General features: G+C 42.0%; 1 protein-coding gene across 1 annotated transcript; it reads right to left on the reverse strand.

Annotated features, from left to right (window-relative positions):
• Positions 1-14,810: 14,810 nt before the first annotated feature.
• On the reverse strand, positions 14,811-39,943 carry large2 (LARGE xylosyl- and glucuronyltransferase 2). Its single transcript, XM_080497135.1, has 14 exons — positions 39,811-39,943; positions 34,527-34,816; positions 33,049-33,131; positions 30,941-31,064; positions 27,920-28,091; positions 27,141-27,245; positions 26,892-27,004; positions 25,443-25,568; positions 24,863-25,018; positions 24,130-24,293; positions 23,149-23,427; positions 21,156-21,302; positions 20,263-20,458; positions 14,811-18,511 (listed from the first exon to the last, which is right to left on the reverse strand). The coding sequence occupies exons 1-14, from the start codon at positions 39,908-39,910 to the stop codon at positions 18,314-18,316; spliced, it is 2,253 nt and encodes a 750-aa protein (XP_080353261.1). The 5' UTR covers positions 39,911-39,943; the 3' UTR covers positions 14,811-18,313.
• Positions 39,944-72,089: the final 32,146 nt, after the last annotated feature.

The raw sequence follows: 72,089 nt of genomic DNA on the forward strand, positions 1-72,089 counted from the left end.
ATTCCAGTTTTAAGGATTATATTCCTTCTTTAGAGTGTGAATTGAAGACTTACACCAGGTGGTTCGGTTTAACTATATGAATTGTTTTATTTACTAGCGATGAGAAGTTTGGACACGCTGCAGCAGTTTTCAGTCCTCTGGTTCAGAGGAAGTTTTCATGAACTCTGGGTCGCAGCAGAAACAACACGATTGCTGCAGTGAGTTTTGTTCACAGGCTTCACTTTCTCCAACGAGTTAAGGAGCGAGACCAGCCACGAGGAAATCGAAGTGAAGCCGCTTCTCCTTCACCCTCAGAGGAGCTGGGCGAGGCGGTTAAAATACGTGATCAGGATGCGTCTTGGTCACTTTCTATAGGAGATGACAGCCGGAATGAGGCCGGATCTGAACTTGATAACGACATTGCATCTCTTGAAGATCTCCTCAAGTTGAGCTGGAAGACGTTCCGAACGACACGGGGGCATCTACTCTTTAAATTTTGTTTTTGCCACCAGTTTGCCGGACAAGTACGAAGGTGGATGTTTAAATGGAAGAAAACGCAAGACTGCATTTGTTCTGGCCCATTTGTATTGCAATTGTAACATCCTGTCTTGCAGAGAGAGATTGCGGAGGAGGGAGTGGAAGTAGGAAGAAAAGATGTAAGACCACCTCGAGGGATGGCGCCTCGCATCAGCTGGGCTGACAAGTCACCACCGTCCGGATTAACTCCACAGAAAACATCCCTCCCCTGCACCATCTCCAGCAGCCATTAATCTGAGACGACATGCGGGAGACGGCGCAAGAGGCGCAGGGCGCAGCTGAAAGGGAAAGAAAATATTCCGTTATATCGGCACCTTCATCGCCTCTCCCGCTGTCACGTCGGCTCAGTATATGAATGGGTGATGAGCTGTGTTCCAGTCTATTAATGTTTTTTCCACATAAGTTCCTCGTTCAGGACGCCACGGCCGGCAGTGCGGGAGCGAAAGAAGACGCGGGAGTTTTTAGCCGATGCGTCGTCCAGAGGCAAACTCCCGAACCTGATTCAGTTGGCGTCAACAAGAAGAAATGCAACTTTCAGTCTGACTGGACTGTGAGTTACAACGCCAGAGGAAAGAGATATTCATCAACTCCGTTGGGAGGATGTCTACAGACCCTCGTCAAAACTCCTCGGGAACACTTGAAAAGTTTTAATTCAACTCACTGAGGATTCATGTGATTTGTGCTGCCCGCCTCGGGCACAAACATTAGTCATAACTTTTGTGTATGTTGCTTACAGACGGTAGCAGGCTTGATGATTCATAATGTTTATGGTGTTCTGGAATCAACAAAAGCTGAAATCAACAAGTGAGTCATTTATGTATTATTTAATACATTCCTTATTTTTCCAACAATGCATTGCAGTTAATTAGAGCGCTGATGTTTAATGAGAGAAGAGTCCACTGGTTCTGTCAATTCAATTCCATTCCATTCATATAGTGACGATTGAGTCGAGCGGCAGAGTATTTGTTGATTGAGACAGTCTTTAGCGGGTCTCTCGGTTTATTTCCATGTCTTGCTGTGGTTTTTCTTGCAAGTCACAGTGGATTTTCTTGTTTCTTGTCACGGTTGTTTGGCAATCTTCTACAGTAATTCTGAGTGGGCCACAAATGCTATGATCACTTTTTGTAAAATACTAGATTCTGTAGGCCTTGGGTTGTGTTTTGGAGCTGTTGATGGTTTCTTTGTTATTCTCTGTCTACTTAGCTGTTTTTCTACTTTTTTATTAAATGTATCATTGGGTATCTTTTTTAGTTTTTCTTATTTGTGTGTGTGTGTGTGTCTTTAGGGTTATTGTGGCTCTCAATTCTTATGTTTTTTTTATAGAACTTTACTTGTTTGTAATATCTTTGATCATGTGGCTCGGTCATTTGTATATGTTAACACTGCACGTCAAATTGCTGACAATGTGTGTTGAGTATGACAGCCATTGTTTTCAGCAGGTGGGTTAAGACGGCTGCAGTGGTGAAAGTGTCCCACATGTGTGAGAACTGGATAATTGGAAACGTGAGGTGAGACGCAGACCGATATCCGACATAAACAAACGGTGCCGACTCGTGGCCCAACGTGAAAACTGCATTGTCTTCAGAGCTTCTGCTGTTTCTGTGTAAATGTGAACATTATGGCAAACTGTTTATACTTGTCTTGAGTTGTTTTAAGTTATTGTGTAGTGTCCATGTTGTTACGGACTTTTGTGGGGTTTCGTTTCATCCTTTTATAGTGTATTTATTTTTTGGTTTTGTTTTTCTCTTTTTTTGTCTTCCCTTTTGTCAACTGGTGTTTTATTATGGCTGTTAACTTTGCCAACAGAAGTTGGGTGAAAGTTGTGTTTTTGTCCGCATGCATTTATTTATTTATTGGTTTGTATGCATATATTTTACCAACATTTCGCAAAAACTACAGACCCAAATTGCCTGAAATTTTCAGGGATGATTTGTCATCATCCAAGTACCAAACATTTAGATTTTGGGATCGATCAGCTCCTGGACAAAGAAGATATTTCCTCCATTGTCGACACTCTGGCAGTAGCTGCCCGCTAGCACAATGCTATCTCCACTCGGAGCTCAGAGCTACCGGTAATATCTCGGTTCGGCAAGTATCCAGAAACACTGGTGTGAGCGCATACACTTAGGTGGTGGTTAAACTGTTTGTCAGATTATCGTGTTGTTAGCATCGATATGAGCTCATGATGAAAATTGTGTTTTTGTATTGTATTTTAACTTTTATTTTTGATATTTTGTGTCTTATGCTTGTGAATCTATGTTAATCCTGATGGCTTTTGTCTTTAGGATTACATAAAGTGTTTGTAATGAGTCTACAGTTTGAACTGATGGCTAAATGTGTACACTACTTGGTATCTGAATGTTCAAAATTGATTTTCAAGTCCAAAACTGAACTTGAAAGACTTCTGCCAATTACAGTTGCAGAAATAAGAAAGAAAAAATATAAACTCGAGGGCTCCTCAAATCCCCAGTCACCAAAACTTTGAGGCATTTAATTGACACACACCCTCTGGCCAAAATCAATTTTAATGGCTCACACAAAAGTGATCCTGAAGGAGCAAAAAGTTAAGTCTGAAGTTGGGAGAAGCCGACGCAGGCGGCAGCTGGTGTGTGGTTGTCTACGCTATTGATGTCTTAGTGGGTGGATGTGGATGTGGATGTTCCACGCTGCTCTCAGAGTTGTTAGCCTGTCGTCTGTTGTGAGGCGCCTTTGGCTTGATGGAGCACTGCTGCTCAATTAGTCTAATGAGGGGAGTCGGAGTGATGTCACAACATGAGGCTGCGGACTGCCAGGCAGCCACCGCTTCATCAGGCCGTGTCAGATCATGCTGCATTTAATAAGAGCACCTGAAGGTTTCATTATCACAACCATTTCTTAATTCACTTGATCGATCGTTCAACCCCAGCCCTCGTGATTTGATGTTTCGCCGAGACCCGCGAGACTCGTCCCGCATCCCCAAACGACAACAAAGAAAAAAATAATTTCATCTCACATGCATTATTAAAAGAATCCATTGTCAGTGATTTATTCTTCTGCTGTCCTTGTTGCGCTGAAGGGACTTCCTCTTTGTCATGGCTCAAAGGAGCGGCAGGCGTGAATATAAATGAGTTAATCAATTTTAGACAACACGGTCGGTGCGACGGTCGGCTCCCACGCTGTTGGCCTGGAAACTGCGAGTCCAGATAAGACTTTGGGAGGCACGCTGACAGGCGGGAAGCATGCTCTGTCACTGCCGAGTTACTGCACGGGCCTCTGAGACGCTTCAGACTGCCGCCGGACACATTCACTTTCAAGGACCTTTCGAGCTACTGGGAACTAACGCCCTCAGACGCATGGAGAAGTATTTCATCATATATTTACATGTGATAAGGATGGTCACGTAGTTAGAATTAGTCTCTGTCCATTTCTGCTCTTTGGTGTATAGTTCAGAGTTCTGTTATGTCCGATAGATGTGGCTCTATATGCCTCTCCGCCTTACAATTTCCTTTTAGATATCAAATTAATCAGTTATCTGTGAATGCAGTGGCATTTCAGCATGTAAATACTTGGTGGTGGTGGGGGGCAGACAGTGTGTGCTTGCAAATCAATGAGTAAGAGAAAGAGACATTTAATAAACAAAACTGCGTCTTGTGCGAGAATCACTCCCGTGTGAAAGGTGAAAAATCTGCCACTGGATTTTCAGTGGCTCCATATGTGACATGGATTCTTACAAGGATTTTCTGGCCGTGTTCCTCACTTTAATCATATCGATGAAACTTTCCAGCCCACATTTTTGCACCTCAATGCAAGAAGACAAGTTGACATAATAGAAGTACAGAGGAATCGCAAAGCCATAAGTAAGTGTTCTTACCGGCTTCATAATACACATATCATCTGTTCAGAAAAACTCAAATGTCTTTTAATATAACAGGAGTTTGTGCTTTCACACACAGAATCTCTCGGGGGGGTAAACAGAAGTTCTCACAACCAAAAAAAAAACAAAACAAAAACTGACTTGTGTCAAAACAACAACACTTTTATCCATTTGTGGCAGATTACTTTGTTTGCTGGAGCGTCTTTCCACCTGCTTGCCATCATTTACATCATTTGCCGAGTATTATATTTCCCAAACATGACCTAATTTTCACATACAAATGGTTTTGTTAGAGATGTAATAAAAGTGCACTCACACAATTATAAATTTCGGATGTGAATGTTCCGGTTATTGTAAAAAAAAACAAAAAAAAAAAAAACCAAACAAACAAAATGTTCTGTGTGCTTAGAGCAATTAAATTTTCACGGTGAAGAGTCAGCTCAATATAATCATACTAAAATTCAAGATAAAAAAAACAAAACACAAATCTAGCTGGAGACATAGTGAGCCAAAAAACATCATCTTATGTCCAATATGGTGACTGTGAAAAGACCAAGGGGGCCAGTGTATGTGTCTTTTAATTGATCATTAAAATGGGAATTTGTGTTGGCTGAAGATTATTCATGCAATTAAAAGCTGTTTGGATTTTAGTGAGGTTGCGGTTTAATAGCGGGCTCATGCTCTGAATGTAGATCATGGTTTTAATGCTTTTTAGGATAATAATGATCACAACACAAACAGATGCTTAAACAAAAGCCAGCCGCAGGGGAATGAAGAGAACTATTTAACATTGGAGTAAATCAAGAGATTGAACAGATTACAGCACTGCAACTGCCACATTTGGGGAATGCAGTTTATTTTTCTCTACGGTTAAAAAGAACGGTTTGGTCCCACTTCCTGCATTGACAGGAAGCAGTAAGAGATGTTTATTTCCTCCAACCATCACACACCCAGTTCAAAAGGTGGAAATAATATACAAGGAGCTGTTTGGCAACCGGACAAAAGGGTCGAGGATGTCGAAGGCCATTTGTACAGTACATATCGTCTTGAAGGAAAAGGCCTGGCCAAGGAATTGAATTAAAATTTTCTGCAAAATGAATATGTTCACTACTTCTTCCTCATTACAGACTTTTCTATTCAACTTGACGCTCAGTGTTTGTTCCCATCCGTAGCGATGAAGTCAGCGGTGAGACTATCCTGCTTGGAGAAATCCACTCCGCAGCAGCTTTTATGTACATTTAATCACAGTTCCTGCGGCGAGCCCGGCAGATGTTGCGAGCAGGTGTTTTGGCCTTCGTTCCAGAACAAGAAGTTGGGCCCTGTAATTGGAGACCCGGGGGCCACGTTGGCTCACGCAGTATTAGCGGCGGCGTCAACGCTGCGGCGGTTGGGCTTCATTTATCAAATGTTGCAATATGTCCCTCTAATGAATCCGTCGTGTAAATGTGTAGTTCACCTCCTCGGCCTCGTTATGCACGGCGGGCTCCTCGCTGAGCCGACGAGAGGGAGGCGTTCCGATCCACGTCTGCCGCGGCGAACCTCAAACATCTCGTCGTCAAGCGGATCGGCGGCAAAATACATGTCTAATGAAGTGGAAAATGTGCATTAACTGATGTAGTAAACTGTCTTAAATACATCGAACGTTAACTCAAGTGTTGAGCACGCCGCATTAGATGAAAGTCTCATGGACGCTTCGTCACGTTTCGGCAGGAAGAAACCCACTCGACGCAACTCCCACTGGAGGGCTTCTGTGAGAGGAGTTCGACGTTCTTCACTTCTTCAAGGTCTGCTTGACTCAAATGAGAATAGTCGTGACATTTTATCGCTAGAGAATCATCAAGTGAGTTGAAGTGGAATTCCATGACCCGAAAAGTCACACGTCCACTTTTCGCTTTCATATGGAAACAATAAAAATAACACTGCTTGAGGTACAGTTTAAAAATGTTGCTGTTGCCAGTACAAGTTTATTTTTCTTAAGGTGGTACCTCGTTCCCGTGTTTTTAAAATCAAACAAATAACTTGTTTTACTCCATAGAACTTTTTTAATTATTATATATTCATTTATTTATTTAATATTTATTTAAGTTTTTATATTTCTTGGCCATTTTTGTGGAATCTGTTAATGTTCCTTGTCATCAGTTTTTAATGTTAACTTCTGTCACTGTCTCCATGTGTCCCCAGCTCCTAATGCAAAACACATTTCTTGTAAAAATCTAAATAAAATTGGGAGTGAATGTTGTTTTAGGGTTTTCAATTAGCATGTATTTTTATTAACTTTTTTCTTCTATGAAAACTGCCTATTTTGTTCACCCCATCAAAGAAACTTAATCATATAGCAGTTTATTATTCCTAATCATTAATAATCCTAAAAGAGTTTAAATAGTGTCTGGAAAATCATATTTCTTCATGCATTCTTTTTTTCAAATAGTCACACAAAAATAACAAATCATATGTTTGACCAAGATCAAGGCATTGACTGACTGCCCAGAGGTTGTGCAAATCTGAGCTTAAGTTGTCAATTAAAATCACATTATACCTGTTGAATCTCCTCAATGTTTAAAATGTGAAGTCTACTGCCCATCCGTGTTGGTTAGAGTGGGTTTGTACCAGCTTTTAGCTTCACTGTGACGACAAACCAGAGGACGTCTGCAGCCTTTAGTACTGGAAACGTTCGAGCCATTGTGAGCTCCACGTGGATCGGCACGGTGTCAAGTGGTTAACTGAAAAGCTTCTGGCAGATGGGATGTTACTGTGTGGAGTTGGCATGATTTCTATGTGACTATAGTCACTCTTCGTCGGGCAAAAGACGAGGAATTTCTGTTATGGGGTGTGTGTGTGTGTGTGTTGTGTTTGTGCCTTGTGAAGGACTGGTGACCAAGGATTTGGCTCAATGTTGGCTGAGATCAGCAGTACGTCCACAGAACAGATACTACATCCGGCACAGAAGCTCCGTGGTCATCTGCACAGCCGTCTATGTTCGAGGAATTAAAGGGATTAGAAACAGCATCTGCCTTCTGAATGTCGTTATGTGGGAAAAAAGAAAATATGATAAACATTTGGTTGTGGCTTGGTACCATTAAACTAAATAGATTTGACACTTACAGATAGCACAAAGTAAGATTTAACTGCATCTATGATGAAAAGGAAAATATCCATCGTGTATGGCCATGCTGCAGCGTCTTTACGCATTTGCATGGACCAAGTGGACAAAATCTGAACTGTGCTTCTTCCCCAAGTCATAATGTTTGGTAACTGCTGTTCGTTCCAAACTGTGAATCTCCAAATACGTATCGGAACATTTTAAATGCAGCTCGCTGCCTGATGCATGACTAAAAAAGGTAGGATCAGATGTGCGTAAGTCTATCGATCAAACATGCATCTCTTCAGACTGGCAGCAGGGACCGGACCCCTCCAGCAGTAAACTAATTAGCTCCGTATTTCTTAGTGACACGCACTCAATTAAAGCCAAACTGAAATCATCTCACGAGCTCACGCTCCTTTGAATTTCTGTCATGAAGCAAAGCATAAACACTGCAGATGTCGAGGATCGCAATCAAATAAAATCACGCGTATAGATTTTATTAAGTCTGAGTGGCGAACGGAGAAACAAACAGTTCATTATAATGAGGTGCATAAGAAATGTTTTGTTTCTGCGTGGTCTTCAGCTCTAATTAAAGTGAATATGCTTCACAAGTGCGTACTGCACCTTGACATGTTTGTTTTACTCAGTGTACAGATGCGCATGTTATTTTGTACATTTTAAAGAGAGAATTGCACATTTCAATGCTTTTTTTTTTTTTTTTTTTTTAATGGATGCCCATAATATCTCCAGAGACACGGTAGTCAATACAGCACAGACAGGACAATAACCACCCCAGTGTAAATATGGCAGAAGCATCATTGTTCTCCTTCAGTGAGCCTAATCATGGCAGAGAGAGACGAAAGGCCGGCCCCGGTGTTATTGAGCTTGCAGAAGGGAAAAGAAAGAGAGGGGGAGCGGTTATTGCCATTGATCTGAGGAGGAGAACGACTCCTCTGTACCGCTGGTCGGAGTCGTTTTTCGTTGGATCCGCATCGATCCTGCATCCACTCTGACACTAATAATTGGCCTGTGCCCGCCTCGCTCCTCCGATGACTTCATCACTTCCTCCTCCTCCTCCTCCTCCTGATCGTCCCTCAGCACAGGCCACAGCCCGGCAGTAGGAAGGCAACCTGGGTAAGTATCCTCCCTGGAATATACTCGCTGAAAGCTGCACTGGAAACAAAATAAATAAATAAAAAAAATTGATGATTGTGTAAAGTAATGCCTGGTTAATTAAAAAAGTCACACAAATACTCAATGCAATTTTCCTTATCAGTTGTTCAACGTAAACAAACGCATTCTATAACAGCGTTTCAAATAGGAAAACAACCCAATTTCTGCACCACAGGCACCTTTTAGTTGCTGAACCTGTTCAATTTTGACAGGTCTGTGGAATTCTTCTCGTCTGTTACAGCATCTTTTGTTTCCGGCTGCTGGAAAGGGAAAGGAAAAAAACGCCTCAGCAAAGTCTCTGCTCAGCAGCTACGAGCTACTGAATAATCCAATAGTGTCACTTAAATTCACAATCTAATTGCTGCCTTGTATTGGTTTGTTTTACAGCTCACATCAAAATCTTCTACATGGAACTCTATCCTATTTCTGGCTCTCGACACTGAAATATTTGTGATTTTGGTTTTTCATTAAAATTGTTTTCTATGCATCAATATATTTTACATTGACGTTCAAGTATTGATATCTCCATAGAGAACACTATTATTATTATTGTAATGAATGTTCTATACAGTTTACTTCAGTCAGAAGAAGCAGTTTAATGGTATAAAGATCAATTACGTTTTATCTGTACCAATAATTCACACTTGAATACGGTATTTGTTTTGCATAACATTCTTGAATTCTTACATGACTTATGATTTAATTTTAATGCATAGTACATATTGTACTAAAGTGAACTTTCAAAGCTTGTCTTATTTAAAAAAAAAAATTTTTTTAAGAAAAAAGCAATAAAAAGAGCGAAATTATGAAATAACCTTCTTTTTGGGAGGGGGGGGGGATCTAAAAGCATTATGTTCGTGGGAATAAATTAATCTAATTAAAAACATGTCAAGTCTCCAAAACCAAATAATAAAAAAGAAAATAACATATTGCAGATGTGAAGATGATTCAATTCTAATGCAGAAGCGACCGGCGTATCGCTCCACCCGGACCCCCGGCCCACTTCAGGAGCCTCCCACTCCGGTCATAACCCCAGCCACTTCTTCTCTCCTGCCGTAAAACTCGTCTCATAAAGACGGAGAAGCATCACCACTCCTCACTAAATCACTCCATTCTCACCATTCTCATCTTTCAGCTTTTACTTATTCTTTTTATGGTCACAATATAATAATGCATGCTTCAGAAGTGTCAGTTGTGTAGGAGATAAAGTGCTTCGCTGTGTTCATGTAATTGCTTCTAAAATAATAACAAAAATAACCGACGAATGTAAAAACAACAATTTGCACTCGTGTTTTTAATGCTTGCAATGCAACAGATTCACATCCACCAAATGAAAGAATGTTGCAAACTTGAGAATAGAGCCCTTCATAACTCAATCCACAAATTTTTACTTAATTGCTCTTCTATACTTACAATTAATATTTAAATTGTAATTCTGGTTGATATTTTGCATAGCAAATATTTTCCAGCATTTCAATGTGTTGAATTTACCACGAGAGAACGAAAAGACACGGTGAACCGTCACAGTAGAACTGCAGCAAACTCTCACAATTAAATAAAAAATAAATAAAAAAAACACTTGGTCCGGGTCCTTTTTGGAGCCACCTTCTGTACCCAGCCTCCTCGCCTTTCTGTCCATTCATCCATCCAACGTCCATACAGCTTCCTCCAGCTGAGGTTCACAGGGAACTGGAGCTCCTCCCAGCTGGCTCCAGGCGATTTTGGGTGGGGGGGGGGGGGTGTCACATCCTGGGCAGGATGCCAGTCCACCACAGGACAAAACATTCGAGAGAAAGAGGCAGGTTTATGTACCGTGGAAAGGAAACCTGAGTACCCATAGCAAATCACACATGGACAGGGAGAACATTCAAACTCTGCACTGAAGGAAACCGAAGCTCAGGAATCTCGCCAGAGACCAAACCAGTTACGCCGCTGCACGCCCCCCCTCCTCTGAAAAACAAATGCAACAGTTTCCAGTCACAGAGTGTGCAGATGGGACGACTGACAGATTCATCTTGATCCCAGCGTTGCGGCACGACACATCAGTAACTGTTAACCGAGAAACATCAGCAAAACTTAGCACTTATTTCCCTTTTCTTTTCAATAAAAGAGCAAAATCTTGCTTTTCATAGCACACTACCACTAATTGATTAAGTAAAACACAAAATATAGACTGGAGGATTGCTATTTTATTTGCTGGCATTGCCATTAAAACAGTAGTTATGCAAAATATGTTTTGCAGCTACTGTCAGATCATCAGCTTCACGAATGATCTGACAGTAGCTGCAAAACATATTTTGTCTCAAGCCAAATAGTATATGATCAGTAGTCTGGTAATTCACTTAAAGAATGTGTCAAATGCACATATTATAGAACCCATAGATGAGATGTACACTCGTTTTAGCTGAAAGCATTAATTTGATCGTTATTGAGAGTCTGTATGTGGCTTACAATTACCGCCCTTTATTTGATTTTAAAAAGTAAATGTCAATTACGTTACATTCATTTGTGATAAGGATTATATTAAACAACTACTTGTAAACGTTCAAGTGCATTTAAATGGTCTTTCTTCATCTTGTGGTCCCTCTCGTTATCTGGTGTTTGGAGGAAATGGCCAGATGATGGTGTAGTAAATGTACACTCTATCGGAGGAGTGTTGTTAAATTCAAAAGAGTGAACAATTCTGGATTCCTCCATCGTTACTGTTAGTCTAGTGGAGTGTGAGCAGAAGTATTTTTCAACGACCATAGTGTGCAAGTGCAGAAATGTACATTAATGTAAATGCACATTACAGTTGCACTGTAATGTAAACAAACCGCCAGAAAAGCGAACGGGCAATGTGCTGTTTATGCACAAAGTCTGAAAGAATAAGACTAAAATATCTAATAGACTAAAACACAAAAGATTAACGAAACTCACAAATGAATAAAGGCGTCATCCTTCACGGGTTTACAGTGATTTTACAGAGAAATCCTGGACTGCACCCACTCCCAACAACATAATGAAGAAAGTTCACTGTAAACTGCATTTTCAGTCGACCCCCACCCCTGTGTTTTATTCTCCCAAAAATAAAATCTCCTCATGAATTAGTGGATTTGCACATCACGCTGCAGCCGCAGGGCTCGCCCTGAGTGGAGCTGCTGCTGCTGCTGGTGGATGGTTCTGCAGCGGAGCGTGGAGAAGAGAAGGAAGACCAGAAAGTCAAACACATGTCAGAATAATTAAAGTATAATCTACAAATCCATCCTACCAGTGAGACTACACTGTAAAGGCTGTCAGAAAGTCCAGGAGGGGAAAAAAAAAAAAACAACCTCTTCACCTTTCACTAAGCTCTTGCAAACTTCAATCTGGTTGCTTCGTCCCGATATGAATCACTGAGCATGTCACCGTTTGTCACTTAGAACACCGACAGCCAAGCTGCAAGGCTGAAAACGCTTTCCACGCCTATTTTACTTCACTTCAAGACATCGGCACATCACTAGCTTTGTGCCGTACCGGGCCTCGCTGTGGAATTGGAAGGCTTTTATCTCACAGGAGCTGATTATCACACTGCCACCGATGTTTTTTTTTTCATTTTTTCTTTTGCAGATATTGGAAATGAGGAAATACTCAACTTCCCTGGGTATTTTTTTTTTTCTCCTAATGTGCTCTGATTTTTTTCAAGGGAAGAACTGAAAGAGAGCAAGAATGAAAGGGAACATTACTCAAGCAACACATCGACAAAAGACAATTCCATTTCCAGCCTTTTGCAAACAAATATCAGAGCAGAGAACAGCTGACAGAAGAAAAGCTCCATGTGGTTTTAGACTGAAGATGTGGAGTTTGTCTATAGTCGTCACGTTGTGATGGCTGACTTCACATTGAGCGACTGAAATGCTTTTCACGTTTTTCCATCAAATAAAATTCAACAATAGCGACTATACATCCAGACACATAGAAATGCACACATACTGTATCTCGTTCAACATGTTTGAAAAGGGTTAGGAAGACGTGAACCTTACTTATTCATTCCCTTTATCCAATATTCAATAATCTAGTTTTATAATCCTTTAGCCTCCTGAGTCTAATGTATATACAAATAGAAGTTTATATATGTGTATATATGTGTGTGTGTATATATATATAATGTATTTATCTCAACATATGCCTCAAAATGCTTGAATGAGGGGCTACAGACTCTTTAAGAACAAATTAGTATTCCTCCAATGCTTATTAGCCTTCGAGTTCAAACAAAAGAAATGATTAAATATCAGAGACCAAATTATACTTTCAAAGATTCGATCATTCTCAAGGGTTTTTATCAAGTCATTAGTATGAATATTCAATAATAAAGGTTTGTTGGAATGATGAGGAAGTGTTGAATAAAATACAGTGAATAAAAGAGTTGAAAGTGAAGCGGGAGACGTGCTGGGAGGTCTCTTTCTCTCTCTCTCTCTCCTCTGAGTCCCTGTACAGTATGTGTGCTGACACACTGTACATACGGGGCTGCTTGGTTGGCCTACATGCAGAGAGGCTGACTAATAATTGATAAGTTGTCGCTAAGAACCCTGGAGGCGAGAAGTGGATGTGCTCCCGCTGAGAACTGACGGCTCAGAGGGGGGGGGGGCTCGGGCTACATCCATCTAACATTGTGTTAATATTGGGAGTTGGGGGGCGGCTGCAGGGCCGCAACGAGACGCCGAGGAGCAGCGTTGAGTCACCGAACAGGCACTCGAAAAGATTTAGTCGCTGGTTGTGTTGGATGCTTTGAAAGACAGAAGAAACCATTCATGTGTTGACTGCACTTTGATTTTCTCATCACTATCTTTATATAACCAAAAAATAGTCGCTAGTCATGTTTTTAAACTTCATATCTCCATCACGGGGCTCCAGATCATGATGGTGATGATCTACAAGTGGAGATGTTGATGCAGGATTGGCAGGTCTGGAAATGGGTGTCGTGGCAGGTGAAAGTCCGATCGGGGGTTTGATTCATCAGCGACACAATTCCTCCCCTCCGCTGTCATTTTTAATCGGGTGGCTTTACGGTTTACGTTGTCAATAACGTCCTGTTGATGGCGTGCTGTCACGATCCAAGCGTATAGACCGCCAGCGATGGTCAATGTGACCAAGGGAAGTCAATGAGACGGTCGTTTTAGAGGTTCTGTGGAGCCCCTCTGTCACAGTGACCATAGGAAAGGTCACCATATGCAACAGTGGTAAAGAAAAACTCATTTTTCAACGGGGAGAAACCTTGTCAGGCGCAGGCTCAGAGGTGGCGGCGCTGCGGTTGGGGTTGGAGGATAAAAATAGAAAAAAAAAAAAAAAGACAGACGAAGAGCAATAAGCCACAGATTGTCATGAATCCACTGGCTGCATGGAGGCGCAGGTCGCTGCAGTAGGTGACCCGTGACCATCTTGGTTCTTCTTCAGGCCCCCCCCCAGCCAGCCCCCCACCTCCCCAGACATACATTGTCTGTCCACTTGAAGCAGCATTTGCCTTCGCAGGTCAATTCTGGTCTTCTTTGTCACTCAGAGCATCTGAGGAGACATGAGTTCACTCCAGGTCAGAAACCTGCTGAACTGATTTCAGTTCTGGTTCCAGTTTTGAGCTTACATAAACACATAGAAGAAATAAGTTTTGCATTATGTTTTTTTTATTTTTCTTCTAATAGTTGTTTTATGTAGTGGTTTGTGTTCAAATTACAACAGATAGCCTGTCCACAGTCTTGGAATATTCTGTGCTGGCTTGTTTACAGTCTTCATGTGTCGACACTTCTTGGACTTAATTGTATTTTTTGTTTTTTTTTACACTTTGCCTCTACCGATTGTGTTTTCTGTGGTTTGCTTGAAGATTAGTTGACTATCAAACATACTGCAGGGATGATTATCCAGTTTCTACATTATAGTTTCACATTTAAAACGGGATGAGAATTACCAGGGCTCCTATTTATCCAAGGCTCTCAGTTTGTATTGGGAATTTTTCACCTGGCCAATTATTCACACGGAGGATTCACAACACTTAAGAACCGACCTTGGTCAACAGTTAGCATTTTGCAATATCCCGAAGCATTCTCTGGCCTGCAGGGGTAAGAATGTGAAAAACGTTCTCAAGGTCTCCATCACATCATCGCAACGTAATATTTTCGCAGAAAATGGCGGTTTTCCCCACCTCCTCTCAGTCAACAGGACACAGAGTGATTAAAAAAAGGGCAAATTTATTTAAAGCACTTACATAGAAAAATATGATTGATTTGAGTCAACAATAATAAATAGAGCGCCTGACTATCCCCAGGCCCTGTTGGTACAACAGTACAATCAATATCCAGTTTCACGATACAGCAAAGGCACTAGCATTTACCACAATCAACAACAAGTCAATGGAGGCGGTGCTGGATGGCAGCGGGGGAGGGAGCGGGGCTCGCCGCGGCGCCGTTCACACTCCGTCCTCGCCCGACCGCCGTCGCCGACACCATCGCCCACGATCCGACGCTCAGTACCCGACTCCCCTGTCTGCTCTCTGGAAATTATTTCACTTCTGCTCTGCTTTTTTTTTTTCTTTTTTTTTAAACCACAAACGCAGGTAGACATCCACAAAATGAGCTTTTTCACACAAAAACATAAGAGTAAAAAAAAACAAAACAAAAAAAAAACCCACAGAAATGACTGGAAACTAAACTCTGGAATCGCTGCGAGCTTGAGTGTTTTCTTGATTTTTTTTTCGCGACAGGGAAAGATCCCTAAACTCTATTTTAGCCTGCAAGGAGCTTTAATATTGACCGAAACCTTCAGTTTGTCAGATTTATATGCAACAGCTCAAAAATAATTAGGACTCGTCCTTCAGTCGTAACCAACAGGTAAATCGAGTGCTGCGGGAAAATCAGGTTGCATATTTGTATTTCTAACTGACTCCTCTTGATGTCAGGGAATTCTATTGTACTGCTTTTGGATTCAATAACCATCAAATTACGCCCTCTACAACATGAGGACGGCAGTAAAATCCCTCTCTGTGACTTCTCGGACAACGTTGAATCGTCAAAGTTTCCAATATCCTTGGATTCTTACTTTGTGAAAGAAGTCAAACGGCATTAAATCTGCAGCTCATCACTGTGATGTTAATTCACTCTCCACTTCGGTTGTAAAGAAAATGTGTGAGTAAACTTGTGTTCTTGTGATTAAAACAAATGGTTAATAATAGCGGTTTATTTAAACAATTACATGTCTTAAAAAAAGAAAAAAGGTAAATGTTCGTGTTTGGCCACGGAGATGCAACTTTTCAAAGTATTCTAAACTTTTACGTTTTTTTCACCATCGATAGCGATGTGAAAGTCTTTCAGATCTTTGAATAGAAAAGATTTAGCTCGTGGAGATTTTTTATTTTTTTTTTTGTTGAAGAAAAGGGAGAAAAAGAACCCAGGAACTGAGAGTAAAGTCAGTGAGAGAAAAAGGCCCAAGAAGAAGCACTCTGTAGGAGCTGCTGATCCGCTAACCCCGCGATGGTTGGAAGTGTTGGATGGACACAGAGTGAGCGACACAGATATTACATTCAGACGGCGGAAGTCCAGCTGAAATGAAATGCTGCCCATGTGGGGGTGTCGGGCTCATGTTTCTCAGAGGTATCTGAAGTTCCTCCCATTAAATCCAAAATACTGTGGCCTCCGCATTGAAAGCACTCTGGCTGTAAAGAGTCTCCACCCGTATTTAGGATCTTTTTTTATTTTTAACTTGTTGAACTGCAAATAAATGTATGTTTGTGGAAATGTCAAAACAACTTGGACTGCAAGGAGTTTGAGGACTTGAACGTAAAGACTGTACTTTTATTTTTTTTAAGACATTAATCAAACTCATAACGATATAATGCTAAGTCTGAGCGAACCAGCTTTAATGTTCATGTTTTTGTAATTAAAACCACATAAATGTGAAAATTTCCTGATGAAATGAGTCCTCAGTGATGCTTTATTTTATTTTTTATATTATCGTGGGTCACCCTCCTGTCCTTGGTGGTTTAATCTCTGATTGTTCTCGAGTTAGTTGTTCAGACATTACTGTTGATGACATTTTTTTTTTACATTTTCATTAACTGCTTTCTTTATCTTCCTAATCTGAGTCTTTTGGAAAATGTGCCTTTTGTGCAACAACATTAAAATATTTACACATGAATTCATTCTTTCAAACCACTCTGTGCATGTTTTAATGTATAATTTCAGTAAAGACATGAGTAATTAGATCTGCGTGTCTACATTTGTGACCTGCATGCAAATCGGATCAGATATTATAAACAAATAATTGAGAGAAATGGAAAAAGACCAAAGATTTTATGGCGTTTGTAGGCCGAGTACTACGTTTGATCAGTAATGAGCTTAAGTGAGGTTTAATCTGAGATTTCTATTAAAAAAAAAAAACCTGTCGCAGTTATTGTAGCTGTGTGAATTAGTCATTTCAGCTGGACTTTCCCCAACAAAGAAAAAAAAAAAAGGATTGTAGGTAGAGGTTTACAGTAGATGGCACAATTATCCAATGAATCTGACATAATATAAATGGCACAAAAATGAAAAAAAAAATAAAGCTCCTGCCGTCTGTGTTGTCTCTCCACACAAACCCCCCAGTTTAACGTCAACTCGCTGTCTGGCGTCAGTGTTGGTCGCGTGAGTTGGTCCCGAATTGGCGACGACCCGTCTGATCAGAAAAGGTTTTTTTTCGTGGGGATGAACGATGAGGAAGAGTCGTACCCATGTCTTAACGTGAGAGGAAGATGTTGTGCAGCCGTTCACATGCAGGACAGAAGCGAGCGCGACGCCGACGACGAGCTGGAAGCGTGTTTCCGAGACATGATGCAGCTGGATCACACTCACACACACGCACGCACACACACACACACACACACACACAAAGCACATCCCTGAAGCCCACAGAAAATCTGAAATAATTCAACATTTATCTTCTTAAAGAGGTCCAAAAATATAGAAAGGAAAAAAAAAATAAACTGATTCTTATGTAAAGCCATAATCAAAATGTCGCCAATGCAAATGCTCACTATCATTGGTTCAGAATTACACCGGAGGGGGGGAGAAGAAAATAAAAATATCATTAAATATTTTCGTAAATATCTGGAAAGTAATAAGGCTTTAATCTTTCTCCAGTTCGACCGGCCCTCCCGAATGTGATTCAAATGTTAGATGTGTTCCCCAAACCTCCCAGGTGGGGAGGGGGGGGGGGGGGTCCCGCTGTCTCCAGAAATCCAAACAGACCGGCTTGTTTTTTTTTTTAATGTCTTCTGGAAAACAAAAAACAAAAAAACTAAAACAAAAATAGCCCTGATTGTCAGAGCAAAGTGTCAGAATATGGTTGTTGTTTCCTGGCCTTAAAGCTGGTCTCGTCTGTATCCTCACACTCGGCCCGTTTCAGAAATCCCTCGTCATCCTGTTCGGGTTGTTCGTGTTTCTGCGTCTCCGTCACCTCAAGGTGCAGTCGACTGGAGAATTAATGCACAGGAGCCCCAAGGGGGGGTGGGATGCTCGAAAGGGCCGTAAAGCTTTCAAATTCCCGCTCGGTGGCGACGTTCCTCCTCCTGCCGTCCTTTCTCAGTGTTAGTCCAAAGCTCTCGAGGGTTTTTTTTTTTGGGGGTGGGTGGGGGGGGAGGGGGGGGCCGACAATGTGCCCACCTCCCTGCAGTCCTGCTTTCATTCCTTTTTAGGGTTTGAAGATCTCTTTTAGATGTTCCTCTGGGCAGTGAGGTACTTGAGGGCCGCCGAGCCGTATTTCCGGGACAGGTCCTGGTGAAACTCCTCCTTCAGCGTGTTGAGACAGTTCCGGTAGCTGGAGCTGGAGCGGAACTTGGAGATGTCGAAGCTGGGAGCGTGCGGCATGTGGATCATGAAGGCGTTCGGGAGGACCATCAGGTCGTACTCCTGCAGGGGAGGACAAACACTGTGAGCAAAAATACTGAACCGTTTGTGATGAATTACAGTTTCACTACATGCAGAAAATACAAAAAAGTAACTCACTCACTGACGATTTATTCTGACGATCAGCCGACTAATTCACCCATTAAGTCGAGCACAAGTTACATCGGTTACTTTTAAATAGTACACGTTCACAGCGCAGAGCTATATTTTGAATTATATAAGGTGATACGATTTCAGTAAACAGGAGTTTCCTGAAATAGTTAAAGTCCCAATGCCGGCCCGAGCACTCGTATAAAGCTCAAAGTATGAGATGTTACACAACCCAAATGGCGTTGATGTGGCGTGAAGAAGAGTTCATGTTATTCACCGCCGGCAGGACGGGTACAGAAACGCGAGTCGCCTTAAAAACACCGGGAAAACACACTCCGCGGTTTCATCTCCAAAACTGGACGAAAAAAAAACTACACTTCTTCTCCCAATTGACTGGCCGTCATTCACTCCACAGTTTTCACCCTGCCCCCTACCGGCCAATATAATTAAATACATGAACGCGAGAACAGAAAATAAACATCTCACGTTGAATGCAATATTAACTACAAATAAACAAATACATTATATACAAACATTTCCTTTCCTCTTTGTTGAGGTGAAACGTTTTAAACGGGGGAAATTAACGGTAGTGATTTAAACTATTTTAATAATATCGATCAGTTGCCTCCAAATATAGTGGGGCTAAAGTAAAGAGAGAATCAGAAATTCACTCTGTGGCGAGTTCTCATTTTCCACATGGGCTTGCTTAGACCTGGAATAACACTTTTTTTGAACACCTACGTCCAATGAAACACACTGATCTGCACATAAATGTGCAAATATCATGATCACAAGTTCATTTTGCTTCAGGTCTCCTTGGGATACAGGCAATATCAACTTCCAGGTCTTTATTTCTGAAACTGTTAAAAAAAACAACAAATTTTTTTTTTATGGACTATAATGCTTTTATCTCAGCTATTGCCTCTAAGGGTCTATGTTAAATCAACCTTACGAAACTATTTATGTGGTTTTCCCAACTGGCCTTTAGTACAGCAGGCAAAGTGGTTTAAATGGGACTTTTTTGCTAATATGTGTGAAATATTTATGATAATCTGTACAGCACAAATCCATTCTTCTATTTTCAAAGCCCACCTAGGCAATTTTCATGTTTAAATTGGAGCGATATCAGATAATAACAATGTTTTATGTAAATTAAAGTGGGACGGCATCACAATTCTGTGCCAGAGAACAAAGAAACGTATCAGACTACTGCTGCCTACTGGAAGAGATGTGACAGCACGGCCGCCATGTTGGATGAGGACCAGGATGATCGGTACTGTATTGAGCTTCAGAAATGATTTGATTGAATGTTTTGATTTTCAAACAAGTCATGTGCTAAATGTTTGGCTTCTACGTTCTTAAGATTCGGAAATATGGAGAACTTTGAAAAAGAGCGAGGATTATTAATGACATTAATGATCAGGGGGAAAAAAACAATACATAGTTCCCAGCAACAACAACAACAACAAAAAACGGAAAAGTGCTTGAATATTTCTGGTAGATCTAAAACAGTGAAATAAAAGTCTCATATGAATATGAATTCTGTACGTCAGAAGTGTCTCGATATATAAACAAATGAGTTCTTTTAAATGTTGATCAAGACACACACTGAGGTGTGTGTTTGATTCAAGGCTGTAGATGCTATATTGTAAAATGGAGAGTACCTGTGCGTCGAGCTCCATGACATGAGACACCTTGTTCCAGCCAAAGCCCACGAAGCGCTGGTCGTACTCCGGACAGTCTCGTCTCACCACCACGTACGGCTCGAAGTCCGGCTCCCAGTCCACCTTGTAGGGCGTGGTGGCCGTACGCCATTTGGCATAGTCGGTAGGAGCGTGACCCTTCGGCCACACGTGATACCTGCAGAGAGGTGGAACAAAAAAAAACAAAAAAACAAAAACATGTTTTCTCTTTCAAATCTTTACCAACTAACACAAGATGTTAAATGTAGTAGTAGGAGTAGTTTATTCGGTCAACCGAATACCTGATGAAACAAAAACAGAAAAGGAAAACAAACAAACCAAAAAATTACAAGATGTTGTCACGTTGACAAATAAGTTGACAGAAATTGGTGACCGAAGGGTTAAGACGGAGGTTATTATTATTATTATTATTATTTTGCCTTACTCTCTACTGTCTAGACAATACAAGTAAAGCTTCTGCAATTAAAGCAACAAAACAGAAACAATTAATTCTCAAAACTGACTCGCTTTTTTACGCCACTCCCAAAAAACCCCCAAAAAACTAATTTCATTTCAGGGAACACAGTGGACCTTAATTTTGTGATTCCTGAACTCTATATTTATCAAAAATAGTGAGTTGTTCCATAATCTATCAACCATAAAACAACACCTTTTACAGAAACGTCAACTTTTTTTTTATTCGTACTTTCGTTATTTATGACAAAAAGGCCCTGTGCACCCGAGGCGATATCGACTCTATGTTCGAGCATCTTTTGGATAAAGGATGGTGGAAGATAATAATTATGCGCCTCATGCATTAAAGCTCGTGTATTAAAGTCGACACACTTGAGTATTAGTCGGTTGTCTTTGGGTACCTGAAGGTGTAGAGAGTCCCCATGTCCAGCATGGAGAGCAGCTCGGCTTTGGATTTGGGGAAAGACAAACGATAACGGAGAGTCTCGAACGCAGGGACCACCAGAGCCTTCTTGGTGTGAGCCATGTCCAGCTGCACCACAGACTTTCTGCAAGCAGTCAGAAAAACGGATTATTCCCATCGTCAAAAGAGAAGCGAATTCTCTTTTCTCTTTCAGCTGGAGGAACAAAAACCGGGTTATTGAACATCACAATGCAGCAATAAAAAGTTAATTAAGCTCTAAAACTCTTCAGCACCAGAAAATGAAAGGGAGAAAAAAAAAAAGTTAGATCGATAATTACAGTAGTTGATGTTTGTGTTAGTGTCGTGCCGTTTGGTTAATTAGCTCAGAAGTAACTTTTAAATTCAAGTTGTAATCATGAACTTCATCAGATTTAATATCAGACATCTCATGATTTGTGATAATGAGAGGAGCATCGTGTGACATTCAGGTTCATCCCCAAGACTGCGGAGAACTGTCGAGGTGTAAATATTGAACATAATTATGTATAAAAATGAGAATATCTTACAAATACAAATTGAATCCTGTTTAACTGAAGTGGTTCAATTAAACTAATGTGTGAGGCGCCGTCACAAAGTTCAGGCCTTTTACTTCAATAGAAAGAAAACGTTAGAAATTCACATTAAAAACGCTGCATTCAACACTTCAAATGACTTAACCTGAATATATTTCAGTGCACATTTGTCTTTGAAAGCTCAGTGTTTTAAATTAATTTTTTTATGATTGTGCTTTTCCTCAGCAGGATTATTTTCGAGTGCAGTAAAAGTATATGAAGGATGAATCTGGATGAGTCGTCCTCAGATAACTAATTTCTATACACTGAGAAACTAACCCTGTGTCGGTTATTGTTGTTCTGCGTCAATTTTACTGAGCCTTTCTCACTCTGGACTCTTTATTCAATTCTTCTCATTTTCAGGTTCCACCATGAAGTAAATACAGTTTTTTAATAGTGGTTTTATCCCCCCCCCACAGTGAATCAAAAATTTAATAATAGTGATAATTGTTTGCTTTGCTATCCACCAATAATGCATTAATGTAATAATATATAACAAATTTGACCATTTAAATGTAATAAAGCTATTAAAAACTTGATAATAATAAATATTGCGTGCATCATGTTCACTAACTGGAATTTGATTTACATTTTCTCAGTGACACCCTGATCCAAAGGGCCTCATGAGGCCCAGGTCTGTTTGCATAATAATATTCTCACAAGCCATTATTGACATCATTAAATCTAAGCTACAGAGATTAGCAGTGTCAACAGTTATTAGTTGAAAAGTTATTAGTTTATATTCATTATTTCAATTGTATCTGCTCAACTCTGCTCAAACATCAACTTCTCAGCTTTGAAAATTTTCAATTATTTAAGCGTCTGTCTCATATAGAAATCCATGCATGGGATGGCCCCACCGCCCCTGGGGATTTCATCAAAATTTAAAAAAAAATAGTCTTACCATAACCAGGTCACCCACCAGGGGTGGTTGTGAAATTAGGACAATCATGCACTTTATAATATAGTAAAAACAAAAAAGGCCTTTAATTAATGTCAGACTGCTGAGTAAGCACTTTAATATTTGCACTTTATGGTAGGTTTTTAGGAAGAATTATTCTATCATCTTTGTTGTTGTTTTACCATGTTGTTTTAATATATTTTTGATTGTTTTTATGTTTCTAACCTCGTATGGTTTTATGCAGGACAATGGATGTAAATTAGCCTCGTGCTAAATCTGGCGTATTTACAGTGACCTCATGAAGAGATGGATTGTTCATTATTGTGCAAATAAACAAAAAATGAAATGGAAGTTCCGCTGCGTTGCTGTCAGAAGTACAGAAAAGTGAATCAACACCACCCGATGCTCTGCGTAGAATCAACACGACAGGCCAAAAACTCCAGAAGGTCAGTTGGACAGCCATATAAGGCCGGTCTTACCGGAGGTAATCGTAGAGACCATACATGGGCAGGAAGTCCACGTCGGTCAGGAACACATAGGGCGTGTTGGCATTCTTCAGCGCGACGTTCCTGACCAGGTTGACGGGGTAGAACTGGCCCTCCTTGTAGACGATGTGGTAGCCCACGTTCTTGCGGTTCTTGAGGACCTCGGAGGCCTGGGCGTAGCGCAGGAACTGCTGGGCCTCGGCGTCGGACATGTACAGCGCCAGGCTGATGGGCCCTTCCCAGTGCTTGCAGATGGCCTCCAGCATCTGCAGTCTGTTTGAAACACACAGTCATGCAGGGGTTTACACACAGGCAGGATGCGTTGCGAATGTAACGTCGTTATGTGACGTAATGCATCTGAATTGGGTGTTTAAATGGACGTGCGACATCCTTGACATCCGTGCAGCATGTTTTTGGCTGCTCCAAATTTTTTTCCCATGAATATCAACGATCGAAGTTTGCAACCGAGCGCGTCGATTCGTTGCGATGCGTGGAGATGCATGATAACAGGGTGACAGCATTCGTAATGTATTCTTGGTGGTTAGGGTCCGTGACAGGGGGTGGTATGAGGACACCAGCTTCCCTCGGTTTGGCGCTCTCCTCCTCTTCTCTGCACAACTCTTTGGCACAGAAAGATAACTCTCTTTTTCTCTCCTGCACGGTGCACCCCTTCATAGATTGCGCCCTGGGCAGCTGCCCACGTCGCCCGTAGCAAAATCAGCCGCTGTGTCTACCAAATACGGCCGATTTGCAAACATTCGTGGTGGATTATTGGGAGAAAGTGACGATGCGAAATAGTGGGCAAGAGCGTAGAACAATATTGATGACTCATGATGATTCGCCACCATTGATTCGCAACGCATGATAACCGGTCGCAACTGTTGCGACCGGTTATTCAGAATAGTACCATTTATGTGCAGGATAACATGTAAAAAAGATGCACATATAGAACATGTATGGAAACCCAGATGGTACCTGTCCATGGAGAGCTGGGCCACCAGGGTGACGTCCGTGTCGTCCTCGGTTGGCGTGTACTCGTACTGCAGGAAGTACAGGTGCACTCGGTGCACCGTCAGTCGCTCCCGTCGGAAGTCGTAACACTGATCGTCCTCGTCCAGCTCCTCCAGAGCCGTCTGGAGCTGCAGAGACAAATACGTTTTCAACCATCCTTCATTTGAGTCCATTTATGGTCTTTTACTTCAAACTCTGTAAAATACAAATTGTAGTGACTGGCGAGAGAATCTACAAATACCAACATTGGTGGTTACAACAGACGGGAGGCTTTTCATTTCAGTTTTGTTGTTGGTGTGTGTGTGTGTGAATAAGTTAAAGTGACTCATTATGCAAGCGACTGCACGTGAAGCTCATTCAAGATTTGTTGAATTAGTATCATTTTGTGGGAATGGGCCGATGTTTGAATGGTAAAGAGTACTGGGAAGCTTCAGAAAGCTCAAAGATCGAAATCCAATGCCATTAGTCCTTTTTTCTGCACAACACATGAGAGCTGACCTTGTGCCTATTTTGTGTCGTTATCTGAATATTCATACACTTTCTCGGCTTGTAACTTTCCAAGTTCCAAGCTGGACGCTCCATTTAACTCTTAGCTGGAATCAGTGAACTGCGGTGACGCAACCAGCACGTCGGCCCCTTCACATTTTCTTTGTTTGTAAAGGGATCGGCCGACGGTGTCTGAGCCGTGGCCTCTGACCTGCACGCTCTCCGGATTGGCCTGACTCGGGCAGCCGAACAGTTCCCGTCTCAACAGGTTGCCGTCGTACTCCAGGAAGGTCAGGTAGAGGTTTCTGAAGAACTCCACGTGTTTGTTCTTCACGCGGAGCTTCTTTGGCGAGTTCCAGTGGATCACCTGAAAGCGAGACGGAATTAAATCAAAGCCTTAATCTTCAATCTAAACATGACAGGGATTCGTTTTTTGTTTGCAAACCAATTTACTCCTTCAAAATGTAAGAGCTGTGGTTCAGAGGAGGCGGCTCTTTTTAATTAGTCTGAAATGTGATGATTTGTTCCTTTTCTTTGTTCGAGATGGAGTATTGATGAACATTTCAGGGGTCAAGTGATTTGACAGCATCACCTTTTGGGTGTTATTTCAGCTGTTCTAACATTTTCTGCACAATAAGAGGACAACTGTTGGATTAATTGAGGGTAACGATGCAGGAAGCATGTCTGGGGTCATGCTGTCAGCTCAGCCCGATCAGATAATTGGCCGCGGGGTGTGTGTGTGTGTGTGTGTGTGTGTGTGTGTGTGTGTGTGTGTGTGTGTGTGTGCATACCTTGAGGTCAGACACCTCGGTGTAGCACTGCTCGGAGCGAGTGTGATCGGAGAGCTGGACATTCCAGAAGCAGGGCAGCTGGTGGACCAGGACCGGATTCTGCTTTATGAAGGCATTGAATATGTCCTGATGCAAGAAAAAAAACAAAACACACACACACACAATTGATTTGAACACCCTGCAGTGATCACGATGGCAAGCGTCCGCGTGTGCAGAGAGAAACAGGACTGAAGTCATGAAAGCATGACTCGAGAGAAAGATTCAGGAAGTAAACTCCGACATGATTCTGTGTCTGCGGAGAACTGATAACTATCTTCCCAGTGGCCCAAGAGGTTAAACTGATAAGTATTCAGAAGTGCAGACTCACACAAGTAAACAAACCAGTGTGTATGAATAAATAAGCAGGTGATTAGGTCAGAAGCAAAGCACTGTATCTTATTTCTGCATTTATTGTGAGTCCGACTAAGGAAACTTTAAAATAATGATATATATTGCCACTACTTGTAAATATAGGATTAAAAGTTAACTCACAAATATTTTCAAAAATCCAGTGCAGGGAAATATCCATTTCCCCAAGGTTTTAATGTCTATGTGCTAATTGTTGACGTGTCAAGGTGTCTCGAGCCCAGAGTTTGCCACTGACACGAGTGAAAACATTCAATGGAGACCATCTGAACTGTTTTCGTTCTCTGTGGCGTTGATTCAAACAAGCAGCTGAAAACATTCCTCGGCGTTGCACATTTGCTGCATCTGTTGGCTGAACATCAAGATGTGAATTTCCTCTTCCACTGAGCCCTTTAGAACTGACGTCTGGTGACTATGGAGATGAGGAGACCTTATGAGTCCAATGAACTGACAACCATGTTAAAAAAAAAAAAAAAAAAAAAAATTATGTTTCAGATGATTTTAGGTTTGTGTGTTATCCTGCTGGAAGTCGTTTTTAGTCAGAAAGGGTTAGACATTGTCAGCAGCAATGCTCAGGAAGGTTGTGGTGTTTAAATCAGCTGATATCAATTTGTATAATTTGTACCAACAAAATATCCTCCACATCGTAAGACTGCCAGCAGCAGCCTGAACCAGTTGAAACAAAGCGGGGTCGATCCATTTTCATTGTGTTTGCATCAAATTCTGATATGATTTAGGTTCCTGTTGCCTTTGTAACACGTTGAACCAGATCATCTGGTATACAGCCTGTCTCGCACCAACAACCACCTATTTTTCCCCTCATTATCATGTTCAGTTTGATGTTTATCAGCTTCGTTTTGACCACACCGATGTGTAAATAGTCCATTTGTGAGTGTAAATCAAAGCTGCGTCGTGACCCCTCGACCGGAAAAAATAGATGAACTGGAATCAAAATGTCCGATTTGCTCACCCTCTCGCTGTGAGCTGGAGACGGCTCCATATTTGACCATTTTAGCCCGTTTGAATACATTTTCGACGGCTCACCTGATCAGCGAGGGACGTGCTGAGCATGCTCATTAGCTCCCTCTCTGCCGTGAGCCGCCACATCTGCTCCCAGCCGATCCGCCGCAGTCGCTCCAGGTACAGAAGAATGACGCCTGCAACAGAGAGATAGAGATAATCCATCAGGAGACCTTATTTCTTTTTCTCCCATGAGTCTGCGGGCCGTGGAGCGCAGGGTCGACTTTTTGGATGAAATCACCAGGAAGCGACATGAAAAAGGCAGATGATCACCTGTATTGAAGCCTCTTCCCAGTGCAGGCCAGGGTTTGTGGTTTTTCCATAAGTTTCCCAAGTACCAATCACTCTGATTCTCCACAAGACCAATCACTTGTTTATCTGTGAATGAAGCCATTGTAGATAAGCGGTTATAGTTTAACATCCGGTGATGTGTTTCCTTCAGTGTAATCCGTAATCCAAATCTTAACCTAAACCCAATTTAGCTTTCAACTACATGTAGAACCTTATGTGGCCTGAAATCCGGGATGCAACAAGGTGGGTCGGACCTCATACGTGTATCTTCGATGGTCCTTCTCCTAAATGTGAAGCTTTTTCCCTAAAACCTTTACTAAGAAGAAGTAAAGTTTGGGAAAACTTCAGAACTGCTTTAGTTTTAAAGGATCTTTGGTATTAAAGTATTTCATCCATCAGGTAAATCAGAGGTTTTCAGCAGTTATATTGATGCTTTTTAATTTTTCAAATGTAAATCTAAATAATACATTTATATTGGCTTCCACCTGCTGCGAGAAAAAACATGAAGTCAGTACCTTCTCTCGGTTCTTATTGACTTGATCATGAAATATAAAGAGTTTGAGTCATTAAATAAGTGAGAGGTTATTTGATGTTTCTATATTCATTTGAATGCCTTAAAAAAAACTTCACTATAAAAAAAAGCAGCATTGCTTTACTTTGCGCATTGAAACAATAACCTCCCATAATCTCTCAAACACATCTCACACCAAGTAACTTACACATAATTGTAATAAAATGAAACCAAAACATTTTCCACAAACCTGTGAACTTCCTAAAAATGCCCCAGAGCTCAGCGATGTCAGTGGCGAAGGTGATGTCCGTGTCCAGGACGATGACCTTTGACAGGTCTGAGGGCAAAGCTTTGGTTAGCGTCAGCTTCATCAAGCCGTAAATACCTGAGTAGTGCTTGTTGGGTATCCACGACACTTCGGACTGCAACAGAAACAAAAAAACAAAGACGACAAACAAAACACAAATCTTAATATTCACTCGAAAATCCTCCAGACTGGCTCTGAACAGCCTCTTCAAACAGGTAAAAGCGTCCGTGCTGAGCTGTTCATTATGTGGGAGCAGAATCCCATACGTGGGTTTGCACAAAGACACATTCAGCATATTTGGCAAAAGCTCAATGCCCCCCCCCCCCCCCCCTCCGAATCTGCAAATAGTGTCTTTTAATTAATTCTCTTGATTCAGAGTAATTGGATCTGCATAAGTGCATCATCTGCAAATATAATCGGCTTAAAGTCTCGGCTGTTTTCCTCCACTTTAATGCAAGTTAACGGAAAGGGAGGATAGATAGAGAGAGAGAGAGAGAGGCTGCAGGTCGAAGCATTCGAAAGCACAAAAGACTCATTGTTCGGCAATAGGCTGCGCAGGAGGAGGAGAATGCCACGATGCAGGTTGGAAACACAAACGCTAATTCATGCCGGGGCTGTACATCCCCGACCCCGGGAGCTCATTCATCGACCTGATGGAGGAGTAACTTGAACTGAGTAACTGAATTGTCTCCTCACTCTCTAAAAAGGGAGGGGTTTCCCCTGACGCGCACGCCTGGTTTTTTTTTTAGCTGCCGAGAGCGCCGCCCGGAAACTGCTTGTTTGAGGTGCTTGAGGTGAATGTGCAGCTTTACGATCGCCGACACAAAGCGCTAAACACTCGGGTGAAACGCTGCACCAGCAGTGTGAAGGGCGGCTGTGGTTTTCGAAAGAGCGGAGCGTCTTCCAGCCGTGAGTGTGCCGATTGTCCTTGGGCAAGACAATGAACTCTTAATGGTGCGCCCGAGCCGTGCGTTGCACCAATCGCCATCGGCGTGAGTGTTTGATTGATGGCGTATGCAAATGAGCAGATGAGACTGATCATTAGCGTTGCGATTGCTGAAGGGGTCAAATTTGCTTCATAAGTGAAGTCCAATTACCATTTAAAGTCAATTTTTTCAGTGCTTTCTCCCTCGAACAGAGGTGAAAAACTTCACTACCTCAATTAGCCATAACAATAAGACCACCTGTCTGAGAAGATTGCGTAAGCGCTAAGGTCACGTTCACACTGCAGGTCTTGATTCTCAATTCAGTTTTTATTTGCCGGTATTAGATTTTTTTGGAGTGATCATGTGAATGGGATCGGACCGGATGTTTTTGGACCCCAGAGCGCAGTACACGACATGAAGTCAGGCCGCGCATGCAATTCACGGCAGACAGCACCAGGGTTGCCAGATGTGACTCACGGTTTCCAGCCCAAACAACGTAAAAACCGACGCACATCATTAAAACTAGCCCAAATCTCAGCCGAAATAGGGATCATGTTGAAACCACAAAACTATTACACGTGTGTTAAAGAACATGCCATAAACACACAAAACGCACAAAATAAACATTAAAAGGTAAGAGAATTTGCTTCCTTATTTGAGGAATACCCACCATATCTGGCAACACGGGTCAAAGCGCGTATATACATTTTCAAGTGGTTGTTAAATACTAACTTACAACATGACGATGGAACGAAGAAGGAGAATGAAGAAAAAAAAGAGCACAGCTTTTAACAGCTTTTAACATTTTGGCGGCGCCGCTTCATCCAGAGCTTATCGGTGACGTCAGTCACACGCTGATGACGAAGCAGTCGCATGTAGAAAAATATCTGAATCGGTACCACATAGAAAAGAGGCCTGGGTCTCGTGTGAAAAAAAAAATCCGAATTGGAGCTTTCACACGACCGTAAAACAGGTCACATACGTGTCACTTGTGAGGGGAAAAAAAAAAAAATTGGAATTGGATCGCTTTTCCCTGCAGTGTGAAGGAGGTGAAAGAGACTCCAGACCTCTGAAGGCGAGTCGTGGTGTCAGGCAACAAGATGCTAGCAGCAGATATGAAAGTCTTTTAAGCTGGATCAGACTGGTTTGTCCAGCACGTCGCTCAGCTTCTCGATTGGGTTTGAGATCTTTCAGCAGAGCTATGATTTTTTTTTCAGATTGGTGCCAGGGTGTCCCCCATGCGAGCAACGCTCATTGTTAATGATCGCAGCGCTACACAGTTCATTTGATCCTTGTCAAATCCGCTCAAATACTCACACATGCTCGTTCTTCCCGCTTACTTGCAAATCATACAACCGTAATGTGTCGAGACATTTCCATCCAGTTCATTTATTTATTAGGAGCTGCAGTGTTGTCAGCAAATTCTCCCTCCATTACGGACGTTAAAAACCTAAAGCCTTCGGTTCAATTTAACTTTCCAGTGATAGACTGCGCGGTCTCCCCACTCCAGCTCGGTTTGTAAATTACACTGAACGCTAAACTTGAAGTTTGACCTTCCCATTTCATCATCAGAGAGCGATAACGACGCTCTGATCTCTGTTAATGTGACAAATGATCTGACGAGCGCGTGAAGGTACGAGCTGTGACCTCCTGCTTCACACTCTGAGTTTCACTGTTTGATGCTCTATGACTCTACCGCTGAGCTGTTATATATACACACACACACACACACACACACACACACACACACACACACACACACACACACACACACACACACACACACACACACACACACACACACACACACACACACACACACACACACACACACACACACACACACTATATTGACTGTAACCTCCCAACCCACTGCTGCTACCTGGCATAGCTTTTACTTTGATGTAGTAAACACGGGCTTTGACTTTGCCTCACCTTGTTGCAGGAGGGAGCAGAGCTGTAAGAGATGTGAGGGAGGTTTTTTTTTTTTATTTTTTTTTTGGACAAGGACTGACGACTGCGCCTCCTTTCCTCTTACCTTGAGTTCATCTGCGTCGTAGAAGCTGACTTGCACAGACGGCACCATCCAGGACTGAAACAGCGAACTCAGGATACGATTGGCTACCGTGTCGGTGATGAAATGAAAGTGGAGAGGGTTTCTCCTGGAATTCGAGGGTGGGGGGGGGAAGAAAAGGTTAGGAGGTTTTCCTTTTGACGGGAAAGAGAGAGAGAGAGAGAGAGAGAGAGCGAGAAAAGAAGCAGTAATGCTTTGCTGACACTGCTCTGGCTCAGACAATAAAAGCTCATCTGGATGGCGGCTTAGTGTTTTTCACTGCTGAAAGCATTTGTGTCCTCATTTACCGTCATAACCAGCACTAGATAACTGCGCCCACGCAACTCAAATGATAAGAAACCATCCAACACTTTCAGTGTTTGACTTTTTGTACAAAAGCTTAAACATTTCAAATGCTATGTCTTAAAAGTTTTTTTTTGTTATTTTCTTCGTTATTTCAGCCCGTCTTGTTGCTTGATTTGTCCTTTTGTTTTTAGGACAGGTCTTTAATGCACTGATGTTTTCTACTCCACTCCCCTGCACAAAGCTGCATTTAAACTCATCATGGTAGAAAGCGCCTCGTCTGCTTCTTTAAAAATATTGTTTCACGCAAATACCGGGAATCCTGAGGTATTTTGATAAAACATGACAGAACATATGACATATGAAAACTAAAATGTTCTAATTTCTAAGGTGTTTCAGCATGTATTGTACCTTTAATTAACAACCTTCTTTCTCGAAATTACCGGGTGGAAGTGAATTTGAAAAAAAGTATTTTGAAGGTTAGCCAGTTTTAAATGGAATTCCATGTAAAAAAAAAAAAAAAAAACTTGCGATGCATAACGGACAATAACAGCCCAAAACATAATAATTTTGAACATTTTAAATAAATATATTACAATCAATAACAATAATTTGCAAATCATTTGTGGAGTTTATGCCTCAAAAATAGGTATCGTGGATTGAGTCAAAGGGGATACACACTAAGCACCATTATCTTTTTAAAAAACTTTTTTTTTAACCATTATTGGTAAATTTCTACACTATTGGCATCATTACATTTAAAATGGCCAAAACAATAGAGCTGTGTGCACATTGATAACACAGGCCCAACAGAGAGTTTTTATTTAGAGTGATTCATGTTACTTAATACAAGTTGCTTTTCAATTGCAAGGTAAGGAGCAACTTATTTACACTACTTGCAAACACCACAAATAATATGGATCTGAAGCCATAACAAGATGGTAACTTCCAATGAAGTACCATTGCTTTCTTAGGTGTTATAAACTGAAAAGAAGGTGAATATGAGATTTATGAATACATTTATGATTATAAAACGACACACAATAATGCAAGTAGTGGAACAAGTTATTTGTTAAGTAATGTATTCATTTTTACATACACTAATGTGTAAAACTTTTTTTGTAATGCTTTGTTCGAGATTAGAGATCTTTATATAAACACATTTTAAAAGCCATAAAGTTTCTATGTAGTTGTTTTTTTCGGTAAGCTGATAAAAACAAGAGCTGAGAGGAAGCAATGTTTAAAATCGCATAAAGACGAGGCAAAAAAAAAAAAGCTTAACTCTTCAATTCAATTTCAAATCAGCAGCTGATCCAAAAGGCTGAGGAGGGGGAAAAAAAAGAACTACATTGATATTTGAATCTTTACAACTGTCTATAAAAAGGAACAAAAACAATAAAGAAGTGAGAGCCGGGCTGTTTGAGGTCAAAATATCAGAGAGAAGCGGCGAAACACTGAAATCGTCTCACCATTTAAACCCACTGAGCGGTAAAAAATAACCAAACGCAACATACCCCGACTTTAAAAACACAGAGTCAGTGTCACTCTGTGTGAAGTCAAAACTCAAAGGAAACCCCGTCAGGAAAGTTCAGAGTCTCGACATATTAAAAACAGTCTTTCATGTAAGAAATTTAACTATATGAATGCTTCTTTTTCTAAAAAGGCCTGTACATATCTGGGTCATGGCCGCGTCGGCTCGCGCCTCAAAGGAAGCAGAGAAGCGAAAGGACAGAATATGGGAAATCGAGGCGGAACGGCGAGAAGGAGGAGGAGGAGGAGGATGAACTCACCTGTGAAAGAGGACCGACTTGACCAGCGTGACCACGTCTCTGCTGGCGTTGTGTCCGGCACAAACGCACGCTACATGGATCAGCTGAGGAGAGAGAGAAAGAAAGGAAGAAAGAAACCGCTCAGAAAAAAACAACAAAAAACTCGACACCGTCAGAACTTTTTTACAACTTTGATCACAAGTTCACGGCGTCGTCCTCCGTGTGTGTGTGTGTGTGTGTGTGTGTGTTTCTTCCAAACATGCTGTAATGAACACACGAGCAGCCTTCACACCTCGCCGGCAAAATTATGCAGCGTCTCGTCAAGAGAGAGGGGGGGGGGGGGGAAAAAACTAAACTGGGGCTTCACTTTCTGAGCGTGAGAAATGCCACAAGGAGCGAGTGAATCCGGGACATTCATTCAGCCGCGTCCTCAGATGTGAAATTTTGTGTTTAGCTTCTCAAATATGCATGATTTCATGTCACTTTGCCTTTCAGCCTGCAGAAGGTCTTTGAAAAGTCGGAGCTCAAAGACTTCAAAGACTTGAGCGTTCCCTCACCTGACTGAGCGGTTTACTTACAGATTAATATTTCCAGCCAAATATTATGAGAGCAGGCTTCTGTTTGTTGCAGTTTGTCATCATAACAAAATTTGGAAAGAAGGACTTTTTCCCTCATATTTGTATTTTTTTTCTTATATTCACATACGATTTTAGATACTCGTTTGTCTGTTTTTGATGTATAAACAATGTTTCCTTCACATATCCAGTGCGTCTATATGGTACATTTCTTATGACGCTTGATGTGCAGTTAAATTGCCCCTCGGGGACTAATAGCATAAATTTGACAATTTTAGTAGACAATACGTTGAATACGCCTTAATAATCATTCTCCCTGTGCGTTAGTCCAGTGCTGTTCGGTTTATTAACTCTAAAGCAAGGGTATCAGACACATTTTAGTTCAGGGGCTACGTACTGTACAGCCCAATTTGAACAAAAGTACCATAAAGACTTTCAAATGTAAAATTGAAAGATTGACTCAGGTGCAAAATACAATAAAATGTATTTACAATAAAATGTATTTAATGTATCGTGGTGTGTCCACTACTCTTTAAAAAAAAATATTTTTTTAAGTCAATGTCTTCTTTGCAATGTTTAGAATTTGTTTGGTGGCTGGATTGGAGTCTCTTGCAGGCTGATTTTGGCACACAGGCCTTATGTTTAACACCTCTGCGCTATACAATTCTTACTTTTGTAGCAATTTTGTACATTTTTTAAAATATTTGAGTGAATTAACATGGTGAGAGTTGAAGATAATAACATAATTGTGAATATTTTCTGATTCCTTAAATCTTCTAATATAATAAAACTAATATTTTCATTTAAAATTGTCAGGATCAAACCCGCTTTATTTTAATTTTCAGAAAAAGTCATTGGTTATAAGAGAAATAAAGTGACGATCGTATCGATCATTTTGAAAACGATTTAACATTTTGTGCTGACCTCACACTTTTGGACGGTGGGCGAGCGAGGACACTCCGTGTGGTTGTTCTTCTCCTCCGCCGTGTTGTCGCCGTCCTCCGGCCCCGTGTCCGCCGACGCGCCCCACTGCTGGTTGCCGTAGTTACCCTCTGCCGGCTGGGCGGCGGTCCCCTGCGATTGGCTGAGCTGAAGCCGGATCTGCCGGTTCTCCTCCTCCACTTCTCGAACCCGCGACTCCAGCACGGCTCGCTCCAACACCTGAGCGGCCGGCGTGTCGGCGAGACACGGCGCCAGCAGGAGGGACCGGCCATCTTGGATAGAGAGAGAGAGCGAGAGAGAGAGAGAGAGAGAGCAAGAGAGAGAGAGAGAGGCGAGATTGTTTGTTGCGTCCATACCAATATCTGTGGAATCACTCTCCAGTGCAAAGTAAGTGTGAAACCGACAAAGACAAAAACAGATATATATATAAATTTTTCTGAAAAGTCTTACGTTCCCATGGCAACGTTTTCAAAACAAAGTCGGTTTACATAGAGAGGGTGGATGAGCTGAAAACAATGTAGTTGGCAAGCCGCTGTTTTTATAATGAAACTACACGTGTGCAGAGAACAATACGCTATAAAAAATAAAAACATGGTGAATACATGAACATTCGTATAAACGGATGATGCAGTTGGATTGTTAATTCTGGTGACTGTCAAAATAAAACTAGTCCCGGGAGAATCTGGACTGGGGGTCATGACACTGTATGCCGCCATATTTGTTATTATCCATCCTTCAGTGCACGTGCACAGTCGACGCACAGAAGTAGGATTAAAACAAGTTGACTTTTCCTCTGTTTACACATAGACAAAATGGGTGCGTTTTCAAAAGGTTCCACCTTTGGCGTTTTCAAAAAGTTGCGATTTTAGTGGCTCCAAGCACTGTTGTTGTGTAAACAGGATCTTGAATGTTTCAGGTGATGATATCTGTCTTAAAATGTGTCCACTTAAATGTATTTTTATCTTTGTAAATAAGCGGAAGAAAAAAAAAACTTTCAGAATAAAACCAAGGAGGCAGGCTAAGAAGAGGCCAAAGTTGAAAGGAGAGGAAAAATAGGAAGTGGAAAGAACCGAAAGAATGCTAAGAACACAAAGAAGTAGCGAGAGGAAAGAGGGAAAGAAGTATATTATAAATATAGTATATAAATAAAGAACAAATGACAATTAAACAAACATAACATTAAACAAACTTCAGAAACAAATCGCGACTAATTGAACATTTTCTTCCGAAATGCGAGCAATTGAAGTAAAAAGTAAAAGAAGCTAAATATAAAAACTGTTCTCCTCTAGACAATAAAACCCGATCAGCTCAGGATTCTTTTTCAGTCGCAGAAACTTGTGTAACTGTGAGCCTCAAATCATCACTTCACAAAGCGCCAGGTGACTTCACAGACCATTTTTCTCATTTGTGCTCCAAACAAGGCGAGAATACGTAGCGAGGCGCGTCCTCATGAGTCACGGGCTCGAAAATTGGACTCATCACACGTCTTCTGTCCTCTTTCTGCACCTCCATGCAATCCTTCACTTCAGCTTTCTTTTCCTGAATGTGTGAACGCTCCCGAAGTGCTTCAGAGCTCTCTCTGTGTTTGAATCACTGAGTTGAAAACGTGTCTTTCCGTTAATTATAGTAGTAATAGTAGTTAAATATATTTGTTTCTCGAAATAATTACAGTCCAGAAAAGTCGCCTCTCTATCGAGGCTGAAATCGGGGTTTAAAATGACACTTAAATGCTTTTATTTTGATATTTTACAGTTTTTTTTTAACAGCAGAGCAAAAAAAAAAAAGCTCAGGTGTTGAAGCTTCATGCATCACACACACTCTAATGAAGCCCGTGTCTCCACAGCGTGATGCATCTTATCCCTCCGAGCCGCATAGATTCAGTGTCGCCCAAACAAAAAAAATCCATCATTCTCCTTTCTGCTTCATACCACACAAATCGCTGCCCCACGCAACAAACAAATTATCCTACCGTTGATAAATAATCCCTAAAAAAAAAAAAAAAAGCTATTTTTCTCCTTTTATTTTTGTCAGTCATGCCTTTCCCTTCTGTTTCCACCTTCTTTGCCTCCATGCTGTCCCTCAATACAAACATTCCACACTCTATATTTCACCTCTTGTCCCTTTGTCTTGTCTTTTCTCTTCGCCTCCTCCTCCTAATTCTCTTTCTCTCGAGTCCCCTTGAGCAGCAGCTGAGGCAAGGCATGATGGGAATGTTCACACCCACCGTCAGAAGGAGGGAAATAGTGGAGATGGAATTCAAATTCCCCAATTCTTCCCATACATACATTTTTTTTTTTTTTTAACTTTGCCGTATAAATTTACAATAAGTCCCGGCGTGTAAAGCATTCTGATTCACTGCCGTTCTTGTGAATCGCACTTTGGCAACTCTGGATTTAATTACAGGCGCGTCCAAGAGGACAGATAGGGCGACCAAAACCTGACCTGAAAACAAGGCGGACAAGCCGATTATTTCTGAAGCAATGTGCTCCAAAACCTCACTCCATCACTGTTAAACACTCTGCTAAAGTGGACTCACTGCGCCGAGACAACTCATCAGTCATCCCCGTTCCGAGTGCGGCACCGGCGAAGAAGAAGAAGAAGACGGAGCCCATTTCTGCCGCTCCGCCAGGCCTCGGAGTATCACAGCCAACCCTCGACGGGAACATCAAATATTAAATGCATCATCAGGAACTGTGCATGGCTGCACGTGCGAGAGATATCAGGAGGAAACATATGCTGCCCGGGAGTCATACCGTGCTCGGCTGTAACAAATCGCCACGATAATGGAACTTTAAATTCAAAACATTAAAAAGGGGAAATTCACCCAGAAAGAAACCTGGGAGCTCCTGCCTCACTGAGGCCCGCGTCCAGTCTGAAAGCAGAGCCACGACACCTTAAAGCCGCGAAGGCACAAAACCAGTCCCACTAATCTAATTTAACCGCCGTCGTCTGCCGCAGCTTTCTGCAGGAGCCACAGTGGCAATGTGAGGCTACAAGGTCACACCTTCGAACAGCTGTTGAATAAATGATCTCATACTCGGACACATTGGGTGATATTGATGTTTTTATGTTTAGTGTAGAAATATTACAGTCTGGTGATTGTCAAAAAACTCTGGAACCCAATTCTAGCAAATACTCCAAAGTGGCAGGTTTGACTGCAAAAGAGGTTCAGTACAGATGAAAAAAAACTCATGAATCTAAGAAAAAAAAAAATTTTTTGGTCTGGTTATATTAGTAACTTGTGCAGTTCAATATTCCATCCATTAATCCATCACCTGTTCCTATTGTATCCAAGTCAGGGTTGCAGGAACTGAAATTAACTGAAGGGGGGTGAAAAAAAAGAAAAAGCATTGGCCAGGCAGCCACAGTCACACAATCACTCTGACAGACAATTCTGAGTCGGCGATAACTCCAACAGGCACAGGACCAACATGCAATCTCCACACAGACAGGCCACGGCTATAAACTTGAACATGAGAGGCGAGAGCACGAAGCGCTAAATCAGCCCTAATGTGTCATTACAATGCAAAATATTGCAGCAGGATAATGTGTTCCATTCTTTTTTTTTCCTTCACTGCTGTGAGCATGGAGACGCCATTCACGCTTGGTAACATATTCATTTCCCAGCGCCTGCCAGCGTTCATCCAGGACACGGATGAGAAATACCACACATGCGTGTAATTCCACCGCTGCTCAGAAACACTGCAATCATTGAAAAACTTTATGTGAATCCAGTAAGTATCTATAACTCTTCGACGACGCCTCAACCAATTTTTTGAAGATGCTGGAGCAGCGACCACGGTGCAAAGGGATTTTAAACGCCTCAGGTTACCAGTCCATCACAAAGCAAATGCAGAATCCGCTATGAGGGAAATATAAATAAGTGAATTCTGAAGGTACAATTGTACACTGGGTTTCTCATCCGCAAAGCTAAAAAAGTTGGTTTCAGCTCAACTTTCCAGATTTAGGTTTTCTTATTGTGCCGATGTGTTTGGATATCTCACAGGGTTTTGGTTAGATTAAAAAAAACCCAAACAAACAAAAAACTCAACTCATTACATATAAAATGAGTTTGCACCTCAGGAAATACTGTAGCACCGAATTCAATATAAGCTGTATATGTGGCTGTCTGCCTCCAATATGTGTGTGTGTGTGTGTTATTAAAGTTTTCCAGGAAACGGGCTGGCGGTATCTTGAGTTGTGCCGACCCCAGCTGTTGCGATCCAAACAAAAAGCGCTGCCTCAGCCTGGCAGGGAAATATCTAACTACACAGAAAGTAGTGTTTAAAAATTCGATTGAATTGTCAGATGGAAGGAAAATTGTTGGAGTTGCAAGAAGAAGAAGAAGAAGAAGAAAAAAAGTCGGATAATTGATGTTTTCTCTTCTTGCTGGTTGAATTCTTGAGTCTTTTCGACCAAAACCACAGTCAAAATCTTCCATTAGGAATCAGCTCCTGACATCAAACCCAGAAAAACTGCAGCAGAGAAGCTCTGTCAGTGATGTGAACTCTTCATGTGTTCTTATGTTTAGAACACTTGAACTGTTGATGTGTTAAGTATTTAACGTGTTGATAAATGCAACTCGCAAAGCTTCAGAGGTGATTGAAACAATAATTATGAGTTAAAATAATGTAATAAGCACAAAGAGGTACTGGAGTGTTAAACAAATATATCAATGACAGGAAAAAGGACATAAGTCAAGAAAAGTCGAGCTAAAAAGTATCGCATTCCCTGGACTGTTAATGCACGTATTGAAATATATCGGTGCACTACCATTGGGGGTCGCTAGATGTCACTGTATGACAACAGAATTATGACACAGCACCACAGAAAAACCTCCAATATTAGCATGTTAGACTGCTGCCAAAAAGGAAACATCAACACGGGAGAAAGAGAATTCAGACCAGGGATATTAAATATTCAAAAAATGTATTTGAATTACGATATAGACGACGATTGACAACATGAGTTCCGAGTATCTGAGAAACTTGTGAGGGACCCTGAAGAGACAGTGCAGTTACTTTTGGGTATAGAATTTGAGTATTATTTTTCACCAGTGCAAGTTTTTTTTTTTTTCCCCTCTGCATGATGCTTTTTTTGGGGGGGGGGGGGGCAAAGTCGACTCATTGTCTGGAAAATACAGTATGCTTTTATTTTGAAGATCATCATCATATTCGAATGCTTATTGCTTTAAAAACCAATAAGGTGGTTTACAATCTCCCAGGAAACTCAATCGCAAGCAGTGTGGAGAGTTGAACATACTCACTCTCCAAGTTTCCGGCGAGCAGGTAGAGCCAGGTGAGCAGGACGACGGCTGTGAGAGACGCCACCAGCAGCTTCAGGCGCCCGCGGCACAGTAGGTTCATGGTGGGGCTGCAGCGATGGCGGCGCTGGGGAGAGGATGGGGGGAGGAAGGAAGGAAGGAAGGAGGGGTGGGAAGGGAGGGGGAGGGAGAGGGAGGGGGGGAGGGTAGGGAGGGTAGGGAGGGAGGGAGGGAGGGAGGGAGGGAGGGAGGAGGGTTCAGGTGGGGCCGAGTCCTTCGCCGGGTCCCTGCAGCATCATTTCACCTGAGCGGGAGAGAAGACGACCACCAGAATTTGAGTTGAAATCAAACCTGGACAGTTTTTTGATCACTCAAACAATCACTCAAGATCTCGCTCTACGTTTTCTGTATGCTGCTTATTATTTTTTAGATAAAACACTTAAAAGGACATGGATTTCAGCACGTGGTTGACATGTTTAGACGATACGTAAAGTGGGTACCGCTGTTGGTGCAGAGGAGAGACTCCCTCATGTTACACATATGAATCACAGTAATGGGGATTATGTAGTACCAAAACATCAAGTGAAACCTTTTTACAATAATATGTTTTCTGCCATAACAAGATATATAATGAAAAGTAACAACAAATATACAAAATTGTGTTTCATGTTTATTTTGCTTATGATTATTGCCGTCGGAAGACGATTAATTGAAACATAACGGGGAAGCGTGAAGGCCCCGCTTACGCAACAACGCTTCAAGTGAATATTCACTCGCCTGTTTACGTGAATGTGGTTAGCGTGGGCGCTGTTGTTTGTTTTTGAAACAAAACCACACACACATGTGCACAGAGAACAGCACGCTACAAACATCAACAATGGGAGAACACGCACACACGATGATGGATTATTATTACGGAGACTCTCAAGTATCGAAACGACCCTGGAGAATGTGGAGTGGGAGTTATGACGTAACGTCCATCAACATGTGCAGAAGAACTATTTAATATGTCCATGGTAAGCAGCGTTTTCAAAAAGTTGCGTTTTCACCTTTCGCAAAAAAAGTTGCGTTTTCAGTGGCTCCAAGCACCGCTGTGCGAACACAGTCCCAAAATACAATAGTTTTCAGTTTTATGTTAAAAAAAACCCCAAAAACAAAACGTCGCATGAATGGGGCCTTAAAAGTCACAATTCAATCTGGAAATGGCGAAGAAGCTTCACCCTCTCCCTCCCCTCGCTCTCCGTCACCCCCCTCCGTGAGCCGAGGCTGATTAGAGCGGGAGGTCTCTCTTTGTTTCACAACGTGATTCATTAATCCCTCTTTAATTAGACAGAAGCCCGAAGGAGAAGGAGAGCAGAGTCGGCTGCCAGCGAGAGGGAGAGCGCTGCAGAGCGCCAGAGCCGAGTGCGGAAAGTAAGAAAAACTTTCACTTAAAACTGCTCAGTTTCATTTGGTCTTTTTTTTTGTTGGATTGCTTAAAAAGACCAAAGAGGTTGGCACAAGGAGCAGCAGACACGGAATAAAAGCGATTATTGCACGACTTAATGAATTAGAATATCGTGTGAGGACTCAAAGGAAGATCAGTAACAAACGATTAGTTCCCCTGTCAAACAAATTCCGCGTTACAGCAACAGTTTATATGAGCCGTGTTCATCTCTGCAATTAAATACAATACATAGTTGAGATAGCCACATGTAAATTTAACCACATACATAATTCACAGGACTGAAGGAGCAAATTTCTCTTATTTTTTTAATTCATTGCTGGTGCTAAATGGTGTTTGCATGATGTTCCCTGTGTTCGCTTTGGTTTCCTCCCACCGTCAAAACCATGCTGAAGGTTGACTGATACCATGAGTTATAGAGTTATAGTGATAGATCGATCAATGAATCGGCCGATCGATGGCTTTATTGCAGGAGAACTGTGGGAGATGTCGTGATAAGACTTTGAGCCTTTGAGCCTTTGAACAAATTCAAGGTTTTTTCTTTTTTTTAATAAGAAATCAGACACTGATCGCACAATAGACTATTGTACCTGTATGAAATGGCTTCTTTTCACCAAGTGACTTTGTCTGTGTACTTGACAAAAAAAAAAAAAAATTTTTTTTAAAGAAGCTAATGAGAAAAGTTTGAGAACCAACTTCTCATAAGAAAAATACATAAAAAAAATGCATAAATCGTTAAAAAGTTGAGCGCAGCTGAAGGACACGACTTCGATGTTTTGTTAAATCGACATATGACAAGAGACCAGCAGCAAATCTTCTCAAACCGAAATCCCAGAATAATTTACGTTGGGGTTTTTTTCCCCCCCTCACAATTATTTGCAGATTGACAGCTGGCATGGGGAGAGAACTGCAGGGTGTGAAGGGATCCCAGCGCAGCACAAGCTTCAATCAACATACGACAATCCTGCTTATTTCGCTGTGACGTCTACATTCTGCACGATAATAAGTCAAATGGATCCAAGCCGATCCATTTCACTTTTGTGTAACGCACATTTTCCATTTGTGTAACACACGGCAGGCGGATCATTAATCTGTTTTCTTTGGATTCTTTCTTTCTTTTCATAACCTACAGCTCGATGGAATGCTTTCAACTGAGATTTAACTCTATTTTATGAAGCGGTCACATGCTTGATTAGATCCCAGGCGAGCTGGATTAGTGATAAATTCATTGCATATTAGCATTTAAGTGGAAATTTGATTAGTTAATTTTGCAAAACCTTTTTTGTTTTGTTCTAACAAAACCTGAACCAATCAAGATTTGAAACAAATGTAAATGCAACTATATTTCTAATCATAACTCTATTCGCAAATAACAATAAATCGAGATTGACGATCGTCGCAACCAATCAGCAGACGGCTGCGTTGACGCTCCTCCCCACAGAACCGTTCTTCGTTGCTCGGTACCTCAACGAAGAGGTAGCGGAAAATCGTCGCCGGCGGTCGCGGTTTCTTTCCGTACACCCACCCCGCGACTCCCCGGCACAGAAGGTGCTGTGGAACTTGAGTCCTCCAGTAATTGACTGCATGCTTTGATTTGGCTGTTGTGAGTTAAAAAATTGCATATTTAGACTGGCTGTTAAGCGTCCTCAGAAAAGAAAAAGCCTCCTTTGTATTTATTATGATTCTCTGTGTTTTAAGTGGAAGTGAATATTGCGTAGTACAATAGACTTTATGAAGCAAGGCAAGGCTTTCGTTGGAAATGTCTATTTCCTTCCAGACCACACTCAGTTTTCTATTTGTTAAAAATGTGTTTATTTGGGGCGTTTTCTGGTTGCGTTCATCTGTTGTGCAAATCTTGCCGTTGGTCAGGCGTCATATTCAAGTCTGATTATTTTCTTCAGTTTCACATGGAGAGCAGAGATTCAACATTTCCTCTGAACCTTTGGAAAAAGTTGCCAAAACATTAAGTGCTTTTTAAACTTTCTTTTCAATCATTTGACCTTCGACGGTGATGTTTGAGTTGGCCTTTATATGAGAGCACTTTCCTTGAAAGAAGAAAACATACTTTCTCAATAAGGAAAGTACATCTCTGCACTCAACCCATTATATTCATATAATATTAGTTTTCTATGCATGCTGGGGGCGGTGCCACACGAGCTGCTGTGGGTCAAGGGTCTCACAATGGCAACTTGTCAATAAACTCTCCAGAACAGCTCCCGAATTCACTGTGGGACTGTTTACTCAGAATAATACACAAAACCCTGTTCTTATGTTTTCTCACATATTTGGAAAACAAAAAGTCTCACTGCAGATTATATTTAGCTGTTCACCTCTGTCATGAGGGGCAAATTGTCCCAATTTCACCATAACTGAGGAGCAACTTTAAAGACCCTGTTTAGACAATGTTTCAAGTGGAAACAATTTTTTTCTGTTTTTTTTTTTTTTTTTCTCAAAAAAAATTCTGGGTTTACGCAGCGATTTTTTGAAAATGATGTATGTTTATAGGGAAATGGCAGAAACACTGAAAATTATGTTGCTAGCAGGTGGGGCCACTTTCAGGTGGTGGTGGTTGTTTTTAATAATAATTGTTTAATAATTGTGTTTAATAAAGTTAAGATTGAACAATATCCTTCATCTTCTGAAGTCATAATTCAAAGGTGAATAACAACATTTCAGTTTCAAGTTATTTTCAGTCATTTGCTGAAACTTTATCAACTTTCTTGGAAAAGGAAGGCGCACAAGAATTTAAACTCTTTGTTAAAAACACCTCCAAAAATTCAAATCCTGTTAATGTGTGACTGAGAAAGTTTAACTGATGACCTGAATTGTAACTTACCGCTTCCTGTAAATGAACCAACTCAAACTTCTCCTTGTGATCAACAGGAACGACGTAACTGGAAAAGCACCGACTCAACTTAATGTCTCCTTTAGTTTTAATCAGCAGGGCTTTAACAGTGTTCATTTCAGAAAACTTTCGTGTACATTATGGAGCAGTAAAGTCTACATTATAACATTTTTTTTTTTTTTTTTTTTAGTTTAATGTTTCTTTAAACGTAAACGTGACAATCAAACACGGCGACTCCTGTGCTGCTGAGACACTTTACCAACTCCTGGGTGATGTGTTTGCTATTTCTAAGAGCAGTTTGGAGGACGCCGGCAGAATAACTGATGGAGTCTGAGGCAACAAAGAGACGAGACTCAGTCATCCTTCCAAGTTCAAATCAAACGTCAGGAACAAAAGATAAAGGACGTGGAGGTGAAGCAGCACCGGGGAGCGAGCAAGAATACGCCCGTTTTCCAATAACTTTTTACACGTGTCAGTCACATCAGAAAAACGTGAGTGCAGATGATTTAATGACGATCTACTGTCTGTGGCCTTGGCCCCGAGGAGACGGTCCCGCTCCATACGTCTCTGTCAGGACGTTTCTGCTATTGTAGCTGTTTTCCTCTCGTCTCGGCAGCTGAATCAGCTTCACGGCGCTGCTCGGACACAAAAACTTCGTCTGCAGCACCTGAAGGTGACCCCCCCCCCCCCCTCGACCTTCCCAACTCCACCAGTGACCACCGTGTGCCCCGGGGCCGTGACCTGGATCGATGTGGAGATTGATGTGAGGATCTGGTCCAATATAACAACAGTAGATCTCGGCGTCGCCTTTGGGTGTGTGTGTGTGTGTGTGGGGGGGGGGGGGGGGGTTGAGTGACCTGGTTCGCGAACTTCTTAAAGTTACGCTAGGGCCGGGAACACATGAATTTTAGGAATTGTTTACACAACAATGTGAAAACAGAAAACTTTCGTATCACTTTGGGGTCAGTTTACAAGCGGAACCATCAAAAATTTAACTTTCTCATTTTGCTCCTGCTCCATCACCATGGAAACGGGGGAAATGTAATATTTCTGAAACGCTGTAGCCGTAGTGAATAGAACCACACATGTTGGAGTAGATGGACAATGACGACAATGTCAATGAGTGTCATGACTCACAGTCAATATCCTCGTGGGATTTGGTAGTTTTATTTTGAAAGTCACCAGTAAAAACAATCCAACTTTGTCCATACGGATGTTCTCTTCATTGTTATTGTCCATAGCGTATTGTTCTCTGCCCGCATGTGTGTGTGTGGTTCCATTGTAAAAACAAACCAAACACACCCCCTAGTGGCTCTTAATGATTACATCCTTTACAGCTTTTCTGCCATTTCCGCGTAAACACACATCGTTGTCTTGTCAACCCAAAATATTTTCCGAGAAAAAAAAAAACAAACGCAAAAGCGATTTCGTTTTCAGGATGTGTTCACACAATCATCACAACGGCAGTCTGCGAAGTCCCTCGAAATGTATGGCAGAAGTCCACAGATTCTAAGCTGCGAAAAGGCGACGATGTCATGTTTCCGCCGTCACTTCTTGCTGAAGTGCGATTGTTACGGTTGTTCATTGTAAAATCACCATGAGAAGCAATTAAAAAAAAAAAAAAAAAAGAATTCAAATTAATGAAGTGACATGACAAAATCACAACTTTAGTGCGGATGAAACTCGACGAGTCAATTTAAAGAAGAAAATAGGAGCAACTCAGCTTTTTTTCCGTGAAATAACCTCATAAAAGGTAAATGTTATTTGTGGGTGTCGACCCTATAGGTTTCAGAGTGACGCATTAATAAAGACGCCACAATTATCTGCTGTAAACGTGGATCAAGCAGTGCGCAGAAATCACTCACAACACTCAGCCAGACATTTAAACTTTCAGAGTACATAGAGATGATTTATGAGTTAATTAGCGAGGCTGATGCGAGTGCGCAACGTCGTTAAAAGCCATGAAAAGGTGCTGAGACAGGAAGAAAAGGAGAAGAGGAAAGGATGAGATAAGGAGAAGTCAAGGAGAGGGGGGGGGAGAAGAGTTGATAATGCTTGAGAGGCAAGTGATGGAGGAGAGAGTGAGAGGAGGAAGAGGAGCTGACGAGGGAAGGGAAACAAAGGAATAGGAAGGATAGAAGTTAGAGAAATAGATGCATGAAGCAAAGGGATGGAAGGTGAGAATGAGGGAAAAAAAATCTAAAGTTGCAAGATTAGACTAAACATTGAAGTAAAATCTATAAATGGTTGGAAAACAGATGGCGGAGAAGTGACAAAAGGACAGAAAAAAAGAAGGCATAAATCTGGAGAAGATAAAGATGCCAGAAAATAGAGAGCAGAGATGAAAGGAAGATATCGACAACGAGAAGGAGATAAAGGGAAAGAGGAAGTGAATAGCGCCGGAGCCGTGCTGCAGGGGGTGAAGGTGCAGCCGCCTCTTGCCTCCCAACACCATTAAACCCGGCGCGGATATAAAAGTGAAGGACAGCGCCACTAAAGAGCCGTTTAATAGGCACCTTTTGTTGATTCTGCAGGAGGTGCACAAAACGCTTACTCCTCTGGACGCTAATTGTAGCTGTAAAGGCAAAACACAGAGGCTGCCGATGTGGCGAGGAGAACACTTGAAGGACCGTGGCGCCGTGCGGCTTCGTGCGTTATCTGAGCTGAGCTGAGAGCGGCACCGCGGAGACGGCGGAGGCTGCGTGGGCGGGCGTGTCGGAGGCATAACAAATAACTCGGCCTGGCTGTTGTGAATTAAAGGCAAACACAAGGGAAACAGAGGGGGAAAGAAGTTCGATACATTCCTCTGTTGTGTGTCAGTGACCCTCCTACCCCAGTGAAGACTTCTGCTGCGAATTAGATTTAAAAAAAAAGGAGCATTTCAAGGGGGAAAGACGTGGAAATATTTCCTGCTTCGAGATCGTCCAGTGAGTGAAATCCAAACTTAGCGATGAATACATCATCGAGCAGTCGTGCTAATGAATTTCAAGCTCCCAGCACTTACCTAAATAATTTATCCGGTTGTGTCAGGTCAATAATACAGAACCTGGTTTTTAAATTTTGGATGAATTTACAGGCTAAAAACAAACAGGGTTTATTACTAATAATGAACTGCATCTAAAAACATGGACTCAGAAGAGAAAGTGTGACTTTTAAATCACCTAACTTCAGATTCTACAGACGCAGACAGTGAAATGGATTAATGATGCGCCTTTTTGCAATCAACCGGAACATCCGAGTCAACTGAGCAGTTGTTCTCAGCGCTATAGTTCGTTCTATAGTCGGGCCCAACAGCAGAGACTGGAGCCAGAAGATAAGACTTTTTTTTTACTACTGCAGTATAATTATGGCAGCGGCATTGCGGGGAAGTATTGGAAGGTGTCGGAAATTCAAGCGGCAAAAAGGTTCAGGGGCAGGAGAGGAACGGTTCGCTACAAAAATGTTCAAACCCACTAAAAGACATATCTTAACAGGAGAAAAAGCTGGTTGTCATCAACGGAGCGGCTCTTCCCGCAAACGCACGGAGCCCCCAAAAAATGGTATTTCCACCAGTATAAGATCTGTAAAGTTGCATCAAAGTGAGAAAGTAAGGGGTTTAGGTCACAGTTAGACCTTTTCTAGGGTGTTTTTTTCAAACATGAATTTGAGGTAACAATTCGTACAGTGTCAGCCAATCACTTGCCTTGAATTTACGTGAACCGCGCAACAGATCAGCATTTAATCACCTCAAATCCAAACTATGGCTGTTTCCTGCTGCCAGAGGCCACCGTTTACAGTAAATGGGATCTCCCGCAAAGGGGAAAAACGGAAAGAAATTACAGATAATCTCCTTGATCCCTCGGTTGTACCTGCAGGACGTCGCTCCCTCACACTGGATCCTGCCAGTCAAAGCTGCGGGGAGAAGCTACAGTATGATAATGCAATTATGATCTGGAAGCAACGCTTCAGCCGAGCGTCCGTGCCCCCTTCAGTCCGGCTGAAGGGCTTCTTCGGCATGGATTTAATCGCGGAGGGGATAGTTCTGATTAAGGAAATAATCAGCCGGCGCTTCCTGCATTAGAAGAGAGAGATAAGAGTAGAGACGGATAATCAACTCCACTTGCACTCCTCGTTCCCCTCCCTGACCCAGAGCACACAAAGACGAGACCTCGAGAGCTCATACATCTCCACTTGACATCCAAATACGCTTATGACTTCTAGGTGTGTGTGTGTGTGTGTCTGTGTGTGTGTGTGTGTGTGTGTGTGTGTGTGTGTGTGTGTGTGTGTGTGTGTGTGTGTGTGTGTGTGTGTGTGTGTGTGTGTGTGTGTGTGTGTGTGTGTGTGCGTGTGCCATCCATCTCAACGGAATGCTAAGCATTTTTGGCATAGCACCCCCCCCCCGAAAAAAACAAAAACAAAAAAACAAAACATAAAATAGCTGCACACAAAGCGCTGCATTCACACAGTGTGTTTATGTATAAATACATAGTAATCCAATTATCCCACACAGCTTCTGATCAGTCAAATTAAGCTGATTTCATGGACAGCGGGAGGGCGCCATATTAGCTCTCCTCATTCCTTACTATGGCATTCGTAAAAAAAAAAAAACGAGCAAAAACAAGTAATTTGCTGGCTTCTTAATATTCCGCATTCGTCCAGAGAGCCAACGCTGCGCTGACCTTCAGGGTTGAGAGGAAATATCAAACTTAATCACCTGATAAAGTGATCAAGATTAAATGTCACCATGAGTTCAGGTCCCTCGACAAAATAAAGCAGATTAGTGGCTCTTCCTTTTGACAGAAATACTGAAAATCCTGCTTGGAATGTTATCAACAAGTTAATGACCCATTTTCAAAGGCTATCCGTTTTTAAAAATATTGGAGATTAGGGCCTGATAATAAAATGTGCCTGTTGGACCTACAGTGTTATTCTAGCGAGATACTGTGTGGGCTATGATGCTAATGTTAATTTAGTTTTTTTTTTTAAAGAAAAGAAAAGATAAAGGTATGAGTTAAACTTATTTCAGGTATTTTTTTGTTCTTTGCGATTATTTTCACGCAGAATTCAAAAAACTACTTTTGCTGCATTGTTTTGGTAAGAATGTAAATTACGCGGGACATTGTTCTTCGTTTGTCCCCAACACAGACCGTCCTATATATGGATGGAATAACAACAACAAACAATTTTTTTAGGCCCCGTATACATTTCATGTGACAACACATATTCCGTAAAAAATAAGAAAAAAATAAGAAAATTGTTGCGTTTACACTGCAGCGGCAGACACAGAGGCCACGATGTTGTTAGTCTGCCGAGACACGGGAGGGCGCTGTTGCTCGTTTTTGTAATGAAACCACACAGACGTGTGCAGAGAATAATACGCTGTAAATATGAAGAAAATCAAGAGAACCTGACATGGACCGATGACGAATCGGAAGCTATCAGGGGAGAGTCTCAAATATTAAACTACTCATATGGACGATAAAACGAGAATACGGTAACGGTAATGGTAACAGCACTCCAGAGCCGGGATATAAACTTCACGAATACACACTGAAAAAAAAAAAATCATTCTCAGTCATTTCCCACACTCAAAAAATGATTTGGTGAGTTAATGTAATTTAATCACGCCACACACTTCCATCTATTCATATTAAGTAGATTGAATCCCATTTAATCACAATATCTGAACCACATGTATCAGAATGAACGATTTAACCACCAGACATTCAACAACTCAACACGCTCATGTTAATGGAACACATTTGTAAACTGAACGACTGCTTTGTTGATTTTTAAAAAAAAAATGTAAGTGCAGTGGATCCGCACACCGGTGTCAAAAGTGAAGAAAATTTTGCGAATACACTCCTATTCGTTGTGCAAACAGGGCCAACTTTTCAAAAACACCCAGGCTCTGTCTCCATAGTAACAGAGGAAAACTTGCAATAACAATCCAACTTTGTCGTCTGTCCATACGAACGTCTGTGTACTCGGCAGCGTTATTGTTTATAGCGTATTGTTCTCTGCACACGTGCGTGTGGTTTCACTACCAAAAGCAACCCAGAGTGCCAACTCGGCGTTTTCATCGTTCCTGCCGTTGCCGTGTCAACAGGCATCTTTTTAAAAACGCTGCCAAAACGATGCGTTTTCACATGAAACGTTGTCGTGTCAGCGGGACCCATGATACCTCCAGGATGCTTTCTCTTGGTCAACTCCATTCCGCCAACTGGGTTCAGATCCGGAGTAGGAATTTTGAAAAGATGCATATTATTGAGATTTTTTTTTTAATCCAATATTACCACCATATCATTTCTTTCCCCTTTAGGCAATGACAGCAATTTTCTTTTTTAATTGTAATTTTCTGCCGATTACTGCTGATGATATACAACAAACAAAAGAGTAAGTTCCCATCGGCCGTGGCCTCTACCTTGTGTTTTGCGCTGTTTAGCATACATTAAGATCGTGAAGCACTCCGAACGCCGGTGTTTTCCGTCTAAGCCTCTCGTAGCCACTCGCAGGGCTGGAGACTATTAGTGGAGTTGAGTTGATCCGGCTGCGGCTCAGAACATCCATATTTCATCAGGCGGCTTCACCAAGCCAAATATAACTCATCTTATCATTCATTCTCACTGTCGGCACTGATTCCTTCCTCTTTGAACATTTCCTGTCCGTACTGGGGTTTTTTTTCTTTTTCTTCCTGTAATAATTTAGTGCGTCGTCCTTTGTTTTGTTTTTTTTGTTTGTTTTTTTCTTTTCCTCTAGGTCACCGAGGCGTGCTCGACTTAATCTGCTGTATTGTGGGTGCGTCGGGGCGGCTCTGTGAGGTCGAGTGTATTTCTTTGTGATTTATCAGAGTAAGCTGAGGTGGGATTAGCGCTTTTCTGACCGCGGGCAACCTTTTCATTTCATTTTCCCCCGTTGTCCCACACCGCGATACAGCGAGCGCACCTCTTTGTCTCGTACAGACGAGTTGCATCACATCTGTCACTTTACACTTACGCAATATTCACTTATAAACTCCCTAACATCTAAATGTATTATGACAAACACACATAACTACTGTTATAGGAATTTTCAAATAGAGCACCAATGTATTTTTCCCGGGATTGTGGAAAGACTGTTCGGAGTGTGTTTGCCAGATTGCTTTAAGAGGCTTTCACGTTTGTATCTCCAGACTTTCATCAATCAGTTTTGCATTCTGTCATTACATCATGAAGCTGGTTTGGTAATCTTTTTGTTTTTTTTGGAGGGGTTGATGATAAATAGTTTTAACTATGATGGATTTTGAGTGAAATACCTGTAATTTATTGTAATAATTATGTCATTTTGTTAGATTTGAGACATTGTACTATTTACAGAGCCCTGTTAAGAGAATTTTACAACCTAGACAAAAATAAAAACCAAATATGAATGAATTATTTTCACAACCATGCCTGTCCTTTTTATGATCAAATATGCGGCAACATTTGAATGATCATTATTGACTTATTCAACTCTGTTAAACTAATTTCAAGCAAATTATTCTTATTATAATGAAAAAAAGAATAATAAAGAAATTCTAGTAATTTTTTATTGTTCCAGATTTGATTGACAATTTCAGCTTCCTGCAAGTTCGGCGTCGATATCTGAAGCCTGCTCTGCTGTGGCTGGACTCCAAACAGTCCACAAAGCCAGTACAATGATGGAGGTGGGCGTTAAAAGTTAATCCAAACATTTCTACTGGCTGGAATTAGTAAAAGCCCTCAAGTGGAGAATCAGGGCCTGTTCACATGACAACGTTTTCGTTGCCGTTTGAACGTCTGCAAGAAACACGGAGTGAATTTAAAGGGAAAAATCTTTGATAGTGCTTTGTTGATTAATTATTATAATAAATCAACATCTAACCAACAAACATGCAATAGAAAACTGTGATTTGAAACAACTAATAGGGTCTCTATCATCTTTGAAAGATAACAGACTCCCATTTTAAATCCGATCCATTTTAATCACTGAGGCGGTGAACAGATTTGTGAAGATATTTGTCTTTTTTTTAAAATAAAAAATGAGCCCGATTTCACTGTATGGAGTCTCATCTGACCTCATACATGTCAGTTCGTGAGACCTCATCGTTTTACACATTGAAGTATACCAGAAAGCTATTTAATCACTTAATTTGTCCTCGCTGCATTAAAAAAGGCAGCCGAAGCTGAAAATTACTGTCAGCCTGTTTAAATTTGACTGGCAACAAAATAAACCCAATTTATTTACTTTTTTAGTAAATGATATAGTCTATAGAGGAAATATAGTTATCTAGTAAACATGTTAAAGTTTGCTTTACAGCCACAAAGTTTCATTTTCTGTATTTAAAAGGCTGCACATGTACGCTATCATTAGCCTTTGTCATATCTTTTAAAAAAGAGGCACTTTTTTTGTCACTTTCCTTTTTCTATCATGTCTAGAATGGTCAATGGAGTGTATAGATCATGCTGCATTTTTTTAAATTGTTTTTTCATTTAAAGTTAGAAAACTGATGCAGGTCAGAGGAAATTCTATACATTTTCATAGCAAATCTATTTGACTAGAATTTATTTTCTATCAAAAAAAAGTCACTGTTTCCAAAGATTTTTTTAAATATATATATATATATATATATATAAATATTGTGAGCCCAGAAAACTGTATTCTATTCCTCTGCACTGTATCGGATCAATTAAAGCAAAGAGGTCAGAAATAACAGCAAGGCTGCCTTTCAAACACAAACACACAACAGCACCACCTGTACAAAAGGTGTAAAAATACCTTCTGACGACATTTCAAAATCACGGAATACAGAAGCTCTGCCGGACCGGCGGACAAAGAGGAGGTGGACTTGATCTGTGTGCGACAGAACGCAGCGCTGCCCTTCCTTTACTGTACGTACAGTACACGTGTATTTTCCCCACTCCTACACGCTGTCACAGCCTTCGCCTTCTACTCACTTGATGCATCAGGCCTGCAGCTCCTCCAATAAACGTTACAGATGCAGGAACGAGAAACGCAAACATGTGAGAAGTGAGTCAGTCCGCAGCAGCCGCAGCGACCTTTGACCCCCCCCTGACGTCTTACCTGCATATTTCCTGTCCTACGCTCGGTGTTGCACCAGGCGTGCGGCTACAAGTCCAAGTTCAGACCGAGCGGAGCACTCTTCTTCTTTACCCTCCCCTCTTCCCCCCACCATCTCCTGCTCCTCCTCCTCCTCCTCCTCTTCTCCTCCTAATCCTCCCCTTTCAGAGCTCTCCAGCTCCCGACAATAAACTCCGGGGTTCTTTTCTCTCTCTCGGCAGACTTTTGTCCCACTTCTTCAACCTCTGTCGCTGCTTCATGCCCTCTTTTTCCCTCTTTCCTCCTACCGCTCCTCCTCCTCCTCCTCCTCCTCCTCGTGCACAAACACGCCGTAAATCGCCTCCACCTCCGAGGGAACGGCTCTGATTTCAGCCCTACACACACACACCTCCTCTCCCACCCTCCTTTACTTTCCTCTCTTCCGGGGGCTTTTACAGAGACGGGTCCAGCTCTGTCGGACAGACAGGAGGAGAAAGGTGGGAGACGGAGAAATAACAGGGAGAGGGGAGAGGTGTCACGTTACTGACTGTCAGAAACACAACAGAAGGTCTTTGTGGGTGTTTTTTTTTTTTTTTTTTAACGCCCCCACCCCCCCCCCCCAAGTTGAGGAATGCAAAAGATCTTTAGAACCCATTTTTAAGGGTGAGCAGGCTTGGATTTTATGAGATTTTTTTCACAAAACAGTGCAGCAAATACACCTGCTTCTGGTCGTTATCAGCCGGAGGTCACGTCGCTTTCTGTCGCTACCCTTGAGGAGGTTTCGGTGGGAACTTTCCTGGTATCAGCGTCAGACTGTGTTTCCTTTTCGCTTTCAGATTTTGATAGAACAGAAGCACAGTAAGACATTAGATCTCACATTTCAATCAGCTGCTTGTTTTGGAAACTGTTTCACAATAAAAGTGAACATTGCTTTGTCCCTTCTTCAAAACCCTTTTTCTCCCTGCATCCGAGCCAAGTGAACTGAAAAAAGGTGTATTCAGGTGTCATTTACAGATGGGGGAGGGGGGGGGGGGGGGCATATGGTGCACAATAGCCTGTTTAACTCTACAAGAGGAGTTGAGGTACAGATGGAGCACTGGTCCGAGGTGTTTTAAAAGTGCTTTGATTAACACTTGATAAACACCTGTACATCTAAAAAAGAAACATGTCTGAGGTCTTAATCTCTGCTGCAATTTTTCAGTAAACTGAGAGCAGAGCGACATCCACACAGCCGGAGCAGAAATAACGGTTCTGAAAGTTTTCTCGTTTGTAAAAACAGACAATCAAAATCAAATATCGGGAAATTTTGCCAGTTTAGCACCGAATCCTGGTCACATATGTGTTGACATGGTAAAGAATGTGTGCGGAGATAGGATCTGGCACTGCAGATCGTACTCATGTGGCGGCTCATCGTTTGATCGGGAGTTTTGGTTTTACGAAGCATTATGAATACGACCAGCTGCATCTTTCGTGTACATGTGTAAACGGCATTCTGTGTTGGTTATATTTGGGGAAAGAGAGCATGCCTGATGCCAATGGTTCTCAATGTGTGGGGAAGAGGAGAGGAGGAATCAGTTGTGTGTGTTTTCCCACTATTTTTAACTGTTGTTTCACAACAGTAGCTGATTACATGTAAAGGCTTACAACAAATTTAATTTACGAAAGTCATGAACTACGACTAAGATTAGTTATTTTATTTTGTTCTCCTATGGATATGAAAAGCCGTCATCACTAATTTTATTGTAAAACTAATATTTGATTGAAAGATAAATTCCCCTGCTCAGAGAAGAAATGTCTCCATTGACTCTACAAGTCTACTTAAAGTAAGACATGAAGATAATCGATGAAGAAAAGAAACGGGAGGGAGATGTTTCAAACTGAAGCAGATGTGGATATTCAAGTTAATGTTAAAATTATAAATGTAATTACAAAAAAAGGAAGCCAGATTATACTGTAAAATCTAATCTGTGCAGTTTAACCCACAGTTACCCTTTTTAAAGCGTCGAAACACGTCAGGTCTTTCAACATTCAATTAGTAAATGGTGACTAATTGTGTGGGATAAAAAAAACCTGCCGCTCCTTTGGGGATGAAAACACTCCCGCAGAAGAAGGGGGGGGGGGGGGGGGTGCATGGAACAGCAGGAGGAAATCCCCCTACGTTACAAATTACACCTTGCTGAAGACCTGCAATCACTTAACATCCCAGGAGTATTTCACTTTCCGGTTCCTGCGACGTCGATCTGCTTGTACATTTGCTTGTTTACTCCACTAATTCACTTTGACTCACCTCACGGCTCATTTCAGCTTTTCAACTCAAACTGCTTTTACTTCTTAAAATTCAGACCTTTCACTGCTTGAATGCAAAACCAAGCAAGTGAATCCAAAGTCCTCCAAGCACACGCACACACACACACACACACGCTCCTTGATCTGCCGTGCATGCCTTCAAACAAACACCCACGGTGCGTGTGGCGACGGTGCTCATATTCACCCTTAACTTCGCATCTGCCGTGTGTGCTTCCATTCAGAGCAAATTCATCCCGGCTCATCCTCTTTGTTTTTGTGCGCCCGAGGGCTGGTCGGTAAGCTCCACATTAACAAATGCACCGCGAGGAAGCGGACCGGCCTATAATTACAGCGCACACCGACCTGCGGCGTGCTCGGCGCCGGTGCGTTGAGAGGCAGTCGGCGGACGCTGCGCGCCCGAGCTAACGAAGCTCTGCTGATGGATGCTTCATTAAGGACGGAGATCAGTGGAGTGGATCGGGGATCGGGGAGGGCTGGGAACCGGCAGTAGCTCTTATCTCCTCTCCGGAAGAAACACACACACACACACACACACACACACACACACACACACACACACACACACACACACACACACACACACACACACACGCACACACAGTCTGAAGTTATAGCCTCAGGGAAACTCGACGCCGCTCACGAACCACGTCAGGAAGTTGCTATAATCACGTTCTGTAATGTAAACTGTGAGTGCACGCTGTACCTGGAGTATTTCAGCAGGCTGATGCAGAGCATTTCTTTAATCTGTTTTAATTTTTTTCTGTAGCACTCAAACTAACCTTTTATTTACTTGTGCATGAGACATACACAAGGCGAATGTCCTGAAAACCTGAAACCAGTGCATTTACTCTGCAAAGAGGTTTTTGAGTCGGTGCATCAAAGCCCCACATTTCTAAATCATGTTGCAGAGCGTCGTCGTCCCTGGAAACACTGAACACACACGTAAACCCAGACACACGGTCGTGCAGTGGTGAACGCTCACCGGGTGTTTCGTTGATTCAACTCAGAAAGTGGCCCCCGCGCACACAAAACAATGACTCCCATTTATTGAAAATCAAACTTCAATCAGTTGTTTTTAAAGATTTTCATCTACAGTATGAATCAGTAGTCTTGGACTTCAATGCTGCAGATCAATAAAGAAAGTGCTCGGCAGCTTGAACCAAGTTATTCTCCAACAAAACGGAAAGTACTGCCACACTGTGGTAGAGGGTGAACGGTCATGTGCGCAGAGACCATTCTTCGCGAGAAACAAAGCCATATGATGCTATGCTAAATATATATGGATATATACTAGGTATATGAAACATATACAAAATACAACAAAGTACACAAAGTCCAAGGAGAGCATGGACTGGGGGTCATGACACTTTGGAGGAAAACATTGTTGTTATTGTCTGTCTACTCATGTACAGTGCATGCAAAACTATTTACTCTGACCGTGGTGTGCAAGTGAAGTAGTAACGCTTCAGAAAAGTTGTGTTTTCTTCCATTTACAAGAAGGAGGAGTCGGCGTGTGTTTGAAAAGTTGCATTTTCAGTTTCTCCGACCACCGTTGTCTTGTAAATGGACACCAAAACACAACGAAAGTGTTCTGTTTTCTCTTGAACACATTGTGCAAATGGGGCTTTAATTTTTGTAGCTGTAGTAAGTTTTGTAGCTGCATGTGGAGAAAATGAATAACTGAAACCGGCACATCTTTTTAAAGATTACATGGGCTACCTGTGCATATATGCATTTACTCATGTTACGGCATCCTCGTATAAAACTAAGATATGCATGTTGTTACGACTCCCAATTGCCCTTTTGTTAAGTAACTGTGATCAATCTGTCTGTCGGTCTGTTCCTCCTGGAATGGACAGACGACCTGACGAGTGCTCTGCACTTTGTCCAGCGTCACCTGGGTTACGTTCCACGTGTCTGCGATCCCGATTGGATGAAGAGATTATAGAAGAAAGGTAAAATGTGCTTTCTGTTCAAAACAAACTGAAATGCATTTATCTGACTATTGCAGGCAGCCACTGGTTTTCAATAATTCCACATCAAACACAGACTTTCCTAATCTATCAGAGAGAGACTCGGGTCGACAACATTTTTGGTTTTATCAAAACCTGACAGCTTCGCTTTCAAAATAAATACCACTTGCCATTTTAGCTTTGGTTGTCCACGTCCCCAGCGTTTTTGAAATATGTATTCACCATTTAAAATTTTTTTTTACATGAAAAGTAATGCTTTAAAGCCCTAATGTATCTCTCACTGAAAATAAATCATGATGTTTGGGAGAATATCAAATCAAGGCATCCAGTCTCTATTTACATTTTATACACACAGTCTTAGAATTAATGTGACTATGATCGATTTGTATCATATATATCCCCCCTGAGTTTCTGCACTCAGCCTCTGTAGTTTGTGTAGAATCTAATTAATCTCTCATGTGTCTTTAACTTTCTTCACATCCGAGAAAGAACCGGAGAAAGAGACAACGAAGCACCGCGGTGTGAATCATTATTTCCCCTCTGAGATAAAACCCGGTTTTAGCAAACAGAGGTCGACGGGTCAACAACATTTTCTGCAATTTGTTTCAAGGCAAACGCCTTTTTGTATTGCCTTTCTGTCCCCCCCCCCCCCACTGTGAAATTGTTGCTACTGTGAGAGGGACGTGGTAAAGATCCTCCAGACGACTCAACGACTTAACACCAACACTTCCCTGCTTGTTGTGAGGTTGGAGGTCAGGTTTACTGGCCCACCGGGGTGGGTGGGGTGGTGCAGTGGGCTGGAAGCACGTAAACAGGAGGAGGAAGGTGAAGGATGGAGTTTCCTCATAGAGAGAGTCTGGCTGGATTAGCAGGCTGATGTGAGGGGGGGGGGGGTCACGAGGCAGGGAAGGGCAGGGGTGAGGAGTTGGGTTTCCCCCGTGCACCTGCTCCGGTTTCCTCCTCCTCCTCCTCCTCCTCCTCCTCCTCAAAGCTATTGCAGACATTCAGTCTCAGCAGTTTTCATTCAGACATGGAAAACGTCCAACATCTCGTTGGGCTCGAGCGAAACCCTCAGACGCGTGTTTCTATTGGTTAGTTATTGTTACTTCTCTCTCCAGCTCTATTTCATACCCCGTTTGTCAGGCAGTTACGTCCTGTCCAAACCAGCACAGGGTAAAAAAAACACCGGGCAGGTCACCTGTGTTAGCAGAGCAAACACAGAGAACCACACACAAACAAGAATTACGACTGAAATGGAGACTTAAAACTAAACTGTACTGCTTAGCTTTGAATTAAAAGAGGTAAATACAATGTGTTTGTTCTGTGTGGTTATTTATCTCAGCCTATTCTACCAGATGTCTACTCTGTTCACTACTTAACTACATAACTACTTGGTTTTATATTTGTGTTTTAATCTCAGTTTTACCACCGCTTTGTCACTTTAATGTATGGAATTCATTTCTTTAATCATTATTTCACATCCATGTCATCCTCCCTCTTATACTATGAGTAAATAATGAAATACTTTTCAAATATATTTTTTCCTTTTATTTTGTATTCAAGGTGTCCTTGTCGTTCCTTGTTTTACTTTAATACGATGATGCTGCAAGAGAGAGAGAGAGAGAGAGAGAGAGAGAGAGAGAGAGAGAGAGAGAGAGAGAGAGAGAGAGAGAGAGAGAGAGAGAGAGAGAGAGAGAGAGAGAGAGATCATAGTGACACAGTACGACAGTGCAATTGCTCGTACTTCCTAGTGCAGTACAACCTTGTTTTGAATTGTGGAATATAGAGCGAAATTGTCCAGAGAATCCTCAGGCAGAGACACTCAGAACATTCAAACATGACACAAAAAGGAAAACGTAGAATTTTAACATTCACAATATGGATTTTAGTTTGAACTGCTACTCCAAAATACTGTTCATCATTTTAGAAGAAGAAAAAAAAGTTTTCCATCAGATTTTTGAAGTCATGGCAAAATTTTCCATGAAGGATGTTGACCAACAAAAACTACACTAATCTATTTAAAAGCTGTGGTACGGAAGGGCAAAACGGGGAAAATATGCTAACTAAGCACAGAAATGCCTCAGAAAGCAGCAGGTTGGAGGTGAGAGGTCGCAACAGCTTGTTAATCAACAGACAGAAAAAGTAATTCATTCCTCTGCTTGCTTTCAAAAGGTCAAAGTTACACCAAATAGTGCAAGACCAAACAATTTTTAACGTCAACCATTTTAGTGCAGATGCATACAAAAACACTAAAAATTACCTTACCATTGATTGTCAATCGGATAAGCAATGTTAGAGAAATAACAACAAATGGCTTCAGAAAACCAGGGTTATCAGAGAAAAGAGGGCCAATTGCACCTGCGATAGGTAAGTAAAGATTTATAGCGGCCTCTTGTGGCTAATCGACTCACAACAGCAGCAATGCAGGAAGACAAGAGTGAATAAAGGTATTACAGCCATTTTAATACTTTAATACTAATGTTAATGTTCAGTATACTGAAGCAAGGTGGGGTGGAAGAAGTCCCTACTGACTGAATATCTGCAGGACTAAATCCAACAAAGATCCATCAACGAGGCAGATGATGCTAAAATAGTGTAGAAAGTTAATGTATTGGGAAAATAAAGGTATGACTCAGGGCCTCAGAATACTACTGTGTCTACAGTACGCACCGGGTGGTGCTTAGCGCCTACGTCATCCCTTCACCCTTGGAATTTCCAAGGCGAGTTTCATAGCTGAGGAAGGATCGGTAGCGAAACTGCAGGAAACCTGCCGGTGAAGTAAATGTTTCTGGTCTTAATGAGGAGTTTGGCACAAAGATTGTCAGTGATGCTGTGAATTAAAGCTTCGGTTGCAACCCACTGAACACAGGCAAAGATGCCTTTAAGATGTCATATGAACGTCCAAACAAGAAACAACAAAAAAAGAATCGTGACCACACCTGGATTGGAATCCAAACTACGTCCGTGACAGTCAAGCCTCCAATCCGGAAGACGTCTGTTATCGTGTGCAAAGGATTGTGAGTGGCACTAACTCTCGTTCTCTCACGAAGTGCTCGTTTGCTATGCGATCATCTGGATCACATGTGGAGTTTCTGAATATGGAGTAGTAGTAGAGACGACCAATCACAGCACTAGCAGTTTGCAAATTCCCCCCCCCCCCCCCGACGGTCTTTGCCACGTCAAAACTGTAGTTCGAGGTTGTCGGAGGCAACGCGTGGCCTTAGCGTTAATCGAATCCATCAACATAGACAAGTAGCATCAGAACCACATTTCCATCAGGTTGTCTGCCTATGACTTTGAGGTCGTCCCACTTTGGTGTATTTGTAAATTAGCATAATTCAGATCTTTATCTCGGCAAACAAGCTGTTAACGCTCAGATACTGACTGCTGATTTTCCTCCAAATCTGGAGGAAACCACGTAAATAAGCCTGGAATTTGAAGGAAGAGCTACTTGAGATTCAGAAAGCAGAAGATGAGTGTTTGATGGCGCCGTGGAGGATCTCTTTCCATCTCTTGCAGTGTAAACATGTGCTGCCCTCTGGCTCTGCGCTGCCCACCCACACGGACTGTATAAATAATACGACAATAGCCTCGCATTTTACAGATTCTCACACACACACACACACACACACACACACACACACACACACACACACACACACACACACACACGCAAAACAGTGCTGCACATTGACACACAAGAGCTCTTGTGTTTCTCTGTGCTCCGGCTGCCTACACACTGAATATTCTCATGCACAGAGTCCGCTTCAGGACAGCAGAGCGGGTCAGAGGTGCCACTAAGAATCTATTACAAGGATTCAACCGCCGTATATTCACCTGCTGTTTTGTACTGTCCTATAGAGCCGAGCTAGCTGTGCCTCTGCGGGGGTTCATCGATCAATAAGTGATGATGACTCAACCGTTTGCTGAGAATGTCGACTTTAAAAACGTACTTTTTTTTGTGTGTGTATAAAAAAAAATAAAACTTGCCTTGGAAATAACTCCTGTCCCACCAGATAGATGACGCAGACTCTAACCCAAAAAAAGAAACAGGAGTTGTGTCAGTGTTGCCGCTGTGCATTGGGAGCATGCCCAGGCTCTAATTTAGCCTTTTATCCTGTTTGTACGGCGTTGCCGTCTCTGTTGTTCCCGCCTGCCAAGCAGCGGCCGCAACACTACGTAAACACACGAATGAGCTGTTGGCTTTAGCATTACGCTGAAGCCGACCAAGGTTTGCACAGATACTGTTTGATCAGCAGACCTTGTGTCATGACGTCCTTTAGTTGGAGAGAACATTCTCTGGCTCCGGGAATAAAGATGTGTTGGTAGCAGACGAATTCCCAGCATCATTGGCAGCGAACAAGAAAGCGGGAGTTTGCTGTTATCAAGTCTTTTGTCTACGTTATTGAACATTACCGGAGAACCTTTCATATTGTTTGTTTTTCTTTCACGGATTCCTGTAAAACACTTTCAATCAGGTCTGAATGGAGCCGCAGAAACAAAAAATGGGACTGGCCTTGTAGTGAAGATACATTTTATACACTTCTGGTAGATATTGTGGTCTTAGTTTATGTTGTCATATTTGGTGTCCCTTTAATGGTTATTGTGGGAGTTTTGTGGCTGTTATGAGTCTTACTTTAGTTATAATATTCTCCCAGCGTCCATTTCTTCATGGGAATTTCATCTCGTCCACCTTGTGGTTGTTTTGTATCCATTTCTTGTCGTTTTTACTATTGATAGCACTTATCTTCTCCTGTAAAGTCATTTGCCTTCCATTATGTGAACATGTTTGTGGTCATTGAGTATTTTTCTTTCTCTCCATACATGTCTTTTTTTCTTTTTCTTTTTTTTGGTCACCTTGAGACTCTGGTGTGCGTTTACACTGCAGCAACAATGACAACAACGTGCAGAGAACAAAACCCTATACAAGTCAACGTGAGCAAAATCGTATGGACTGATGATAAATCAGATGCTATCAGGGGAGATTCTCAGCTATTAAACTAGAATATGGACCGTGAGTCATACCACTACAGGTCAGACATGTTTGTTTACAATTGGATGAGCAAAAGGAACTATTTTCAACGGGAAGGGAGGGGGAAATACGCACATGTGCAGTAAGAGCGCTCCATAGCCTCCAGGAGTCTCTGCAGGGGGGAATAGCAACCAGGACAGAATCTTTCCAACATGAGACCCGGTATAAAAACTTCCTCCAAAACATATTCATTATTTGCACTTTATTTTTATTTTTTTTTGCCTTTTTGGTCTCTGCACATAATTGTGAGATTGTCTATGATACTATTTAGGTCAGCGTATCCCTCCGTGAGGAGATTTAAAAGACCTCATCTCAAATCATGGAGCAGAAAGATGTGGGCGGTAGTTATTCATTTACATGTCGGGTTATTTTCACTCACATACGCATCGTGGGACTGGAAAATATGTTCCAGTGGTATTAGCTACAACTGACCCTCATACAAGAAATACTGAACATCGACAGACACTCAGTGGGTGAAATATAAATATCACAAAAGTTGGGAGACCTTGGGGTGATCTTGGTTCCAACATGTGGTGGTGGTGCTGCAGCTCAGATGCAGCGGAGAACGACTGACAGCCTGCAGCAAACAAAACTACCAGCTGTTCTTTCCCTGACCACGACTCTGATAACCTGCTCCATCGCAGGCTCCGGGGGCGCTCGATCTTCCCCCGTCTGCCCACACACACACTGTGCCTCGGTCCTCCGCCGACTACGACAAACACCGCAAACATTGGGAAAACCGAAAATAAATAAAGAAGAGGAGATGGTTGAATGTTTGTTTTTGGCTTTTGACTATTTTTCAGGATTTCGCCAGACCTCTGGTTGATAAACGTCTGGGGAAATGAGCGGTGTGGGCGGCTCCATTGTTTTATATCGCGTGAAAATATTTATGTATTCTCCAAAAGTGCTCGGGCGACGAGACAAAATGACGTTTTGCATTTACACAGTTTTACCACGTTGCCTTCATCTCTGTGTCAGTGGAGTCAGAATGCATCTCTGTGGGGTCATTTTTGCAGCCATGTTGCCTCTCTGGGGTTGTTTCATTTCCTTGGAATGGGTTTGTCTCTTTCAGTGTTGCTCTGGAACTTATACTGGTGAGCACTTTGTGTGTGGATTTTCTCCCGGTACTCTGGTTTCCTCCCGCAGTCCAAACACCCACTGGAGAAATTGCCGTTTGTTTGTCACCTCGAGCGACCTTGAAGTTGATAAGAGCTTTATAGATGAAGAATGGACTGATAATTTCTCGCTCGAGATCAGCATTTAAATCATTTGGACATTTTTTTTTTTTCCTCCCTAGAATAATTGTGTCTCTCTTGCATGTGGTATTGTTTCCCGTTGTGGTCATGTTACATGTTCAGGGTTCTCTGTTCTTTCTAGAAGATTCGGTTTTATCCTCTCATACATATTGTTTTAATGTTCTCGTTGCAGTTTTTGGCATTTTGAAGTATTTCTAAGTCCTTTTTTAGCAGCATTTTATTGTCCTTTACTTCAGTTTTGTCCACATATTTTGAATCTTTGTGTTTTCTGTGCATTTCTGAAGCTGTGGTGCTTTTCCTTGAGCTTCGTTTAGGCCTTTTTAGCGAGTCCACAAACACTCTCACTGTTGAGCCTTTATATCAAAGCACAGGCCCAAGGGCACTGCGAGACCTCGGGGGCCCCAATACGCTCATTAGGTGATCCGTCCATGAAGGATTTCTGACCGGCCTGAGTTTCATCCAGGTTACAAATGCCAAACCTCTGGTCCTGACACAGATCCAGTTTGGAAGAGATAAAGTCTCATCTCCGTGTCCTTAAAAGGGCAGGGGCCAGGATTACAAAAAGAGCCCCCCCCCCCCCAAAAAAAAAAAGACTGAGAACTAAAGAGCACACTTTGCTTCGAGCACCAGATGTCTACTACGATGATGGGAAATACTCAGAGAGATTATGAGTAAAAATATATATTACATTAGAAATGTACAGGATCTGTCAGTGGAGTTTAATTGTTACGATGAAATGGTTTTTTGAGGGGGGGGAATTGGACTGTTAAATGTCAGTTTAATTTGATCAAATGTGCACCAGCAGAAGAGAGCACCACTGGATTTTATTGAAATGATTTCAGCCCAATTTGGTTCTTGGCCTTTGGCCACAGCAGAATTATGTTTGAAAAGATTCAGGAATGAAAATGATCAGAAATATAAATGGTTTTTTTTAACTCTCGATTAAAAATACAATGACACGTGTTGCTGGTAGCACTCGGCGCAGCTTCTCTGTGTCCCTTGGTCTTAATAAGCTGCTCTCTGCTGTCACGGCTGTCAGTCGTCAGAGATAATACGACCAGACAGCAGCACGACACTTCGCACAGGACACACACACACACAAACACACACACACAAACACACACAGTATGATCTGCACAGGACGTGTGCACAAATACACAAAGATACATATAATTTGCACAGGAAACACAAACACACTAATCTGCACAGCAGCGTGTCCAGCATGCCGTGGAGCCACGTGACTGTGAAACCTTCGCAGGTCACACGCACACACACGCACACACACACACACACACACACACACACACACACACGCACACACACACACGGCTAACTCTTCACACACTACGGGAGAGACCGCGAGGAGCAATTTTCACCAAATCCATGCTCACTCCACGACTGAGCTTGAGATTACATGACACAGTGTCCAAAAACCATTCGCTACATGCGAAATAACATTTTGTGGGGACATGTGAGCAAGTGTGGAAATATATAAGGTCTAAAGCGACGACTTGGGGAAAAAAAAATTTTTAAGGAAATGTCTAAATTCCTCAAAGTTAATGACTCACTATTACAGAAGCGATGACTCCATATGAATGCAAGCGCAGGCTGAGCTCTATAAATAGGCATTTACAGGTCATTGTCTAATCCATTATAAATAACAAGAGGTGAGAGATCGTTGCGGTCAGGTCGTCAAAACATCGTATAACGGCGTTGTACGCTGCTTTACAATATCCCGTAGTTACCCAGAGCTCATTACGGCACGTTGTGAAACCATGAGGAGCGTCGCAGAGCAGGAATTAGACGTATCCAGCGTGAGGTGCAGACAATCAGGCACGAAGAGGCCGTAAATGACAACTGGGGTTCTTTTATTATCTGCTTGGCAGTAACTCGAAAACAAAAGATGCAACAAAAGCTCCTCCGTGATCACCTGATGAGAAATTGTCTCATTTCGTACATTTAACACTCATTTCAGTTTCACCTGAATGTTTTCTTTATGGAAAAAAGTTTGATACTATGATGATGGCACCTGAGACGTTCAATTTGTCCGGTTGTTTGCGGGAAGCACACTGGACTTCATCTTTTCCCTGATGGGTCATTTATTCATGTCTAAAATCTGAATTTCAGAGTGCGTGCTCATCGCTCTTTGATGCTGCGAGGCCTCGTTGGCTTCTGTTAATGCGGTGAGTCACATGCTGCTATTTCAGTCCAGGACACATTAATGTTGTTGTGACGGAGCGCCCTCCTGTTTTCATCCTCCAACTAGAAATGGCAAAGGGGTTCACTCAGGACAATGCAGGAAAAAACAAATAACTGAAAACATTTTTTTTTTTTTTAAATACAGGATTCATTACTTTTCAATTTGCAATATATCTCATTAAAGAGGGGCCAACAAACATCCCGATCGATTTGCTTCCTGTCCAGGTAGAAAAACAAGAACATTTCTAATGATTTATAGATGCGTCGGACTGTTTGCATTACAGATTTGATTTTGGTCGCGCTTTATATTGCAGCAGAACTTCATCACCTCAGGAGAAATGCAGTAAAAATAAGACAAAAGCAATCAGTTATCTTTAAGAAGCCATACAAAATTAATTTGAATGAAGTTTCAAATATAAACTTTTCTAAAAGTTTCTAAAAATGTATGAAACAATATTTTTTCTTATCCTGATTTCCTAACTGATGTCTTAGATTGTATGTTTAAAAACAGATGAACAAACAAAGTCCAATGTGGGATTTATTATGTCGTAATGTAAATCTGTATTTACATTTTTTTCTAATTAATTTCAATGTAGTCATTATTATTATTAGTAGTAGTAGTAGTAGTAGTAGTAATCAAAGTAAGAGCAACAGTTACTTGACATTATATCTATATTTGGACAAACTTACACCAATATAGAGCCCTCTTGTGGCCGTAGTAATTATAGCATCGACAATGTAGGGAAGTAGCAGTATAAGAGTCAAACACCAAAAATGTCATCAATAAGACGTTCAAGTGACATATGGAATTTTACGACAGAGGACAAAAAGAACGCTTGGTAAACAAAAAACAGACTGTCGGTCAGTTGGCTGAAGCAGCTTCAGGACAGAAAATCAGCAGAAAACTAGACGGTTACAATCATATCACTTTGAAGTTTCTTTCTCAAGCCGGCGCTAAAAGATTTGTGCTTCTCAAAATCATGACGAGGAGACGAGGGGACAGCTGTCAAAAGCCTCTTCAACTGAGATTCGACACAGAAAGACAAATTCATCCGGTGGGGGATGGGACTGAGCGTCTGATCCACTATGACAATAAATGCAGGCTGGAATCCTCAGCAGCCACTTGTTAATGATTATGGGAACGCAATTAAAAAAAAAAAAAAAAATCAAAAGGCACAGGGTTCTTGTGCTCTTCTGAGCCTTCCATAAAACAAATATTGATTCATCCACAAAGCTTCTATTCTTGGTTTCCCCGCCTGTCCATCAAACGCAGAGAGACAATCACAGTGAGCAATTACACAACATTTTCACGTGAAAATCAAAACTTTTGTTGCATTGTGAGCGTCTGTTTACAGAACAACAGTGTTTGGAGCCACTGAAATCCCTTTTGAAAACAACTCCCAAAGTGGAACTTTTTTTCAAAAGCGAGTCGATTTCGTCACACAACTGTGTGAAGAAGCTCCGACTCCGTCTCCGTGGATACAGGAAAACACAACTTATCTGAAATGCTGCCAACACATCTTTCATACGAGACGACAACAGCGACGTTGCCTCCAGAGTGTCATGGCTCCCAGTTTATATTCCCCTGGGATTTAGTCGTTTTTATTGTCGACTGTCACTGTGATAACAATCCAACTTGGTCGTCTGTCCATACGATTGTCTGTGTTCTCTTATTGTTATTGTTTATCGCAACATCATTTTCAGCATTCCATTTCTGTGTAAAAGGAGCAAGCCCTACACAGAAACGACTGGCAGTAATCCTCAATTCAGGCATAAAAGCTAACAACTACACCAATGTATGGCGCTTTAATATTTCAATTATTCTTTTTAAATAAATCAATTCCTCTTCGATGTCTTTGGTTTCCTCCGTCTTCTCCATTTTCTTCCTCCTTTTCTGTTTTCCCTTTTCTCCTCTTTTAAAAGCTTCAGAGTAACGACACGAGTACATGAGCAGAAAAGCAGCTTGCCACTGTTCTTCTTCCCACGGTCGACAATAAATACGATAAAAACCTCACAGACGTACTTTTACTTGTCTAAACTTAAACAAACTCTGACCAGCAGATAACAAAAATGTTGTGCGTGAAATTATATATACTTTTTTAATCTTAAAGGTTCTCTCAAGTTAAATGCACTTTAGGTCATGTTAATCGGCTTTTGTATTATTATCTACAAATTTCACAAGTTTTCTTATCCAACCAAAAAAAAACAAAATAAAACAAACATTTTCTTTCCTTATCACATTATGGTCAATTTATTTTTTTTAACTAATCTTAGCATTGGTTATGTAACACCGAGCCGAATCCAAAAAAAGCTGTGAAATGTAATTTCACCCGAGCCGCCGTCTCCGATGGACGAGGATTCTGCTGGCAGGAAGCTGTGGCGAGATTTGACTTTGAGATTGTGGCCGATTGCTGGGTTCAGACGTTGGCGAGCACGAGGGCAAGCGAGCCAAAGGAAGGGGAAAGGAGAAAAAGAAAGAGAAGAGCAGAGATAAAGAGATGAGAGGGAGGCTGCGGGGAGAAGAGAAAAGGTGGAGGTACATGATTAAGTATAGTTGTGAGTTCATTTCCCCAGCGGAGACCCGACTCCATTTCTTTCCACCAGCCTAGAGAGATTCATCTCTCTGACAGCATGAAGAAGAGGAGGAGGAGGAGGAGGAGGAGGAGGACGAAGAGGAGGAGGAGTGTGTTGTTGTTGTGTGTGTGTACAGCGATAGTTGATGCTGCATGCAGAAGGAGTGGCAGACATCCATTAATAAGAGGCTTTCACTGTACGAATCACATGTTGTCTCTCTCAATCTTCGTTCGTCACTTCTCCCCCCCCCCCCCTTCGATCTTCTCCCCTCATTTCTCCGGCAGTCACAACAAATGCAGTCGACGGCTTCACGGGAGGGCCTCATCATTTACTCCCGATGAAGGAGAGGACAGCCAGGCACTATGGGAGGGCAGCGGGGGCGGAGCCGCTCGGAGCTGAATAGCATCCTTTGAAGAGTTTCTCATCTCGAGCCCCATTCTCGGAGTTTGAACGATCATTTAAGACGAAATCCAATGTGAGCAGCCGGAAAAAAAAAATTCTCTACAGTCTGAGAATTCTAATAAGCCCAGTCCTCAGAGCAAAATGAAGGCATTGTCCGTGTCTGTTGGGCCACGTGGAGAAGTATTCAGCCCGTAGTCGGATAGGCGTCACGTCTGCGCAGAACCAGTGTTTATTTTTTTTTTCTCCCCCAGACCACAAATTTTTGGAAATTCGCTGGCTCAGCATCTCGAGCCTCATGTCATTACAGGCCAGGATGTTGAAACGCTGACGCCGTCGTCTCACCACTCCCTTAAAATGCATGTGCTCGCCCTGCCCCACCGACAGCACAGCGCCGCTGGACTGCAGGCTTTGCGTTTCGGTGCTGCGTTACCGAGCATTTTCCAGCTGTCTGCAACAACGTTCACATCATCTTGTAATTTGTTGGTTTTTAAAATCCACTGCAACAATGTTTGACTTTGCTCAAAACATGACTCCTTTCTCCCTCACTGCTGGATAAAAGAAAGACTTAAGGCTGGCTGTAGTTTGTGTCTTGCATGCGAGCGAGATTGTTTTACAAATTCAAGAGAAAAAACATCTTTTGTAAAGAACAAGGCTGAAAAAGAAACTCGAAGCACGTGAGGTTTTAACCCACAACAAACAAATGAACCTGATGAAAAAGCTTTTTACCCAAAGCTACTATTTCTTTGTTGTTGCTACTAAGAGCAAGCTCATGCTAAACATTACCAAAGCATTTGTGATGTGGGACCGAGCTTGCCGAGTGCGGAACACCTTCCAGCCTTCCAGCGGTTTGCAGTAACAGCTTTCACTGTTTTGGCATGTGGAGTGGAAAATAAGGTTTAAGAGAGGCTGTGTAAAGGTCACAGCGCAGGAGGTTTACCTCCTGATAGTCCCCTGGCCGCATTGACTCTCACAGTAAAGCTTCATTATTTGTTTGGATTTATATTTACTTGAAAGCTTTTATGTATTTCTTTAATTTCTTTTAATTCTTTGTAAAGCACTGTGAATCACCCCGTGTTGGAATGCTGCTCTATGAGTGTGTGTGTGTCACCTGTCCAAGGTGATGTCTGGAGTCTGGGTCAGTTTCCCAAAACCCAAAACGAGTCAAACAAAGCGGTAGAGAAAACGGGTTTGATGGAGGCGCCGGGGGGAGTTGAGACTTCTCCCAGCCTCTGCTGGGCAAAGTTCAGGGTTAACCTTTAACGGGTCACCAGTCCATCACCGAACCGACGCCGGGGGACACATAATCCCCGCAGTCATGCAGTCACACAATGTCGGGTTTCTAAACTCAGAAAGCCCCCCCATCCATGAAGCTTCAGTGTTAACCACTATCCCACCTTTCCCTCTTTCTATGAACCTGATTCTCTTTTATTTTTGTATATATATATATATATATATATATTTCTTTTTTTTTTTAAAGAAGCAGATTTGAGCATTTCCAAACTCTCTTCACTTGAGGATTTATTTTTCCCAAACAAGACATTAGCTGCAACTTCAGATAAGGAAGAAAACATCACAAACTTGAACCAGTCGTTGAAACAGAAAATAACTATCCTTCACAACGGTGAACCGCCACTTTGAAAACTGTGGCTTTGGACATATATATATTCGATTATCCACATGTTTTTCAACCTACTGGGACCCCAGGAATTACACTGAGGGGGCGAGTGGTTGCGGTACTGCTCGGACTACAGATTGTGCTCAAGAGTCTGACAGCTGAGGTTCGAGGCTGAGAAAATCTACAGCGACGACCGTCTTCACTCAGCTGTGATATATTGCCGCTGGGTAGGGAGAGTCAAACTAGTCGATCGACCTTAATCGCCTTCCAAAGACTGAAAAAAAATAAATGTGGTGATTCATTCATCTTCCCTGCTTCACGAAAAAGAGCGGGGCAGTAACAAGATGTATAAATATCACAGTGTCTGTTAAAGTGGCATCCGTGTGGGAACAATCATGGAACAGAAACTCTGTTTCATTGGAGAATATAGACATGTTGGGCGCGTTTGAAACAATAACGTTTAATCTCAAGTTGAGGCATTTGGTTGTGTAAAGCTCAGCAGAATTTAATAACCTGTCACACATTAAGGTCAAAATTCAAAAATCCAATAACTTCAGGTTGTACGATTGTCTCAGAAAAATGACTAATCAGCAATTTTTCTTTTTTTTTTTGAGCATATAGCAGCAGCCAGGCTTAATACACTCCCGCATGTCTATTTATATGTGTAAATATTTATGCACACACAGTCACTTACTGGTACGTGGTTTTATTTCACCTATAATCTCTTAACAAAGCCCCCCCGAGGACTCACACAGCCAAGCTCCTGGGAACCTGACCTAATCAAATACCAGGCCCCTGGCCTCCCGGCGGCCCCGACGTCACGTCACGTGGCCCGAAGGCGTTCGTTATCTCGTCCAATCAGACGGGTCAGGGTGCAGGAGCGGGGTCAGAGGTGCAGGGATTAGGTGTGGGAGAGGACTACATTGTGATCAAGTGCCCCCGTGACCACGTCAGGTCGCCTCCAGCTCGCGGGAGGAGGAACAATGTTTTTTGGTTTCTGGCGAGTTCCGCCGAGTGGAAAAACCTCATTACGAGTCTCGCGGGTAGGGCTGCAGCCACAAGCGGGGGCGCATCAATCAGGCAGCGGCGTCGCATTTCTGCACACAGCAGGTGCAGCAACACTGCGATTTAACCACTGGATTCACACGGAGCTGCTAATTTAATTATCTGCAGCTGCGACTGACAAACATTTTTACGGCAATAATGACAACGACGAGTGGGAAAAAAAGCTCTCGCAGTGGCAAACACACAGAAGTGTCAACGTCTCCACGGATTTTTATTATCCTGGGTTTGGCTCTGGGGGACAGTGTGGACTCTTTTTTTTTTTGGACACGTCACCGCAGGAGAAAGACACACGAGTGTGCTCAGATGTTACAACAATGGCGAGATTTGTCTCCGATTTCCATCTAAAACTACTCGCACAGTGGAAAAAACAATCTCGCTAAATGTTCTTACATTCTGTTATTGGAGTATTATTACTAATGTGGAGGTGGCAGAGTTGCAGGTTACTCACCACACACCGTTTTGATTGATCAAGTGGGAAATAGTGGCCGGTGTTGTTCAGCCGGATTGGAATCGAACCGGTTGCCTGAGCCACAC

Source organism: Blennius ocellaris (genome assembly GCF_963422515.1).
Source record: "Blennius ocellaris genome assembly, chromosome: 1".
Classification (NCBI taxonomy): domain Eukaryota; kingdom Metazoa; phylum Chordata; class Actinopteri; order Blenniiformes; family Blenniidae; genus Blennius; species Blennius ocellaris.

Excerpts from the sequence above, each read along its gene's own strand:
- large2 (XM_080497135.1), bottom strand. The coding sequence starts at position 39,910 with ATGAACCTACTGTGCCGCGGGCGCCTGAAGCTGCTGGTGGCGTCTCTC. Across the intron at positions 25,019-25,442 it reads CCGAGGTGTCTGACCTCAAG|GTGATCCACTGGAACTCGCC; the intron begins GTATGCACACAC and ends TCTCGCTTTCAG. Across the intron at positions 23,428-24,129 it reads GCCCAGCTCTCCATGGACAG|ACTGCAGATGCTGGAGGCCA; the intron begins GTACCATCTGGG and ends TGTTTCAAACAG.